Raw genomic sequence first — 67,117 nt, 5'->3', positions numbered from 1 at the left:
ATAGCTTGCAGTGAGCTGAGATCCGGCCACTGCACTCCAGTCTGGGCGACAGAGCAAGACTCTGCCTCAAAAAAAAAAAAAAAAAAAGAAAAAGAAAATAATCTCTTAAGTCAAAATGAAAAGTAGGTCAGGCGCGGTGGCTCACACCTGTAATCCCAGCACTTTGGGAGGCTGAGGTGGGCGGATCACTTGAGACCAGGAGTTCAAGACCAGCATGGCTAGCATGGTGAAACCTGTCTCTAATAAAAATACAAAAATTAGACAAGCGTGGTGGTGCATGCCTGTAGTCCCAGCTACTTGGGAGGGTGAGGCAGGAGAATTGTCTGAACCTGGGAGGCAGAGGTTGCAGTGAGCCGAGATCACACCACTGCACTCCAGCCTAGACAACAGAGTGAGACTCTGTCTCCAAAAAAACCAAAAAAATGAAAAGTTTAGGGTTATCCACCAAGTTTCTCCACTATAAAGGTTCCTTTTTTATCTTTGTAATTAATACGTAATCTGTGGAGTCTCTCATTCCAATTCATGGAGCTCTTCTTTGCCTTCCTTCACTCCATATTTGTATGTTTCTTCTCTCATAGTGAGTATCCCAGCTCCCAAGAATGTCATTATATTTACTTATTTGCTTAATCCTACAATACACAGAAAATATTTTCAGAATTGCTATACCAGATCACTACCAACTAAGTGAAGTGCACAATTTCTTTGTAGTTTTGTTTGTTTACACACAGGTGTATAGTCAAAGAGCTGTGTTCAAAGTTATCTGAGTTTGACTTTCTGCGGTTAATTTACTATGCAGTTTAGCTCATTTGTTCACTTTTGTTTGTATTCAATTTTAGGTTTCTTTTCCCCCATCTTATGTTGATTTAGTTTTACTTTTTAAATACTAAAACATTAACATGTTTTGAAAAGTCAAAACTGTCCCCAAAAAAGGTATGCTTGGAGATGTGTCATTTCCTCTTAGACTTTCACCCAATTCTCATCCACCCACTGCAAGTAGCCAGTTTATTAGTTTCTAGTTTTTTCTTCCTGGGTTTCTTTTTACCCTTTCTTTTCTTTTTCTTTTCTTCCCCCCAAAAATAAGGAGATACTTGAATGTTTCACACGAAAAATAGCCTAATACAGTACTCTCTGTTTAACTTTTGTTCATTTCCTAATACTGTATACCCTAGAAATCACTCCACATCAGTTCACAGAGATCTTCCTTTTTTTAAATTTTTTAATTTAATTTTATTTTTTTTTGAGACAGAGTCTCGCATTGTCGCCCAGGCTAGAGTACAGTGGTGCAATCTCGGCTCACTGCAAGCTCCACCTCCCGAGTTCACATCATTCTCCTGCCTCAGCCTCCCGAGTAGCTGGGACTACAGGTGCCCGCCACCACGCCCAGCTAATTTTTTTGTATTTTTAGTAGAGATGGGGTTTCACCGTGTTAGCCAGGATGGTCTCAATCTCCTGACCTCGTGATCTGCCTGCCTCGCCTGCCAAAGTGCTGTGATTACAGGCATTAGCCACTGCGCCGGCCCTCACTCTTTTTCATAAGTGCATTGTGTGGATGGACCAGGGTTTATTCAACCAATTGCCTATGTATTGGCACTGAAGTTGTTTCCAAAATTTTGCCATTGCAAACAATGCTGCAATAAATGACCTTGTACATATATACACTTTTATACTGGTGTAGGCGTTTCTCCAGGGTAAATTCCTAGCTGTAGAATTGCTGGGTCAAGGGGCAAATGTATATGTAGTTTTGTTAAACAATGCTAAATATTCCTCTCTAGGAGCTGGACCATCTTGCATTCCCACCAGCAATGTACGACAGCATCTGTTACCCCACAGCCTGTCCTGTTGCTTTACACTTAGTAACTGGATTAGTTAGAATCGTGATGGTTTCTCAGAGTACCCTGTATTTCTCTTTCTGTGGGAGAAACAGAACATCTTTTCATTGAAAGGCCAGTTTTATGTCATTTTTGTGCAGATTGTCAGTTCATGTCTTTTGCCTGTTTGGTCTTTGGCTCCCTCAATGTTTGAGTTATTTACATACTTGGGATCTTAAACCTTTATCTGTGACAGATGTTGCAAATATTTTTCCCAGTTTGCCATCTGTCTTTAATTAATGGTAGGGTTTTTTTTTTTTTTTTTTTTTTTTTTTTGAGACAGGGTCTCACTCCCTCACCCAGGCTGGAGTGAAGAGCCATCATCTCTGCTGACAGCAAGCTCCGCCTCCCTGGCTCAAGAGATCCTCCCACCTCAGCCTCCAGAGTAGCTGAAATGAACTTTTCTTATTTTTTGCAGAGAGGGATTTTCGCTATGTTGGCCAGGCTGGTCTCCAACTCCTGGACTCAAGAGATTCTCCACCTAGGCTGCCCAACGTGCTGGGATTACAGATGTGAGCCACAGGGTCTGGCCCTTTTTTTTTTTTTTTTTTTTTTGAGACAGAGTTTTGCTCTTGTGGTCCAGGCTGGAATGCAGTGGTGCGAACTCGGTTAACTGCAACCTCCACCTCCCGAATTCAAGTGATTCTCCTGCCTCAGCCTCCCGAGTAGCTGGGACTACAGGAACGCCACCACCACGGCCGGTTAATTTTTGTATTTTTAGTAGAAATGAGGTTTCACCATGTTGCCCAGGATGGTCTCGAACTCCTGACCCCAAGTGATCCGCCTGCCTCGGCCTCGCAAAGTGCTGAGATTACAGGCATAAACCACCGCGCACGGCCCCAGCTTCCGTTTTTTAATATTATGTATCTTTATTTTCCTGGCACGTAGGCTGTGTGTCATTAGGAAGCCTTTCCCCACACGCAGGTCTTAGTCACCCGTACTTTCTAGCGGCTGGTAGGCCCTGTGGCTCTGCCCCTAACATGGGTGTGGGGCACGCGGCCAGGAGCCCGTGGTAGGGGGACCCGGCGCGCGAACCTAGGCTCGCAGGCCGCGCCAGCCGCGCGTGCGCACTAACAGCCGGGCCGAGTCAGCCCGGATCCCGCCGCGAAGAACGCGAGCGGCGCGGAGAGGCGGCGCTGCCGTTGGCCGCGAGGTCCCTATGGCTGCCCCACCGGAAGCCCCACCCCCTTCTGGTAGCTGAAAGCAGTTTTCCGGCCGTCTCGGCTGCAGCCCAGCGGCCTGGACTTTGGACTCGGCTGTTCCCCGGCAGGGCCCGGGCGTGGACTGCCAGACCCTCGCCCGGCCCCAGCACGCCTCCGGCGAGCGCCCACCCCCAGCCCTGGGCCGCAGCGCCCCGACTTACTTCTGAGTCCGAGATGCGGCCGCTCCTGCTCCGGGTGGTCGCCCGCGAATCCCTGCCGCGCCGCACTGCGCCCCCTCGCGGCCCGCCTGGTGGTGCAGCCGGGCTCTCAGCGTAGGGCCGCGGGGCCGCCCGGCGTCATCCTGCCCTGGCCGCCGTGCCGCGCGCTCGGGGACGCGGTCCTTTCGCCGCTAACCAGCTTCTGCCTCTCGGCCACCCGTTCTCTCTCGCCCAAGCTGCCTAGGAGGCGCGCCTCTGCCGCCTTCTTGCCGCGCTCGCTCCAGCCTCGCCCACTCCTGCGGCCTTACAGGGCCGAACCTCACCCTGCCCTGCGGAAGACAGGCCTCCACCTTCCCTCCACGCCTTCTTCCCTAACCGGCACCAGACACCGCGTTGCCCTTTCCAGCATCGACCTATTCCCCAGTGCTCTGACACCAGCTGAATTAGCGCGAACCTACTCGTTAAGGGATTAGCCCAGAGAGACTGCCCTCCCTTCACCAACCACAAGCGGGGTGCCCAGAATGTCCACATTTCTGCCCTGCCCACTAGAAACTGAGGGATTGCCACAGCTCCCCTGAGGTTCATCAATTCCCTGGGACGACACAGAACTCAGGGAGACACTTTACTGTTAGAAGATTATTGTAAAGGACACAACTCGGGAACAGCCAAGTGTGCACGGGGGCGAAGGGCGGGAGTGCTGCCCTCACAGCACCTCTGTGTGCCCACCTGCCTGGAAGCTCTCCGCACCCTGTTTAAGGGATTTGAATCCAGGTTTCATTATGTCATTGGCCATTGGTGATTGAATTCAACCTCCAGCCCCTTTGCCTTCCCGCAAGGGGAGTAGGGATATGTTCGGGCTGAAAGCTACAACCCTCTGATCACATGGTGTGTTGCACCAGCCCCACCCTGAATCCATCCTAGAGCCCACAGATAGCTACCTCATCAGCATAAATTGTGATTTGATTAAAGAACTCATGAATAACAACACTCCTATCGCCTAGGAAATCCCAAGAGGTTTAGGAGTGCTGTGTCAGGAACTGGGGACAAAGACCAAATAGATTTTTTATACCAAACTCCCTAAACCAATAACCCAGTCCAATCGTGAGAAAAACATCAGACAAATCCCAGCAGAGGGGACATTGTACAAAATAGGTAGCCAACCTAAACTCGGCCAAGGTTGTGAATGTTGTGAGAATCAAAATGGTGGAGTCATTTGTTTTAAAAGAGAGGGGGGAAAAAATGGCAAATAGAGCTGGGGAAAGCCATGAAGAGGATTCTTCTTCATAAATGCCTGATGTCACAAATGCTCATGAAAGACCAACACCGTCCACAGAGGCCATGTCAGCCTTCCCAAAAGAAGACTCCTGCCAGGACATCTGCCCAGCAATAGCCTGTCCAACCTCAGACTGGTCTCACCCTGGTCAATACTTGTTGCTGAGGCTAATTATCAAAAACAGTATGTAGTCCTCCTCATTTTTTCTTTAAAAACCTTTGTCTTCCTTTACCTCCCTGAATACACACATAGCTTAATATGGCCCACATGGTCCCATTGCAACGCCCTGTTCCCAAGTATCATTTTCTTTTAGAGAACCTCTCTGTTTGTTATGGAGGTTGACAAGGTCACCAAAACCAAAGAGAGTGTGAGGAACTGCCCCAGCCAAAAGGCATCTAAGGAGACGTGATGGTTAAATGTAAGTGGTGTGCTAGATGGGATCCTGGAACAGAAAAAGGACATTGGGAGAAAATGGAGGGAATTTAAATAATATACCAATAATATCAATAATATAATGTACCAATGTTGGTTTATTAATTGTTAACAAATGTGCCACACTAATGAAAGATACAAATATGAGGAAACTGGGTTATGGGAACTCTCTGCACTATCTTGCAAATTATCTGTAACTACTCTAAAAATAACGCTTTAAAAAAATTAGGGCTCAGTGTCGTGGGCACACCTGTAATCCCAGCACTTTGGGAGGCCAAGGTAGGAGGATCACTTGGGCCCAAGAGTTTCAGGACCAGCCTGGGTAACACAGCAAGACTCCATCTCTTAAAAAAAAAAAAAAAAAAGCCAAGCAAGGCAGTGTGCACCTGTAGTCCCAGCTACGCAGGAGGCTGAGTGAGGAGGATCTCTCGAGCCTAGGAGGTCAAGGCTGCAGTGAGTCATGATGACACCACTGCACTCCTGCCTGGGCAACAGAGCAAGACCCTGTCTCAGAAAAGACAAGAATCATAAATAAATAAATAAACAAGTAAACTAGAAATAAGCCAGGTGTGGTGATGCATGCCTATAATCATTTATTCAGGAGGCTGTGGTGGGAGGATAGCTTGAGCCCAGGAGTTCAAGACCAGCCTAAGCAACATGGCAAGACTCCCTCTGAAAATAAAAGGAAAAACAATTACAAAGATTTAAAATCCCTTCAATTTTGAGGATCCACCTTCTTTAAATGGCAGAGGGAGAAAGGGCGTAAATTGAGTGACATTCACTGGAATTAGGAGATCCAGAGTGGAAATTTCCAGAAATCCTGGTGAGAAGAAAGGAATAGCCATAGCAGGCCCTGAGAATACAGAGCTTCCCAGCCAGATCAGATTCGTCCCATCCTTCTCCCACCTCCACTCCCCCTCCCCTGGCACCAATGGGGTCCGCAGAGGGAGCAGAAACCTTCAAACACTCCCCTTCCTGCAGACAGGCAGCCCCAGCCCTGACCACAGCTGGCTGGCCTTGGAATGAAGCTTGAAGGACTGATAAATATCTAGGACTGGACACACTAGTTTCTGAATTGAGAAGAAGTTTGTGATTTAAAGTGATCTAGGCCGGGCGCAAATGGCTCACACCTGTAATCCCTGCCCTTTGAGAGGCTTAGGCAGGCAGATCACCTAAGATGGGGAGATTGAGACCAGCCTGGCCAACACAGCAAACCCCCATCTCTACTAAAAATACAAAAATTAGTCAGGCATGGTGGCTTGCGCCTGTAATCCCAGCTACTCAGGAGGCTGAGACAGGAGAATCACTTGATTCCGGGAGGCGGAGGTTGCAGTGAGTCAAGATTTCACCACTGCACTCCAGCCTGGGCAATGGAGCAAGACTCCATCTCAGAACAAACAAATAAATAAAGTGACTTTAAGATAGTCCCCAAACTAACATGAGCAGAAAAGTTTTGGGTCTGTGTTATGAGTTCAATTGTACCCTCCTGAAAAAGCTATGTTAAAGTCCTAAAGGCTCGCATACTTGAGAATATGACCTCCTTGGGAAACAAGATCGTTGCATATATAATTAGTTAAGATGAGGTCACACTCACCTAATATGTGTCTGGACGGAGAGAGAGGGAAACAAAGAACAAAGGTGACTAAGATGGCGTACTTCTGGGTTCTTCATCACCAACTTTTCCCGCGCGGGAAAATGTAGCAGGCGCCCAGGAAGGTGCAGATCAACCGGGCATGCGCCAGGTGACGTCAATTCGAAGAGACCGAAATTTACCTGGCCGCACCTAAGGAACGCCCCCCTATACGCCCGTGTCTCGCCTATTGCCCTCCCACTCCCAGAAAAGCCGCTCCCTGCAGGCGCGCAGCGCGATTCGTCGGCCCCTCCTCATACGCGTACCCAGAAACCTCGCCTGAGAACCCCAGAGCAACTTCCTCAGACTCCCCCGCCGGAGACTGGTGAACCTGGCCTCCTCTTTCTTTACATTGGCTACGTAATAAAGTCTCCTTTTTATCTTGCCTACTTGGCTTTTCTCTGGCGCCGGCTCTGGTGGTCGCATAAAACAAATCAATATGCCTGGCGTCTTTATAATAAAATGGATATATGGCGACAGAGACACTGGGAGAATGCCACGTGACGACAAAGGCAGAGGATGGCCCCATGCCGCAAACCACTGAAGCGAGGAAGAAGCGAGGAAGACGTGAGAAAGGATCCCCCACAGGTTTCAGAGGAAGCACAGCCCTGCTGCCACCTTGATTTTGAACTTCTAGGCTGGAGAATTGCAAGACAAAATTCTGTTATTTTAAGCCACCCTATTTGTAGTACTTCATTGCAGAGGCCCTGGGAGTCTAATTCAGCCCTATTAGCGTTTTCATGGAGGTAAGTGAAGATACTCTCTACTGGATACATTTTAGAGATGGTAGAAGATAAAGCTGTGTTTGTCAGGCCCTGTGAGTTACAGGTACAGTGTACCAATTACTCAACTGTCCTGTGGTCTAAATCTCTTTAAGGGACCAAGGAAGCTTACCAGGCCCTTGGTAAGGAAACCTAGGCCCATAGGTGGTACCAAAGCAAAAGGGATCCAGCACAATGGTGAAAACCTCCAGCACACCTTCTGGGAACTTGCCCTGCAGATACGGTCATCTGTGTGCAAAATGGTGTGTGTATGTGTGTACAAGGTTATTCACTGAGGTGTTGTTTGCAATAACAGAAGGTTGGAAACCACTACACATTCAATAGGTATGGAAGGCAAATAAGTATTTGTACTCCATGCACTGGAAGACTGCAGCTTGGCCGGGCATGATGGCTCACGCCTGTAATCCAAGCACTTTGGGAGGCCAAGGCGGGTGGATCACAAGGTCAGGAGTTCGAGACCAGCCTGACCAACATGGTGAAACCCCCATCTCTACTAAAAATACAAAAAATTAGCCAGGCTGGTGGTGCGCGTCTGTAATCCAGACTGAGGCAGGAGAATCGCTTGAACCTGGGAGGCGGAGGTTGCAGTGAGCCGAGGTCGCGCCACTGCACTCCAGCCTGGGCGACAGAGCGAGACTGCGTCTCAAAAAAAAAAAAAAACAGACCGTGCAGCTCTTAAAAACCGAAAGGAAGCGACACCCAGTAAGGCTGCGGCGGCGCAGCGCGTGCGTTGTTGAGGATCCCTGACGGTGGCCCGGGGGCGTCTTGGTCTTCCTCACCGCTGCGAAAATCGCGTCACCTACAGCTACTGGCGGGTCCAGGGAGGTGCAGAAGCACGCCAAGCACTTCCGGCGGAGGAGGGAGTGAGGGGGAAATTGCTGCTACAGGTTGGCGGTCAGAGCCGGGACTCGAGCCTTTGTGAAATGCACCAAAGCCCGAAACCTGAAGAAGAGGATCACGAGGACCCTCTCGATTAATCGAATTACAGCTGCTACCCAGTCACACGGCCTGACGTATCCAGCGTTCACTGGCAATTTAATTAAGTGCCAGGTGGAGCGCCACAGGAAAGTCCTAGCTGATCTGTCCATTTACGAACCAAAGACTTTTAAATCTTCGGCTGCCTTGGCCAATAGGAGGCAACAGGAAGAATTTGCTGCTGCCTTAGGGGATGGGAAGGAGCCCGAGGGCATTTTTTCCCAGAATGGTGCAGTACCAGGACCGTTTCTGTATTGGTTACGAAAAGACACAGAGTAATTTGCAATGTATTTGATTTGTACTTGTGTTTATCCACAATTCCAGTAACAGGAATGAGGGAAGGCTCCTTCTCTCTGGAACAAAGCCTCACAGATGACTTCCGTGTTTCATGTGAATGAAACTCAAACATTGTTCAAAAAAAAAAAAAAAAAATTGGGAGGAAGCAAGAAAGAAAAAGAGTAAGGGAGCTCTTTGTATTCTAATAGAGAAAGAGAAATATCTGGAATACAGTAACCTGCCTTTTGTGTAAAAGGCAGGGAAGCTGATAAGAAAATAATATAACTGTATTTCAGCCGGATGGGGTGGCTCACACCTGTAATCCTAGCACTTTGGGAAGCCAAGGCGGGCAGATCATCTGAGGTCAGGAGTTCGAGACCAGATTGGCCAACGTGGTGAAACTCGTCTCTACTCAAAATACAAAAATTAGACAAGTGTGGTGGTGCACGCCTGTAATCCCAGCTACTCAGGAGGCTGAGACAGGAGGATTGCTTGAACCTGGGAGGCAGAGGTTGCAGTGAGCTTAAATCGTGCCACTACATTCCAGCCTGGGCAAAAAACTTTGTCTCCAGGAAAAAAAAAAAAAAAAAGAAGGAAGTAATTGTATTTAGCCAGGTGTGGTAGCATCTTCCCATATAGTCTCAGCTGCTTGGGAGGCCAAGGCAGGAGGATCACCTGAGCCCAAGAGTTCTAGTCCAGCCTGGGCAACGGTCTAGTCCCCCATCACTACAAAAAGAAAAAGAAAATCTAACTGTATTTGCTTATGTCTGCATAAAGGACCCTACAGCATGCACAAGAAGCTTTTAAGAGTGAGGAGACATGGGGGAATGGAATGGTGGCAGCAGGGAAGGGGACTTTTCACATATCACTTTTTATGCTGTTCTATTTTTGAACCATGTTAACACATGATCTACTAATAAAATGAAATTAAAAGTAAGGAGAATGTCCAGAGAGCAGATTTCCTATAATGACGGGCACTTCGGATTTACTGATTAACAAACGACTATGGAAATCCTGGAATGCTAAGCTAAGAGGTTAAGAGTTGATTGGGGAATCATTGGATGTTTTGAGCCAGGAAGTAGCATCAGGAAGAATCATCTGAAGGGAGTGTATAGTCTAGATCAGAAGGAGAAGAGACCCAAATGGGAAGACTGTGGCCCTATTCAGGTGTAAAATGATGAGGCAAGGAACAACGATGGTAGTGAGCTGGAAATAGAGGTTTTCAAGAAAAATCTACACACCAAAAAAGACCAGCTGGGCAGGCGCCGTGGCTCACATCTGTAATCCCAACACTTGGGAGGTCAAGGTGAGTGGATTACTTGAGGTCAAGGGTTTAAGCCAGCCTGGCCAACATAGTGAAACCCGGTCTCTACTAAAAATACAAAAATTAGCCAGGTGTGGTGGCACACGCCTGTAATCCCAGCTACTCAGGAAGCAGAGGCAGGAGAATCACTTGAACCAGGAAGGTGGAAGTTGCAGTGAGCCGAGATCGCACCACTGCACTCCAGTCTGGGCGACAGAGCAAGACTCCATCTCAAAACAAAAACAAAAACAAACAGCTGAACTTCTTACATATCAAGTGCATGCGACTTGAAATAAATGGGTCCAGAAGAAATTTTTGTCACATAGGTGTGTCTACTTGCTTTTGGCATATAAAATATTGTGAAGGCTGCTTACATTTTAGACCTTTATATTGACCTGGATTTGGAATTTACAAGGACATCATAATATATATTTCAGCTTCCCAGACAATAGGCTGGCTAGTTTGATTTTCTCTTCTATGTCTTTATGCTTAGGCACACCATTTTAGAGTTGTTAGCTAAACTTACGAATTCTTTTTTTTTTTTTTTGGAGATGGAGTTTCACTCTTGTTGCCCAGGTTGGAGTGCAATGGCGCAATCTCGGTTCAAGGCGACCTCTGCTTCCCGAGTTCAAGCGATTCTCCTATCTCAGCCTCATGAATAGTTGGGATTACAGGTGTGCACCACCACACGCAGCTAATTTTGTATTTTTAGTAGAGATGGGTTTCTCCATGTTGGTCAGGCTGGTCTCAAACCCCTGACCTCAGGTGATCCGCCCACTTCAGCCTCCCAAAGTACTGGGATTCCAGGAGTGAGTCACCCCACCCCCCACCCGATAGCTTACCAAATCTAATGCTACTTTCTGTTCAGTTTGGTGAAAACCTTTGGCTCTGTCTATGGTAAATATTTCAACTTATAGTCATAAAAACATCCATCCATGCCCCCGGTCTATTTTTGTTTTTTGTTTTGTTTTGTTTTGTTTTGTTTTTGAGACAGAGTCTCGCTCTGTCGCCCAGGCTGGAGTGCAGTGACACGATCTCCGCTCACTGCAAGCTCCGCCTCCCGGGTTCACGCCATTCTCCTGCCTCAGCCTCCCCAGTAGCTGGGACTACAGGCGCCCGCCACAGTGAGCCAAGATGGCACCACTGTACTCCAGCCTGGGCAACAGAGTGAGACTTTCTAAAACAAACAAACAAACACCTAAATATAGAATTTTCAGCTGGGTGCAGTGTACTCCAGAATAACCACTATACTTCCCAGCCTCCCTTGCTATTCTGTGTGGCCTTGTGACCAAGTTCATAATAGATGTGAGCAAAAATGAGGTGTTGGATGTTTAGCTCTTATCCTGAAAAGGAGGGTGCCATGTACTCACTGTGGTTTGAATGTCTCCCTCAAATTTGGAAACTTAATTCTCTTCTTTTTTTTTTTTTTTTTGAAACAGAGTTTCACTCTTGTTGCCCAGGCTGGAGTGCAGTGATATGATCTCGGCTCACTGCAGCCTCTGCCTCCTGGGTTCAAGCGATTCTCCTGCCTCAACCTCCCGAGTAGCTGGGATTACAGGCACCCGCCACCACGCCCAGCTAATTTTTTGTAGTTTTGTAGAGACTGGATTTTACCATGTTGGGCAGGCTGGTCTCAAACTCCTAACCTCAGGTGATCCACCCACCTCAGCCTCCCAAAGTACTGGGATTACAGGCATGAGCCACCGTGCCAGGCCTTAATTCTTGTATTCATATGTTGATGGTATTTGGAGATGGGGTCTTTGAGGGGTAATTAGGATTAAATAAATTCATTAAGCTAGGCACAGTGGCTCACACCTATAATCCTAGCACTTTGGGAGGCTGAGGCAGGAGGATCACTTGAGCCTAGGAATTTGAAACCAGCCTGGACAATATAACGATATCCAGTGTCTACAGAAAAATTTAAAAACTGGCTGGGCATGGTGGCATGCACTTGTAGTCCCCAGCTACTTGGGAGGCTGAGGTGGGAGAATCACTTGAACCCCAGAGGTCCAGGTTGCAGTAAGCCATGATCACACCACTATACTGCTCTGGATGACAGAGCGAGACCCTGTCTAAAAAAAAATAAGTGGCCAGGCACAGTGGCTCACGCTTGTTATTCCAGTACTTTGGGAGGCCGAGGTGGGTGGATCACCTGAGTTCAGGAGTTGGAGTCCAGCCTGGCCAACATGGTGAAACCCCTCTCCACTAAAAATACAAAAAATTAGCCAGGCGTGGTGGTGCATGCCTATAGTCCCAGCTACTCGGGAGGCTGAGGCAGGAGAATCTCTTGAACCTTGGGGGGCAGAGGTGGCAGTGAGCCAAGATCACGACACTTCACTCTAGCCTGGGTGACAGAGCAAGACTCTGTCTCAAAAAAAGAAAGAAAGAAAGAAAAAAGCTCGTTAGGGTGCAGCCCCTATGACGGAACTGGTGGCTTTATAAGAAAAGGAAGAGTCTGGGTACAGTGGCTCACATCTGTAATCCCAGCACTTTTCAAGACTGAGGCAGGAGAATTGCTTGAACCCAGACGGTCAAGACCAGCCTACCAGCCTGGACAATATAGTGAGACCCCACCTCTACAAATAACTTCTTTAAATTAGCCAGATGCTGTGGTGTGTGCCTGTAGTCCCAGCTACTTGGGAGGCTGAGGAGGAAGGATTCCTTGAGCCCAGCAGGTTGAGCTTGTAGTGAGTCACAATCATGCTACTGCACTCCAGCCTGGGCAACAGAGTGAGGCCCTATCTCCAAAAAAGTAAAGAAAGAAAAGAAGAGACCTGAACGGCCATGCTCTTGCTTTCTGACCATGTGATGCTCTCTGCCATGTTATGATGTAGTAAGAAGGCCCCCACCAGAGGCTCTTGGACCTCCCAGCCTCTAAATCTGCAAGAAATCATTTTCTAGGGCCAGGCACGGGGGCTCACACCTGTAATCCCAGCATTTTGGGAGTCTGAGGTGCATGGATCACTTGAAGTCAAGAGTTCAAGACCAGCCTGGCCAACATGGTGAAACCCCATCTCTACTACAAAAAAAAAAAAAAAAAAAAATTAGCCAGGCATGGTGGTGGGAACCTATAATCCCAGCTGCTCAGGAGACTGAGGCACAAGAATTGCTTGAACCCAAGAGGCAGAGGTTGCAGTGAGCTGAGATCATACTGCTACACTGCAGCCTGGGAGACAGAGCAAGACTGTCTCAAAGAAAAAAAGAAATATTTTTTAAAAAATAAATGACCCAACATTAGACATTCTGTTAAAGCCACAGTAAACAGACTAAGACAAGATCAAATGCGTGTTCCCCTGAAATTCATTTGTTGAAGCCTAATCTCAATATGATGGTATTAGGATGTGGGGCTTTCGGGAGGTGATTAGGTCATGAGGGTAGAGCCCTCATAAATGGAATTAGTGCCCTTTTGAAAGAGGCCCCAGGGCCTGCCCTTCCACCCCATGAGGACACAGTGATAAGGCACCATCTGTGAACCGGAAAGCAGGCTATGGAATCTGCTGGGACCTTGATCTCAGACTTTCCAGCCTCCCAGGTATAGCCAAACTTACAGCCACAGTAATACGCAGAGATTGTTCTGGGTTCTAGGAATACAATGTAAAAAATAGGTTTCCACTCTACTTGGGAAGTTAGATGAATACTTTTTAAAACTACAATATATTTTTTTTTATTTTTATTTTTTATTTTTTTTCTAATAATAAATTTGGGAGGCCAAGGCGGGCAGATCTCTTGAGTTTAGGAGTTTGAGACCAGCCTGGGCAATAAGATAAAACCCCATCCCTACTAAGATTACAAAAATTAGCTAATGTGGTGATGCACACCTGTAATCCCAGCTACTCAGGAGGTTAAGGCATGAGAATCACTTGAACCCAGGAGGCAGAGGTTGCAGTAAGCAGAAATCATGCCACTGCACTCCATTCTGGGTAACAGAGCAAGACTCTGTCTTGAAAAATAAAATAAAATAAATAAAAAAGATAAAACAAAATAAAGAATATAAAATGTACTCATTGCCTGTTATGTACTCAAAATTGTTCTATCAGTACACAGCCAAGGGTGAAATAGGCCACGGCTAGAAATGAACAGTTATTTACTCACAGAAAATGGGCAGTGGGGTAGGCATATTTACTCATGTTTATTTCAAATGTTAGAAAATAATTCCTGGCCGGGCGTGGTGGCTCAAGCCTGTAATCCCAGCACTTTGGGAGGCCGAGACGGGCGGATCACGAGGTCAGGAGATCGAGACCATCCTGGCTAAGCCGGTGAAACCCCGTTTCTACTAAAAAATACAAAAAACTAGCTGGGCGAGGTGGCAGGTGCCTGTAGTCCCAGCTACTCGGGAGGCTGCGGCAGGAGAATGGTGTGAACCTGGGAGGAAGAGCTTGCAGTGAGCTGAGATCCGGCCACTGCACTCCAGCCTGGGCGGCAGAGCAAGACTCCGTCTCAAAAGAAAAAAAAAAGAAAAGAAAAGAATTCCTGTACTTTTCTAGGAGTCATAGATGCCCAGGATACCACCGCTTTTTCTTCCTCACATTCTTCATGTTTCTCTAGCCACGAGCAAAATATAGATAGGAAAACACTATCTATAGTGTTCAACACAATAAGAACCCAGAGAGGCAGAGGAAACTGGATGGGTCTGAATTCCAACTCATCAGAACAGAAGCTGAGTTTCAGTGTGACCCACAGCCTGAATAGTTTTCATTCAGGATTGGTCAAAAGGAGTTCCAGGCCGGGAGCATGGTGGCTCATACCTGTAATCCCAGTACTTTGGGAAGCTGAGGCAGGAGGATCAATTGAGTTTGGGAGTTTGAGACCAGCTCAGGCAATATAGTGAGACCCTATCTCTACAGAAAATTTAAAAAGTAGGCATGATGGTACATACCTGTAGTCTCAGCTACTTGGGAGGCGGAGGTGGGAGGATCACTTGAGCCAAGGAGGTCGAGGCTGCAGTAAGCCGTGATCACGCCGCTGCACTCTAGCCTGGGTAACAGAGTGAGACCCTGTCTCAAAAAAAAAAAGAAAAGAAAAAAATGAGTTCCGCATCTTTCTCACAGCCCATTCTCTATGAATTGAGAGATGACATAGGATGACTGTTTTGGTTTTGTTTGTTTTGAGACTGAGTCTTGCTCTGTTGCCCAGGTTAGAGTAGTGCAGTGGCACGATCTTGGCTCACTGCAACCTCCGCCTCCCGGGTTCAAGCGATTCTCCTGCCTCAGCCTCCTGAGTAGCTGGGATTACAGGCATGCACCACCACACCTGGCTAATTTTTGTATTTTTGGTAGAGACAGAGTTTCACCCTGTTGGCCAGGATCGTCTCAATCTCCTGACCTCATGATCCACCCGCCGTGGCCTTCCAAAGTGCTGGGATTGCAGGCGTCAGCCACCACACCCAGCCAGGATGGTTTTTTTTTTTTTTTTTTTGAGACGGAGTCTCGCTCTGTCGCCCAGGCTGGAGTGCGGTGGCCGGATCTCAGCTCACTGCAAGTTGTGCCTCCTAGGCTTCACGCCATTCTCCTGCCTCAGCCTCCCGAGTAGCTGGGACTACAGGTGCCCGCCACCTCGCCCGGCTAGCTTTTTGTATTTTTTAGTAGAGACGGGGTTTCACCTTGTTAGCCAGGATGGTCTCGATCTCCTGACCTCATGATCTACCCATCTCGGCCTCCCAAAGTGCTGGGATTACAGCCTTGAGCCACCACGCCCGGCTGAGGATAATTTTTTTAACCATGTGTTTGCCACCTTCTCCGTGGCCTCTGCTGCTCAGCCTATGAATAGTTAGGTTGGTCGGCCATCTACAATTTATCTTTCGTATCTTTCCCCCAGAAAGCCAATGTACCTGTGATGTGAGATCAATCCTGACAGCTCACAGAACGAGTCTGGTCTTCTGTAGAGCACGCTTGCTAAGTCCCAGACTCTGCAGTAAGCCTGGCTGGCTTCGCATCACACCGCTGATCTTCGGGGTGACTTTGAAGTAATGACTGAGCTTCTCTATGACTCGTTTCCTCACCTCAAAAGTACGGATAACCTACTGTCTCTCTTACATGCTTATTGTCAGGACTGAGTAAATTCATATGCATAAACCAGTCCCTAGCACACAGTACATGCTCTATAAATGTTAAAGTTATAGTTACTCTATTAGCTATTATTAGTGCAGTAGACATGTCCCTGCCTGAGCTTCCATTATCTTGTCTGCAAAATGAAGAGATGAACCAGGAATGAGATTGAAGTTGTCTTCTAGCTCTGAAATCTGCAGGCCTGGCTTCCCTGATTTGCTTCGTCCATTTTTTTTTTCCCACATGGCACTGTATGTGCCCAGGCAATATGTAATGAATAGGAGTTTCTTCTGTTTTCTTATAGACACAACTAGAAGAGTGAATCTCATTACACTGACAAACTCAGGGACCAGGCCGGGCACAGTGGCTCACACCTGTAATCCCTGCATTTTGGGAGGCCGAGGTGGGTGGATCACTTGAGGCCAGGAATTTGAGACCAGCCTGGGCAACATGGTGAAACCCTGTCTCTACTGAAAAGGCAAAAATAGCCAGGTGTGGTGGCGCACACCTGCAGTCCCAGCTACTCAGGAGGCTGAGGCAGGAGAATAGCTTGAACCGGGAGACAGAGGTTGCAGTGAGCTGAGACCACAGCACTGCACACCAGTCTGGGCTACAGAGTGAAACTCCAGCTCAAAAAAAAAAAAAAAAATGACCACACACTGGGCGGCTTACAACAACAGCAGTGTCTTGTCTCCCAGCTCTGGGGCTGAAGTCTGAAACCCAGGTGCCTGCAGCATTGTTTCCTTGCAGAGGATCTCGGGGAGAATCAGTCCCTTGCCCCTGTCCCTCTCCTTGCATCTGGTGTTGCCAGCAGGCCTTGTGTGCCTTGGCTTCTAGAGGCTTCACTCCAGTCTCTGCCTCTGTCTTCTCACGGCTTTCTTCTCCGTGTGTCTCTGTGTTTCGAATCTCCTTCCGCCTTTCTCTTACAAGGACACCTGTCGTTGGATTTAGGTCCCACCCTGTGTTGGTCTGTTTTGTGCTGCTATAATACAATGCCAGAGACTAGGTAATTGATAAAAAATGGAAATGGATTTCATACAGTTCTGGAGACTGGGAAGCCCAAGGTCAAGGCACTGGCAGTTTTGGTGTCCGGTGAGGGCTTGGTCTCTGCTTCCAAGATGGTGCCTTGAATACTGTATCCTCCAGAGTGGAGGAACACTGTTCCTTACAAGGCGGAAAGGTAGAAGAGTGAGAACCCACTCCTGACAGCCATTTTTTAAGGGCATTAAACCCATGCATGAGGGCAGAACTCTCATGGCCTAATCACCTATTAAAGGCCACACCTCCCAATACCATTACATTGAAAATTAAATTTCTTTTTTTTTTTTTTTTTTTGAGACGGTGTCTCGCTCTGTCGCCCAGGCTGGAGTGCAGTGGCCGGATCTCAGCTCACTGCAAGCTCCGCCTCCCGGGTTTACGCCATTCTCCTGCCTCAGCCTCCCTAGTAGCTGGGACTACAGACGCTCGCCACCTCGCCCGGCTAGGTTTTCGTAGAAAATTAAATTTCAACAACAGTTTGGGAGGGGAGAAATATCCAATCCATAGTACACCCTAAATCCAGAATGATCTCCTCTCAAGATCCCTGCTACCACCTCCTTCTCCTCCTCCTCCTCCTTCTCCTCCTCCTCCTCCTTCTCCTCCTTCTCCTCTTCTTTCTCCTTCCGCTTCTTATTGTTGTTATTTTAGAGACAGGATCTTGCTTTATCTCCCAACCTGGAGTACAGTGGTGCGATCATAGCTCACTGCAGCCTCCAACCCCTGGGCTCAAGTGATCCTTCCACCTCAGCCTCCCAAGTAACTGGTACTACAGTTGTGTACCAACATTCCTGGCCAGGGGATCTCTAATTTAATTGCATCTGCAAAGCCCCTTTTCCCAAGTAAGGTAACATTCCCAGGTTCTGGGGGGCAGAGCTTAGACATATCTTTTTGGGGGCCACTGCTTAACGCACTGTAGGAGGGCCACATCCTGTGTGCTACAGGGACAGCCTGAGGTGAGATTCTGCTACTTACCATGTGCCACCTGTGGATAAAACTTTCTGCTTTCCGTGTTTTCTTATGTTGGGTGTTAGCTTAAAGTACATAATTAAATTGGACAACTCCAAAGTACTTCTTCATTTTCTTCTGAAGCTAGTTGAGCAGTGCCGAAACAGAGGAAACCCCTGCCTTCATGGAACTGACACACTCCTAGGAAAGGCAGACAACAAGTAAAATAAATAGGTAAGAGATACTAGGACAGGCACAGTGGCTCATGCCTGTGCTCCCAGCACTTTGAGAGGCTCAGGTGGGCGAACTGCTAAAGCTTAGGAATTCCAGGCTAGCCTGGGCAATGTGGCAAAACCCCCTCTCTACAAACAAATTCAAAACTTAGCCAGGTGTGGTGGTGTGCACCTGTAGTCCCAGCTGCTCGGGAGGCTGAGGCAGGAGGATCACTTGAGCCCAGGAGGTTGAGGCTGCAGTGAGCCCTGATTGCACTACTGCATTCCAACCCGGGCAACAGAGTGAGACCCTGTCTTAAAAAAACAAAAAGAAAAAAAGAAAAGAAAGAAAGAAAAAAAGAAAAGAAGTAGTAGGTTAACTGTGTTATGGTGATAGGTACAGATACGAAAAATATAGTTATGTTAAACGTAATGGAGAAAACTGAAGCAGGGAAGGAGGCTAGGGAATGCCAAGGTGCACGTGTCTCTGTGAGTATGAAGGAGAGAAAGGCTTTAAAAGGGTGTCCAGGGAAGGTGTCATGCCCAGAGGAGATCGGAGTCAGACCTGAAGGAGGTGAGGGGACAGGCCATGCAGACATCTGGAAGGACAGTGTTGCAGGCAGGGACCCTGAGACGTGAATGTGCCTGGGAGGCTCCCAGGCCAGAAACAGGCCAGAGGGAAGGGAGTCTGCGGGGCATGGGGTAGGGGAGGTAAAGCCAGGGCTGTAGATGGTTCCAGCTTCCAGACATCAGTCATGGCATGGTTAAATGCAGAAAAGCTGCTGCTTCTTTTTTTTTTTTTTTTTGAGACAGAGTTTCACTCTGGTATTCTTGTCGCCCAGGCTGGAGTGCAATGGCAAGATCTCAGCTCATTGCAACCTCCGCCTCCCATGTTCAAGTAATTCTTCTGTTGCAGCCTCCCAAGTAGCTGGGATTACAGGCACCCGCCACCACGCCCAGCCAATTTTTGTATTTTTAGTAGAGATGGGGTTTCACCATGTTGGCCAGGTTGGTCTTGAACTCCTGACCTCAAGTGATCCACCAGCCTTGGCCTTCTACAGTGCTGGGATTACAGGTGTGAGCCACCCCACTGCTCTGGGCCGGAAAAGCTTCTTTACAAAACGTTTCCAATTTTTCTTCACACCTTGGATACAAATTTCATGTTTAACTTTTTTTTTTTTTTTTGGAGATGGAGTCTCACTCTGCTGCCAGGCTGGAGTGCAGTGGCGTGATCTCCGTTCACTACAACCTCTGCCTCCCGGGTTCAAGAGATTCTCCTGCCTCAGTCTCCCAAGTAGCTGGGATTACAGACCCACGCTAACAAGCCCAGATAATTAACTTTTTTCTTGTTTTTGAGAAGGAGTCTCACTCTTGTTGCTCAGGCTAGAGTGCAATGGCGCAATCTTGGCTCACCACAACCTCCACCTCCAGGTTCAAGCGATTCTCCTGCCTTAGCCTCCCGAGTAGCTGAGATTACAGGCATGCGCCACCGGGCCCAGCTAATTTTGTATTTTTAGTAGAGACAGGTTTCTCTATGTTGGTCAGGCTGGTCTCGAATTCCCAACCTTAGGTGATCCTCCTGCCTCAGCCTCCCAAAGCGCTGGAATTACAGGCGTGAGCCACCGAGTCTGGTCTTTTTTTTTTTTTTTTTTCAAAAGCAAACTTGGGCCTTAACATAAGGATTCAAAAACAGATATATTTCACCTCACAATTCCATTTCTGAGAATATATCCAAGAGAACTGACAGCAGATGCTTGAAGGAATGGTGTTCATAGCGTATTATTCACAACAGCCGGAAGGTGGAAGCCACTCAAGTGTCCATCTACTGACGATGACTGGATAAACAAAATGTGGTCTCTGCACACAAGGGAATATTATTCAGCCTGAAAAAGAAAAGAAATTCTGAGCTATACTACAATATGGATGAACCTTATGGGTACTATGCTGAGTGAAATAAATCATCCAAGAAAGGCAAGTACTCACAGATTCCACTTATATGAGGTACCTATAATAGTCAAACTCATGAGGACAGAAAGAATGGTGGCTGCCAGGGCCTGGCAAAGGGAGAAGTGGAAAGTTACTGTTGAAGAGTTTCAGCTTTGCAAGATGAAGAGTTCTCTGGATAGATGGTGGTGATGGGAGCACAGCAGCATCATTGTACCTAATGCCACTAAACTGTGCGCCTCAAGTGGTAAAGATGCTAAATTCTATATTACGTGTATTTTACCGTAATTGCAAAAAATAAAAATAAGTAACCTTTTGGCTGGGCATGGTGGCTCACACCTGTAATCTCAGCATTTTGGGAGGCCGAGTCGGGCGGATCACTTGAGGTCAGGAGTTCGAGACCAGCCTAGCCAACATAATGAAACCGCATCTCTACTAAAAATACAAAAATTAACTTGGTGTGGTGGCACACCCCTGTAATCCCAGCTACTCAGGAGGCTGAGGCACAAGAATTGCTTGAACCCGGGAGGCAGAGGTTGCGGTGAGCCGAGATCGCGCCACTGCACTACCGCCTGAGTGACAGAATGAGACTCCATGTCAAACAAAACAAAACAAAACAAAACAAACAAACAAAAAACTTAAAAAAAAAAAATCCCAAAACAAATATATCTCTTATTCCCACGGAACAAATATACAAATACCCTTTTTTGGTCTTAAATATTTTAGAAAATAACAACATTAAAAGCAATAACAATAGCTTCTAAAAGAGCTTTGAGAGGTGCAGAACACTTAGGAGCAGATAACAGGAAATACGGTCTGACTGAACAGAAGAAAAGGAAATTACCATTTCCCTGCTTGTCTTCAGCACTGTTTATGTAAAAATATTCTGACCTCTTAGATGTTCTGAGTTTCAGGATCCTCCTCCTAGGCAGACCGGAAAACTTCAGGGCTGACATCTTTACTTTTTGTTTCCAGGCAACAATGTAGAGTCAGCATATGAAAAAGAATTTTTAATTAAAGATAGCAGGGAAAGAAATAGAATCTCCATTTTATTTAACTCCCGGGAAGGGAAGGTTTCACACACTGACCTTCAGCAGTTTTTCCCAGTTTATAAAGCCAGGGGCCTAATTAACTTTCTTTAGATTTCTGCCCCTTCCCCAAATTACTTCCTCTATCACAAAGGTCTTCCAGGGACCCAAATAAAGTTTAAGAAATAGTTGAAAATACCTGGTAACACAAAAGGTCTTTGAATTCCCAACTACTTCAACGGCCATTTTATTTCATTCACCGTATTTTAATTCCTCCACCTGCAGAAAGAAAAACCAAAAAACAAACAAACAAACAAAATACCCTCATTTTACATTACCAGTAAATTTATTTTTCATTAAACACATTTTCAACAAAAACATGCATAGTTATGGATTTTAATTATGATTTCTGTAGCTACATTCTACCTCCCCGAGGACAGATTATCCACATAAATTATTTGGAATTCTTCTACTAAGGAAATTTGTCTATTCTCCCCATATCTTCATTTATTCAATATTTACTGATATCAATATAAGCTCAAGAATATTTATTTTATACCTCGAGTTATAAACAGATACGATTTTATTCTGTTGCTCAAATTGTCCCAGCTTTGGCCATAGTGGTCTTAGAGCGTACTTGGCCAAAGGAAAAAAAAAATAAAGTGTCTACTGCCTGCAGGTGCTGAGTTTGGTCTTTTTGCTCTTTAAATTTAAATTTATTTTATTTTATATTTATTTTTCTGAGACAGAGTCTCACTCTGTCATTTGGGCTGGTGTATAGTGGCACAATCTTGGCTCACTGCAACTTCCACCTCCCGGGTTCAAGCGATTCTCCTGCCTCGGCCTCCAGGGTAGCTAGGATTACAAGTGCCCACCACCACGCCTGGCTAATTTTTTTTTTTTTTTCTTTAGTAGTGATGGGGTTTCACCATGTTGGCCTGGGCTGGTCTCAAACTCCTGACCTAATGTGATCCACCTGCCTCGGCCTCCCAAAGTGCTGGGATTACTGGCGTGACACACGCCTAGCCCCTCAAATTTATTTTTAGTCGTGCTCACTTTCTTTTCTTTTCTTTTCTTTTTTTTTGAGATGGAGTCTCACTCTGTCGCCCAGGCTGGAGGGCAAAGGTGCAGTCTCGGCTCACTGCAACCTCCGCCTCCCAGGTTCAAGTGATCCTCCTGCCTCAGCCCTCTGAGTAGCTGAGACTACAGGTGTGTGCCACCACATCCAGGTAATTTTTTTATTTTTAGTAGAGAGGGGGTTTCACTGTGTTGGCCAGGCTGGTCTTGAACTCCTGACCTCACGATCCACCTGCCTTGGACTTCCAAAGTGCTGGGATTACAGGGGTGAGTCATGGCACCAGGCCGTGGCATTAACTTTCCACAGCCCAGGTACCCGACAGGAACTCAAGTCCTGCTTCTTTGTACCAGTTACTCAACCTCTGTGAACTCCAGTTTCTTAGTAAACTGAGGATAATGCCTGATTTGCAGGGTTTGAGGGAGGATTATAAATTAATGTATGCTCCAGAAAAGACCAAATGATTCTACTTCTGTGAGGTGCCTGGAATGGTCAAATGCATAGATACAGAAAGCAAGATGGTGGTTACCAATGGCAGGGGGTGGGGAATGAGGAGTTACTGTTTCACGGGTACGGAGTTTTGGTTTGGGATGACGAAAAACTTCCGGAGATGGGGGGATTGGAGATGCACAACGATGTGAGTGGACTTACTGCCACTGAATTGTACATTCAAAAATGGTTAAAATGGTAAATTTTATGTTATGTACCTTTTACCATAATAAAAAGTAATATATTCATTGTTGAACATTTAGAAAACAAGTTTTAAAGCCCCTCCAAATCTTTAGTAATGTCAGCACTCAGCAGTCACTTCTGTTTTATTTGTAGCCTTTGAATATAGTTCACATCCTAGGCATACAGTTTTGTTCTTTTCACATTGTGTCACGTTTTTCCCCATGCTTTTCAAAACTCTGTAAACATTTTTATTAGCTGCATACTATTCTACCATCATTTATTTAATCATTGCCATATTTTTGGACATAGTTTTTCAACAGTGTAAGCAGCGCTCTCTGATTAAATACATCTTCATTCCCATTTTTTTTTTCTATAGTATAGACACAAGTAGAATTACTGGGACAAAAGATGAACTTTCATTTTCGTTGTGCTTTTTTTGAGATAGGATCTTAGGGTCTTGCTCTGTTGCCCAGGCTGGAGTGCAGTGGCATGATCATGGCTCACTACAGCCTGCAACTCCTGGGCTCAAACAGTCCTCCCACCTCAGCCTCCTGGGTAGCTGGGACCACAGGCATGTATCACCACACCCGGCCTGGGTGAATATTTTTATGGCACATGATGCACCTTATCAAGCTTTTTCATTGCATTGCCACCAGCTACCTAGAAGACACTTGTTTAAAACCATTCACACTAAGCCAGGCGTGGTGGTGCACACCTGTAGTCCTAGCTACTTGGGAGGCTGAGGTGGGAGGATCATTTGAATCTGGAAGGTCAAGGTTGCAGTGAGCAGTGATCATGCCACTGTACTGCAGCCTGGGCAACAGAGCAAGACTCTGTCTCAAAAAACAAACACAATGAAAACACCCCTTCTGCACCCGGTTGCCCAATGTTCTTTCATTTTCTTTTCTTTTTAAAAAAATTATATATATATATTTGAGAAAAATAACAGCGTCTCACTCTCTGGCCCAGGCTAGGCTGCAGTGGCATGATCATGTCTTACTGCAGCCTTGACTTCCCCGAGCTCAGGTAATCCTCCCACCTCAGCCTCCTGAGTAGCTGGGACCACAAGCACACTCCACCATGCCTGGCTAATTTTTGTATTTTTGTAGAGACGGGGTTTCACCACATTGGCCAGGCTGGTCTGGAAATTTTGACCTCAAGTGATCTGCCGGCCTCTGCTTCCCAAAGTGCATGGATTACAGGAGTGAGCCACTGCCCCTGCCCAGTGTTCTTGTAAAACCCTGTTCTGCATTTAGATTAAATATGGTACCTTATTGTTGCAACCTGGTCCACTAATGTTCTTTACCTCCTTCTAACCTCTTCCCATTAATTCCCCCCTCTTAAATGTTTGCCTTTATTTAGATTTAATTATTGTTGCTCAGAATCTTAATGAAAAAAATGTGAAAACATTTTAATCTCTGAAGTTCTTCGATTTTTTTTTTTTTTTTTTTTTTTGAGACTGAGTCTGGTTCTTGTTGCCCAGGCTACAGTGCACTGGCGTGATCTCGGCTCACTGCAACCTCTGCCCCCTGGGTTCAAGCGATTCTCCTGCCTCAGCCTCCCAAGTAGCTGGGATTACAGGCGCCCACCACTACGCCCAGCTTTTTTTTTTTTTGTATTTTTCTTAGTAGATACGGGGTTTCATCATGTTGGCCAGGCTGGTCTCGAACTCCCGACTTCAGGTGATCCACCCGCCTCGGCATCCCAAAGTGCTGAGATTACAGGCATAAGCCACTGTGCCTTGCCGAAGTTCTTTGATTTTTTTTTTTGTAAGGGAATCTCGCTGTCTCCCAGGCTGGAGTGCAGTGGTACACTTCCGACTCACTGCAACCTCCGCCTCCCAGGTTCAAGCGATTCTCCTGCCTCAGCCTCCTAAGTAGCTGGGATTACAGCCGCCTGCCACCACGCCCAGCTAATTTTTGTATTTTTAGTAGAGACTGGATTTCACCATATTGGCCAGACTGATTTCGAACTCCTGACTTCAAGTGATCAGTCTGCCTCCGTCTCCCAAAGTACTGAGATTACAGGTGTGAGCCACCGCGCCCGGCCTAGTTCTTCGATTTTTTAACATCCACCACAGTCACCTAAAGTATATGAAGTAATTACCCCTGAGGAGCCCGGGGGTCCAGGCCCGCGGCCCTCCAGCGCCTTTGGCGTTCCGTCGCAGTGCACTACCCGTGAAACCGCTTTCCTCCCACCCTGGCCGTGAGCTGGTGATGGGGGCAGCGGAGCTCCAGCGACCCCCGCGGCCCAGGCTCGCCCGGGGAAGTGTCCCCAGAGTCGGGCAAGGTCGCTCCCGCCGGTCGGGAGGCGCTTTCTAGGCCTGACTGGGGTTAACCGAAGGAGAAGCCTGCCGCTCCCGGCTTCATTAAAAATTCGCATACTTTCAAGGCCGCCAACGGTGGGAACAGTGTGCTCGTAGCACCCCTCTTGCTCGGTTCCATCCCTGGCCTTCTGTCTCCCTGAAGGGTCGCCGCGGCCCACCCCACCCGCTTCGCCACGGGTTCGAGTCCTGGCGACGGGGCGTCCGGGGGCCCGCTGTCCAGCACCGAAGGCAAGGCCGGTCCAAGCGTACCTGAGGATTCAGTGGATGTCCCCCAAGAACGGCTGCCGCTCTAAGGCGGTGTAAGCGAGATTCTCCGGAAACCCAGGGAACCTGATGCTTGCACAAGGACCAAAGCCGGAGGCCGCGGGGACCACAGAGGGACGGAGAAGCCGGGACTCCTCACATCCCACATCCAGCAGGGGAAGCCCAGCGAGTGAGCGCGGGTCCCCCGAGTCCCCGAGGGAGTCCGCCCGACGGAAACGCCCCTCGCCCGCGGGCCTCGCTTTCCTCTCCCGCGTTCTTGGGTCACTTCCCGCTGTCTCCAGCCCGAGCCCGTGGCCCCAATCCCTGGTACTTCCCTCCTCTGGTCACCCCTTCCCTGGTGCACCCTCCCCGGCTTTTCTTTGTCCCGTCCCCACCCTTGCCCGGGCCTGCCGGACTCGCCTCTTTGACACCCGGTGCCACCTCCTTGAGCTTTTCTCGTCCCTTCCCCATCGCCGGCTCCCTGGTCCCCTCCCGGAACTTCTCTGGACCTCTCCGCTCCTCCGCTCCGGGCTTTCCCTCCGCACTCTACGGCCCCCTCAGCACCCTTCCTGGAGCTCCTCGGGTCCTGCCCCCTCCCCGCGGTTGCCCGCGCCGCCCCGCCCCCGTTTTTAAACCTGGCGCGCGGGTAGGTGAGCGCACTAGCCCGAGTGGATCTAGGCGCGCGCGGAGTCCGGCGCCGCAGCAGGGGGCGCGGGCTCAGCCGGCACCATGGAGTCTGAAGCGGCGGCCGGAGCCCGGAAGGCGCGGGGGCGCGGCTGTCACTGCCCGGGGGACGCTCCCTGGAGGCCTCCGCCACCGCGCGGGCCGGAGAGGTGAGGGTGGTGCCGCGCCCCAGTAGACGCACGGAGAGGCGCGCGCGGTGGCGGTGCAGGGAGCGCAGCGAGCGGGAGGCTGGGGCGCCGCTGAACCCCTATCCACAGCAGAGCTCCCGAGCTCGACGGCGACGCCAAGCAAGCTCCTGAGCCGGCAGCCGGGTTCCCGGCAGGGGCTCTCAGTTCTCGCGGTCCCAACGCACAGCTCTGAAGTGCGGAGGCCGAGGATGTAGCTGGCCAGGAAAGGGGCCGACGCTTCCGCGTAGAGGAGATCTCAATTCGCCGGCCGGGGACACTGAAGTCTCGGGCTCCTAAGCCAGCCTTGCAAAGGCAGTCTCTCACTCTGCCACTTTCTCGGTAGCCGTTTCTGTTGTCCCTGGGTTGGAGGCTCAGCGTTCGCTGCCCTGGGCACCAGCCCTTTTAAAGACAGCAAGGTTGTAGGAAATCAGATTAGCCAGGGAGGTAGGGAAGGGACCGGGTAGGCCGGGTGGGCCAGGCAGGAGAAAGAGTCCCATTTTTTTTTTTTTTTTTTTGAGACAGGGTCTCACTGTGTCACCGAGGCTGGAGTGCAGTGGCGTGATCTTGCTCACGGGAACCTCCGCCTCCCGGGTTCAAGGGATTCTCCTGCCTCAGCCTCCTGTGTAGCTGGGATTACAGGCGCCCACCACCACGCCCCGCTAATTTTTGTATTTTTAGCAGAGACAGGGTTTCTGCTAAAAACCCGCCATGTTGGCCAAACTCCTGACCTCGAGTGATTCACTAACCTCGGCCTCCCAAAGTGCTGGAATTAGAGGCGTGAGCCACCGCGCCCAGCCCTCTTTTTTTGTTTGTTTTTCATCCTACAACTCTGTAAAATCATCTCTGTAGAATCAAGCTCCTTCAGTGACCAAGGTGGCGTGATTGAAATTAACCGGGGACAAAGTCGCCAGCTATAGTTGGGGAACCCCGAATTGAGTAATTCAGCCAGGATTTGCAGGGAGAGAGATCTCTCAACTAATGGGTTCCCGGATAATTGGGTGAGATTCAGGACTTCCATTCTCAAAGCTTAACTGGAGGCAGAGAACTGGGGACGTAGCAGGAGAGAAAAAAACACAAATGACAGTAATTTATCCACAGCCCTGAGAACTTGAGGGAAAGTTCCTGGGGGGTCTGGTGCCTCTTTTTCAGGCAGGCACTGGAAATAAGATTAACTCTCATGGCATAGTGTGAAGGCAGCAGTGCCCAGGGTTCACTCTCTCCCGGCGCTTGCCGTTCCAGCCCCGCGCCCTGGCGACCTTGGATCCAGACACCTGGAGATGCTGAGCTGACCAGAACGGGAAGGCCGGTAAGGTTCAGTACGGGCGTTGTAGGTAACCCCTCCAGCCAGAAAGTGGCACTATCTTTTAAAATAAAGGGACCGTGTCCCTCCTGCGCAGGGCCCTCCCTTGGCCGTCTAACCCAGGAGCGCCTCGGGGTCTGGGAGTTGGAACCTGAATGTGTAAGGTGTTAATCAGACCTGAGTCGCATTATAGATTGGGCTCCTGGTAGCTTCTCCTTCCTAAAAAAGCAAACCCACTATAAAAGCATAGTCATAGGCGGGGCGCAGTGGCTCGGGCCTGTAATCTCAGCATTTTGGGAGGCCAAGGCGGGTGGATAACCTGAGGTCAGGAGTTCGTGGCGAAACCCTGTCTCTACTAAAAATACAAAAATTAGCCGGGCGTGGTGGTGCACACCTGTAATCCCAGCTACTCTGGAGGCTGAGGCGGGAGAATCGTTAGAATCCGGGAGACGGAGGTTACAGGGAGCCGAGATCGCGCCACTGCACTCCAGTGTGGGCGACAGAGCAAGGCTCATCTCAAAAAAAAAAAAAAACAAAAGCATAGTCGTTTCATGGGAATTATAAGGGATGTCCTCCGTGTTGGGGTTTCTTCTGCAAAGCAACAGGTCGGGAGGGGAGGGGAGAAAGCTGCCACTATCCCTTGCCTTAGAGAAAAGCTGACTGCACCATTAGCGTTGGGCCGGTGCCACAGAGCAAATAGGACTGAGCCCCGTCTGAGGTGCCCAGAGTTGCTGTTAAAAGCCCCCCACCCAGCGTCTGGCCCTTTCTGAAGCACTTTCAGCCCCGTCAAGCACTCCTGGGGTATCTCATGTTGTCTGAGCAAATACACTCAAGCAGAGGGCTTTGTGGGCAAGATTAATTACCTCGACCATTCTTTTGTTACTCTGCATCGGTAACTCAGTTGCTTTATACTTACTGATGCAATGACTTGCTTTCATAGAATTTACCTTTCCTTTGTTATATTTTAAAATATAAATTGATGACTTTTATTTAAATTTTTTTGATGACTCTTGAAACACTGAAGAATTAGGCTGGGGAAGACGATGTATTTAATTTACATAACACGTGTTATGTGGCCTAACGTGCAGTTATTTGTAATGTGGTAAAAAAACTTGAGTGTGGGAAAACAGACCACCGTATTTTGATATTTGCACCACTTTATTAAATTAATCTGAATATTGGGAATTTTAATTTACTTCAAAGAAGGAAGCAGATAAATCAATTAACAAGAGATATGATTTTTAGTCCCCAATTTTTTATACATATAATATCTAAATAACGTAAAATAATTCCTTCTTTTGCATTCAAACTTAGTTCTTAAACATAAAATTTAAAGGTGCTTGTGTGAAAATACAGATGTTTACAATTATCCAGTTTTCTTTTAAATGAAATGGATGTGGAACCTATTAGTTGTTTGCAAGAATAAAAATACGATAGCACGCTTCCTAAGTAAGACGGATGGTTTTGGGTTTTGTTTTCTGTTATGATAAGGACGTCTGTGAGACAAATTTACTTGCAGAGAAATGTTGAACTTTAGTAACTCTTTCACTGATCGGCAGGTAGTCTGTCACGCTGAAGTAGTTCTGTCCACGGATGTGGGGGCTGTAGAGCCCGCCACGCCCCTCTCCCAACCCGGGGTACTCTATTTGCAGGGCCCAGCTGGTTGCTCAGAGCGGCCAGCGCCAGTCTGTGCTCTGGTACTGTGCACCGCGCTGGGTTGCCTGCAGCCCAGCTACTAGAGCTGCCTAGCGCGGGGAAGGAACGCTTCTTGCTCAACAGCGCCCTCGCCCGACAAAGCAGGATAATTCCCCAGCTCCCAAGCCCTCTTCTGTATTTCTCAAAAATGCCATTGGCTGGAGTGGCGGTGAGGAGTGCTAACGCCTGGTGACCTGTACCAGGGCTCCTGGCAAGCAAAGCAAAACTAGAATAAAACCTCAAGTAGGCCAGGCGCGTGGCTCACCCCTGTAATCTCGGCACTTTGGGAGGCCCAGGCGTTCGGATCATCTGAGGTCAGGAGTTTAACCTGACGAACATGGTGAAACCGTGTCTCCACTAAAAATACAAAAGTTAGCCAGGTGGTGGTGGCCTGCGCCTATAATCCCAGCTACTCAGGAGGCTGAGACAGGAGGATCGCTTGAACCTGGGAAGCAGAGGTTGCAGTGAGCTGAAATGGAGACACTGCAGTCCAGTGTGGGCGACAGAATGAGACCCTGTCTCAAAAACAAAAACGACAACAACAAAAAACCCCCAAAAATTCCTCAAGTAGAAGGAAGGCCTCAAGGCCCTGTGCTCTGAGCAGCAGGGTCACCCTCACCCACTTCATGCCCCTGCAACCCCTAGGGCCCTATCTCCCTCCCCTACCTGCACCTTTTTTGATCTCTGTTGCGTTTCCCTCCTGGCCACTTGCGGGCACTGCCAGGGAGGCAGTTTCCTGGAAAACATCAGGGACTGTTTGTTCTCCTGGGCCTGTCCTATCTGCCAGGCTCCCACACCTCAGCCCTAGGCCAGTCAGAGACCCAAACGGGGAGGAAAGGGCTGACCCCACTGAAAGCCTCTCTGCACCTGTCGGTCCTCGGGCTCATAGGAAAACACGGTGGCACATACCCTAAACACAGTGCTTGCCTTGTGCACATTTCTGTTCTCGCGTTTCATTATAAGATGTGAATATTTAGACATTTCCCTCACTGAACAAAGGATCCTTTTGGAAAACAATCAGGATATTTGTGGTACACTTCTTTTTTTTTTTTTTTTTTTTTTTTTTTTTGAGGCAGAGTCTTGCTCTGTCTCCCAGGCTGGAGTGCAGTGGTGCAATCTCAGCTCACTGCAACCTCTGCCTCCGGTTCAAGCGATTCTCCTGCCTCAGCCTCCAAGTAGCTGGGATTACAAGAGTGCGCCACCGTGCCCAGCTAATGTTTGTATTTTTAGTAGGGACGGGGTTTCACTATGTTGGCCAGGCTAGTCTGGAACTCCTGACCTCAGATAGTGATCTGCCCGCCTCCGCCTCCCAAAGTGCTGGTAATTACAGGCATGAGCTGCTGCACCCTGCCTGGCATAAAACTTTTAAAGCTGCATATGTTTGTGGGGTAAAGTTTTTAAAGTGGATAAAGGTGTGCCGAATGTTTTAACAGGGTCCAGTTAGAACTGGACGATTTACAGAAGCTATTCTTTTTCTGACACCTGCACTGCCAAGTTAGGCCCTGTCTGATCGCAGGGCGCCAAATAGCCGTTAGCAGGGCAGGATTGCTCGTGGCCATAAAGTAAGCCTGAGGAATTAGGAGTGTTTTATTATTACGAACAGAGCTTAACAAAGAAGCAGCTTCCTGTATCCCCCAAAGAGTGAACAACTTTATGGAAAAGATTTTGTTCCAAAGAGCCTCATCACTTTCTTAGCTCATCACAGTGAATTATGAAAATATGGCTGGGGCTGGGCGCAGTGGCTCACACCTGTAATCCCAGCAATTTGGGAGGCCGAGGTGGGAGGATCACTGTCAGGAGATCGAAACATGGTGAAACCCCGTCTCTACTAAAAATACAAAAAATTAGCTGGGCATGGTGGCAGGTGCCTGTAGTCCCAGCTATTAGGGAGGCTGAGGCAGGGGAATCGCTTGAATCTGGGAGGTGGCGGTTGCAGTGAGCCAAGATCACGCCACTGCACTCCAGCCTGGGTGAGCAGAGTGAGACTCCATCTCAAAAAAAAAAAAGAAAGAAAATATGGCTGGTAAAATGTAATGTCTGCAGAGGCTCCTTACAGGCTAATTTGCTCATGAATGTCATGTGCACATTGCCCCCGCCCCCCGCCCCAGCGTCCCTGCAGGATGGAATGGCGTGGAGATTCACGGTGTCAAAGTCTTTCCTTGTCAGGCCATAGTAAGTTTTGTCCTGTTCCTCATCTGGTTCCAATTGAACTCTGGAATCTGAAGATTTGGGTTTTCTGATGCACCGCTCCAGGCCATTTCAGCACTTTATAAATTTATTTATTTATTTTTGAAACGGACTCTTGCTCTGTTGCCAGGCTGGAGTGCAGTGGTGTGATCTCAGCTCACTGCAACCTCTGCTTCCCAGGTTCAAGTGATTCTCCTGCCTCAGCCTCCTGAGTAGCTTGGGACTACAGGTACACGCTACCATGCCCAGCTAATTTTTTTGCTATTTTTAGTAGAGATGGGGCTTCACCATGTTGGCCAAGATGGTCTTGATCTCTCTTTTTTTATATTTTTTGAGATGGAGTTTCACTCTTGTTGCCCAGGCTGGAGTGCAATGGCACAATCTTGGCTCACTACAACTTCCGCCTCCTGGGTTCAAGTGATTCTCCTGCCTTAGCCTCCTGAGTAGCTGGGATTACAGTCATGTGCCACCACATCTGGCTAATTTTGTATTTTTTAGTAGAGACGGGGCTTCACCGTGTTGGCCAGGCTAGTCTTGAACTCTTGACCTCAAGTGATCTGCCCACCTGGGCTTCCCAAAGTGCTGCAATTACAGGAGTGAGCCACAGCACCCAGCCTGAGTTCCCATCCTGCCCTCATCCAGAAGCTCTTTACCATCAATTGCCAAGACTGGTTGCTTCAAGCCCTTTCTACATCAGCCTCATCTGTGTATAGCTCCCTGCGACCACTGCTCTCCTTGAAATACGGATCTGATGGTTGGACTCCCTGACTCAAAAATCCACCTCCAGTTCCTGTATCCAGAGTCAAACCTAAACTCAACAATGGGTATTCAAGGCAAATGTCACCGTTTGAGCCCTCTGCCCATCACAGTGTCTCACTTGTACCACGCCAAGCTCCTCACCGCTCCCCACCTGCGCCCTCTGTTTTCCTGCCACTCTGAATTTTTTTTTTTTTGAGACAGAGTCTCGCTCTGTCGTCCAGGCTGGAGTGCAGTGGCAGGATCTTGGTTCACTGTAACCTCCGCCTCCCAGGTTCAAGTGATGCTTGTACCTCAGCCTCCTGAGTAGCTGGGATTACAGGCATGCACCACCATGTCCACGCCCAGCTAAATTTTGTATTTTTAGTAGAGACAGGGTTTCACCATGTTGGTCAGGCTGGTCTTGAACTCCCAACCTCAGGTAATCTACCTGCCTCAGCCTCCCAAAGTGCTGGTATTACAGGCATGAGCTACCGTGCCCAGTACTGCCACTCTGAATTTGATGCTCTCCTCTGCCAAAATAGTCTTAGAATCGCAAACCCACATGCCACAGATGTCTCTGCAAGGCCCTCCATGAGCCCGTTCCTGATCCTCCTTCATGCTTAGAATCATGGGTGTCTCACCATGTGATGCTTTGTAGCATGGTTATTTGCACACATGTGAGTTTCTGTCCATTAGATGGTAAAATGCTAGAACGAGGCACTGTGTCTGACTCCTTTCATCAGAATTCTTCACAGTGCCTGGGACATTTTGGGCCACAATAACAGGAACACAGGCTTTTCAAATGCTGATAAGGTGTCTAAATGCTCTAAAATTGATATTGATATGTACAATTGCAGGCAACTTACGTTCTGTGGTTTAAAACCTCAGGATGTCACCTTCCAATGCTCCTGCACTGTCTCTGTGTTTGTATGTGTCTGTCGTTACAGCTTGAACCTAGGGCTGACCAACACACTTTTGGATCAAAGGGAGCCTTTGGGTTTCAGCATCCTGTAAGGTAATATATGACTTCACAATAAGTAATCTGTAATTTCCTTTTAATATAGGCGTTAATACACTTTAGTGTGTTCAACCACACAGATTTTCAACAAAGTGGAAAATAATTCAATATATTCTTTGGTATTGTTTAGTTTCCTTATACCAAGGATATTTTGTTGGATTTCTGGAATCCATTCATGTATTCATCCATTCAGTGTTTTCTGCAAAGAGCAGTTGGCCTCTCTCTTTTCTCTATACCTTTTATTTCTGCTTCTCATTACATATTATGCCTTGTATTGTATTTATATAATTGCATATGAATTGTATATGCATATATAAAAACTTAGATATTGAGGTATATTTCTATTGTCCGACCAGGATATAAGCTAGTGTACTGTCTAGTGTAAAGTCGACCTTCAAAATCTGTATGTTCAGGGTGGGCATGGTGGCTCATGCCTGTAATCCCAGCACATTGGGAGGCTGAGGTGGGCGGATCACCTGAGGTCAGGAGTTCGAGACCAGACTGACCAACATGGTGAAACCCCATCTCTACTAAAAATACAAAAAAATTAGCTGGGCATGGTGGCGGGTGCCTGTAATCCCAGCTACCTGGGAGGCTGAGGCAGGAGAATCACTTGAACCTGGGAGGTGGAGGTTGCAGTGAGCTGAGATCGCACCATTGTACTCCAGCCTTGGTGACGAGCAAAACTCTGTCTCCAAAAAAAAAAAACAATCTATGTGTTGAGTAAATGGTTGGCTCCGGCACAGGGGGTGCCAAGCACCTCTGAGAGCACCTTTTCCTCCTGCCTCTGAAGTGTGTGTCGTGGTCCTGGTGGTGACCAGAATTCTCACTGCTGTATCCATCTACACTCCGTCCATTTTAGACAAGTGGCTCATGTTTAGGATTTCTGCCTGTCTCTCTGTCTCTGTCTCTCTCTTATTCTCTGCCTGTCTTTCTCGATCTCCTTTACTAAAATTAACCTTGCCTGGGCCGCCTCTACTACTCCAGGTGCCTTTGCCTTGTTACTCTATAAGACTGGAAAGCTGAATATAACCCGAAGACACTCATGTGTAGGCATGAAGCTCAGACCCCTCAGACTGGTTAGAAGGAAGCTTTCCTTGTATGCCTTACACCAATAGTTTTCTTTTCTCTTCTGACATCTCACTCTGTCATGCAGGTTGGAGTGCAGTGGTACAGTCTCAGCTCACTGCAACCCCTGCCTCCTGGGCTTAAACGATCCTCCCACTTCACTCTCCTAAGTGGCTGGGACCACAGGTATGTGCCACCATGCTCTGCTAATTTTGTAATTTTTTGTAGAGACAAGGTCTCACTATATTGCCCAGACTGGTCTTGAACTCCTGGGCTCAAGCTATCCTCTTCCCTAGGCTTCCCAAAGTGTTGGGATTACAAGCATGAGCCACAGATACTGGCCACACCAATGGTTTTCAATCCTCATAGAATTACTAGTGGAGCTTTTAAAAACACAGATGCCTGGGTGGTTCTCCCAGGCGCTTTGATTCACTTGTTCTAGGGAAAGACCCAGGCATCGAGTTTGTTTGTTTGTTTGTTTTGAGATGAAGTCTCACTCTGTTGCTCAGGCTGGAGTGCAGTGGTGCGATCTCGGCTCAACTGCAACTCCACCTCCCAGATTCAAGTGATTCTCCTGCCTCAGCCTCCCAAGTAGCTAGAATTACAGGTGTGTGCCGCCCTGCCTGGCTAATTTTTTTTTTTTGTATATTTAGTAGAGATGGGGTCTCACCATGTTGGCCAGGCTGGTCTCAAACTCCTGACGTCAGGTGATCCGCCCACCTTGGCTTCCTAACGTGCTGAGATTACAGGCGTGAGCCACTGCGCCTGGCTTGTATTTTTACAGACTCCCCAGGGGGGGTCTTAATGTGCAGCCAGGACTGAGAGTCACACCCTGCTTCATGCCCTGCAGGCATCCATTCGCACCACCTACCCACAGCTGGCCTCACAGACACACTGCTGCTCCTGTTTTTGTTTTGTTGTTGTTTTTTGTGTTTGACACAGAGTCTAGCTCTGTCACCCAGGCTGGAGTGTAATGGTACGATCTTGGTCACTGCAACCTCTGTCTTCCAGGTTCAAGTGATTTTTCTGCCTCAGCCTCTGGAGTAGTTGGGACTACTGGTGCTACCATGCCCGACTAATGTATGTATTTTTAATAGAGATTGGGTTTCACCATGTTGGCCAGGCTGGTCTTGAACTCTTGATGTCAGGTAATCCACCCGCCTTCGACTTCCAAAGTGCTGCGATTACAGGCGTGAGCCACTGTGCCCGGCCACCTTGTTTTTGATTGGTTGACAATGCTGTGACTGACAAAGCATGAGCTGCAGCCATGCATTGCACACTGGATATACAATTTCACTTTATATTTTTACTACAGAAAATTTCAGACATACACAAAAGTAGAGCGAATAGTACAGTGAACCCCATGTACCCATCACCGGCCTCAATAATTATCAACGGTCTGAGCTGATCATATTCATCACCCGCAACTATGTTGTTGTTAGCATATTTTATTTTATTTATTTTATTTTGAGATAGGGTCTTGCTCTGTTGCCCAGGCTGGAGTGCAGTGGTGTCATCGCAGCTCACTGCAGCCTCCACCTCCCCAGGCTCCCATCTCAGCCTCTGGAGTGGCTGGGACTACAAGTGCACACCACCACACCCAGTTAATTTTTTTTTTTTTTTTTTGGTATTTTTCGGATACAGGGTTTTGCCATGTTGCCCAGGCTGGTCTCAAACTCCTGGGCTCAACTGATCCTCCTGCTTTGGCCTTCCAAACTGCTGAGATTACAGATATGAGCCAATGAGCCACTGTGTCCCACCCCAGCATATTTCAAAGCAAATCTCAGACATGCTAGGAATTCACCTGTGAATACTTCAGTATAAATACCTAATTGTAAACATGGCTAAAAATGGAACTATGCTCATATTTCTGTCTTAGATGAATATATACATTTTGTCTGCTGCGGAATTTCTCAACCTTAGCACTGTTGGCACTTTGGGCTTGATAATTCTTCATGGTGGGAGCTAGCCTGGGCCTCGTAGGGTGTTTACCAGTCAGTATTCCTGACCTCTACTCACTAAATGTCAGTAGCTTCCCCTCAGTTCTGACAATCAAAAATGTCTCCAGACATTGCCAGATGTCCCCTGGAGGTCGAGAACCACCGGTCTATTGGATATCTTATGAAGTAAAAAACTATCATCCATTATTTACAGAAGGGTGTTTTTTCTCTCCTTTTTCTCTTCTATCTGAAAAAAAAGGATATTGAAATCAGCTTTGCAAATAAGCAGTGATCAGTTGACAAACTTACTTCCTCAGAGGACTACAGAGAAAAATGCAAATAAATTAATGAATGAAAAGCAGGTCAAGGCATGGTGGTTCACACCTGTAATCTCATACTTTGGGAGGCTGAGGCAGGAGGATCACTTGAGCTCAGGAGTGACAGACCAGCCTGGGTAATATGGCTAAACCCTGTCTCTATGAAAAATATAGGCTGGGCGTGGTGGCTCACGCCTGTAATCACAGCACTTTGGGAGGCCGAGACGGGTGGATCACGAGGTCAGGAGATCGAGACCATCCTGGCTAACACGGTGAAACCCCGTCTCTACTAAAAAAATACAAAAATTAGCTGGGCGCGGTGGCGGGCGCCTGTAGTCCCAGCTACTCAGGAGGCTGAGGCAGGAGAATGGTGTGAACCTGGGAGGCGGAGCTTGCAGTGAGTGGAGATCGCGCCACTGCACTCCAGACTGGGCAACAGAGTGAGACTCCGTCTCAAAAAAAGAGAAAAATATAAAGAATCAGCTGGACGTGGTGGTATGCACCAGTAGTCTCAGCTACTAAGGAGGCTCAGGTGGGAGATGCTTGAGCTCAGGAGTTCAAGGCTGCAGTGAGCTATGATTGCTCCCACTGCACTCCAGCCTGGGTGGCAGAATGAGACCCTTTCTCAAAAACAAGAAAGGAAATAAGTAAAGGATAAGAGATTATGGCCGGGAGTGGTGACTCACGCCTGTAATCGCAGCACTTTGGGAGGCCGAGTTGGGCGAATCATTTGAGATCAGGAGTTCGAGACCAGCCTGACCAACATGGTAAAACCCCGTCTCTACTAAATACAAAAACTAGCCAGGCATGGTGGCGGGTGCCTGTAATCTCAGCTACTCAGGAGGCTGAGACAGGAGAATCGCTGAACTCAGGAGGCGGAAGTTGCAGTGAGCCGAGATTGCGCCACTACACTCCAGCCTGGGTGTGAGAGCGAGACTCCCTCTCAAAAAAAAAAAAAAAAAAGATTATGGGGAGGGTATATCTTAATACTTGCCATGTATGAGCAAATCCAAAATTCTATAAAAACATGAAATTTAGGGGTTCCAAATTTTACATACTTAAGCACTTTTGTTTTTTCTTTCTCTTTCTTTTATTTCCTTTTTTCCTCAGCACATCTTTTTTATTCTGGCAGAGCAAGGGACTTGTGCCTCCAATTTCTCTATGGCAACATCTGGAAAACTTAGCTGCTTCTCTAGACCAGGGTTTCAGAGATGTCAGAGTAAATTTCCTCCAGAACCCAAGGGGTTACAGCATTTCCCATGCTGCAGGGGACAGAGGGTGGGGTGGGAGAGTGGGGCTTCACCTAAGTGGGACATCAATTATCCAAGAAGAGTCAAGTCCCCTGTTTGATCAGAGTGAGCCTCCTAATCTTAGAATTCAACGTTTTCAGTTGCCCTTTACCTTCCTTGAAGCACACCCTTTTCCTTGCGACTGTCTAAATTGACTGGCTGGGTCAGATAATAACTCACTTGTGAACTGGGATAGGTGTATCACCAGGTCCCTCCAATAGGTGCCTACAGTTCTCTGTTCTGCTGGCTTAAATTCTGTGTGTTGTGAAGGCAAAGACGAGAGAGGAAGTCTGGGGAGTTCTCTGCTTCTGGGAAAAAGCATCCTCTAGAAGGGGTTGAGGACAAGGTTCAGGTTGATTAATGGTGTATTTGTTTCTTAAATATTAGAGTCTGTTTACCTATGTCAAAGCGTCAAGAATACCTGCAGAGCTCCGGGGAGCAAGTGCTGGCCAGTTTCCCAGTGCAAGCCACGATTGACTTCTACGACGATGAGTCCACTGAGTCTGCTTCGGAAGCTGAAGAGCCAGAGGAAGGACCTCCACCCCAGGAGGCGGGAGGTCTGCAGGAAAAAGGCAGAGACCAGGGCATCAACTGAGGGCAGCGATCCTCAGGAGGGGGTGACCCCTGGGGGGCTCCCTCACGGTGACTCCTCAAGGGGCGGCGAGTGCTCCTCATCCAAATGAGTCTGTCTCTGTCTCCTGGGCCCTGCTCCAGGACCTGCCCCAACATTCTCTTGGGGACACCTGAGCCAGGACACCGCGCATCCCTGCTGAGTGTACAGAGGCTGGAGACTTCTCGGGCAGCCCCTGGCCCGCACACTACTCAGGGCAGAGAGTCAGCTTTTACTTTTCTTTCTCCTGGCAATTCGTTTTTGGTGCACTCATGCATACCTTTGAGAGAGGATTCCAGGACAAAGAGAAGGTCTCTGTCAACAGAGTTGTTATCTAGTAGAGCCCATTTTCACAGCTCCTTCGAGCATTGTCACTCACTCATCAGGTAACGGATTCTTCCTAGTCACCCACTCCACCTCCTACTTAAACTGAGACTCATTACTTAGCTCTTTCTGCTTTTGTAAAAACAATTTAGATATTAAGCCCCATTTTAATCTATCATCCAAGGGCAGATGCAGTTGCTTAGTAGCATTTTGGAAAAAAAAAAAAAAAAAAAGGTTTGGTTTGCTTTGGTTTTGTGACAGAGTTTCGCTCTTGTTGCCCAGGCTGGAGTACTGTGGCACAATCTCGGCTCACTGCAACCTCCACCTCTTGGGTTCAAGAGATTCTCCTGTCTCAGCCTCCCAAGTAGCTGGGATTACAGGTGTGTGCTAATTTTTTGTATTGTTAGTAGCGACTCGGTTTCACCATGTTGGTCAGGCTGGTTTTGAATTCCTGACCTCAGGTGATCCATCTGCCTCAGCCTCCCAAAGTGCTGGGATTACAGGCATGAGCCACTGAGCCTGGCAAAAAAAAAAAAAAAAAAAAAAGTATTTATTAAAAAATATTTTTTTAACCCACCAAATAATTCCCTTAAGAGTAACAGAAAGGACCAGGCATGGTGGCTCACACCTGTAATCCCAGCACTTTGGGAGGCCGAAGCAGGCAGATCACCTGAGGTTGGGAGTTTGAGACCAGCCTGACCAACGTGGAGAAACTCCGTCTCTACTAAAAATACAAAATTAGCTGGGCGTGGTGGCGCATGCCTGTAATCCCAGCTACTTGGGAGGCTGAGGCAGGAGAATGGCTTGAACCCGGGAGGCGGAGGTTGCGGTGAGCTGAGATCGCACCATTGCACTCCAGCCTGGGCAACAAGAATGAAACTCTGTCTCAAAAAAACAAAAAGAATAACAAAAAGATAGGGATTTTTAGGAGACAATTAGATAAAAATGTATGTGATGACTGTATAAGGGCTGTGTGTATGAATTTATAGGGAGTAGAACCTTCACTCTTAGTTGGTGACTGTTTGGGGCTTGTTATTTTAATAGATGAACACTCGTTTTTAAATTTTTTATTTTTTTAACCCTACCCTTAACCCATGAACACTATTTTTAATTAAAGTATCTAATGTAAAATTATTTTGAGTTTTTAATATTTTGATGATAAATGTGTATTCCTGAACATTTTTGACTTACTTATCTTACATGTGGTGTCTCCCTGTATGTAATACATTATATCGATTTCTACTTGAAATAAATATTTTGAAAGAATGTTTGGTAATCACCTTTTTTGCTTAAGACATTTTTGGAATTAAATAGTCCCTGCTTTAAGGTTTTTTGGTTTTGCATGCTTTGTAAAAATAATTCTTTTAAAATTATAAACTATTAATATTTTATTTCAGCATTCTATTTTATTTTTTAAAATTTTAGACACAAGGTCTTGCTCTGTCCCTGGCTGGAGTGCAGTGGCTCAATAATAGCTCACTGCAGCCTTGAACTCCTGGGCTCAAGGAATCCTCCCACCTCAGCTTTCGTGGTAGGTAGGACGACAGGTATGGGCCACCATGCCCAGCAATGTTTTTTTGAGACGGAGTTTCACTCTTATCGCCCAGGCTGGAGTGCAATGGCACAGTCAGCTCACTGCAACCTCTGCCTCGCAGGTTCAATCAATTCTCCTGCTTTTGCCTCCTGAGTAGCTGGGATTACTGGCATGTGCCACCATGCCTGGCTAATTTTGTATTTTTAGTAGAGATGGGGTTTCACCATGTTGGCCAGGCTGGTCTCGAACTCCTGACCTCAGGTGATCCACCCACCTTGACCTCCCAAGGTGCTGGGATTACAGGCATGAACCACTGTGTCCAGCCACCCAGTTAATTAAAAATATGTTTTTTGTAGATACAGGTTCTCAATATGTTGCTAAGGCTGCTCTTGAACTCCTGGCCTCAAGCTGTCCTCTTACCTAGGCCTCCTAAAGCACTGGAACTACAGGAATGAGCCACCATACTAGGCCTAATATATTAAAAAGTAGGAGTAATGAACAGAAATACTTTTAGTGATCCAAGCACTATAGAAAGTACACATTGCAAAGTAAAATCACATTCTGCTGTTCTCCCTTTCCTTTGTCTAAAGGTAACAAACATCAATTGTTTTTTATTGCTTCAGTCTTTTGAAAAATTCCTCTTTTTGTGTTTTTCTTTTCTGGGCCTTTTTTTTTTTTTTTTTTTGCTTTTAAAATGTTTACTTTTTTGGTTTTTGAACAAGTTTGGCTTTTTCTTTTAAAAATTAAAAATTGTATTTTATTTCTTTTATTTGTTTAAAGTACATCTTTTCAGACTTAAAAACAATTAAACCTGTGTGAATTTCAGAAAGGATTTAATATGACCCCTAATTTTGCTGGCTTTTTCACATAAAAATACTGGATCACAGAAAAATACTAGAAGTCTTATCCTTACTCCTTCATGTGATGCTTGAGATAAAAACTAAATAATCACATCTGGCTTTGTTGAGTTTTCTTGGTAAATCAGTTTTATTGACAAATAAAAGCCTGGTCCAATAATGAGTTTATCCTAAATAAACCAAACATAGTCCAAATTCTGATGGCATCAACCTCCAGAGTTTAAAATATGCTGCATGTGCCAGGCAAGGTGGTTCACCCCTGTAATCCCAACACTTTGGGAGGCCAAAGCAGGTGGATCACTTGAGGGGAGGTCAAGACCTGCCTGGACGTGGTGAAACCCCGTCTCTACTAAAAATACAAAATATGCGCTAGGTGTGGTGACACGTGCCTGTAGTCTCAGCCACTTGAGAGGCTGAGGTGGGAGGATCATCTGAGCCAGCGGAAGTTGAGGCTGCAGTGAGCTGAAATCACAGCACTGCACTCCAGCTTGTTAGACAGAAAGAGACCCTGCTCAAAAAAATCAATACATGCTGTATGAAAAAAAGAAAAACATATATATATATATATGCGGTATGATAGTTTCACATTACATTAATTCTAAATTACTTAGAATCTGGCCAGCTTAGTGCAAATACAAAACAAGGCACTTTAGCTGTGGCTAGCAATGGAATCACATATACTGTGGGTCAGACATTTTTGATAGCAAGGATATGGTGAGCTTGGGGCCTCCTTAGCTCTCTGATTTTTGCAGTTACATGAATGAACTAAAAGTCTGAAACCTAAGAGCTCCAGGGTTTTGATCATGTATCCCTCTCAAAAAATGTAGCTGAGCATGGTAGCTCACACCTGTAATCACAGCACTTTGGGAGGCTGAGGCAGGAGGATCACTTGAGCCCAGGAGTTTGAGACCAGCCTGGGCAACAGAGGGAGACCTCCTTCTCAACAAAAAATTTAAAAGCTAGCCAGGTGCAGTGGTGTGTGCCTATAGTCCCAGCAACTCAGGAGCCTTGAGCCTAGGAGTTCAAGGTTGCAGTGAGCTATGATTGTACCACTGCACTCCAGCCTGGGCAACAGAGTAAGACTCTGTCTCAAAAAACTACAAAATTAAAAATATGTGCCCGCCCCCTAACATATATTAACTTATGAATTATATGTTATGTTGGGCCATTTGAAATTGCTGATGTTTTACCATTTTTAACCTACAAAAAAGGCAATTTCATATGGTTCACCCAACATGTACTACTGGGATAATATATTGCACATTACAAAGTATACACAAAACACATATTTTAAAGGATCGTCCAGGTTGGGCATGGTGGCTTACACCTGTAATTCCAGCACTTTTGGGAGGCCGAGGCAGGAGGATCGCTTGTGATCAGCCTGGGCAACATAGCAAGACCACATCTCTACAAAAAAAAAAAAGCAAATAAGCAATTTATTTACTTTTTAAAACTTGTAGCCAGGCGCAGTGGCTCACGCCTATAATTCCAGCACTTTGGGAGGCTAAGGTGGGTGGATCACGAGGTCAGGAGATGGAGACCACAGTGAAACCCCGTCTCTACTGAAAATACAAAAAATTAGCCAGGCGTGGTGGCGGGCACCTGTAGTCCCAGATACTCAGGAGGCTGAGGCAGGAGAATGGTGTGAACCCGGGAGGTGGAGCTTGCAGTGAGCCGAAATAGTGCCACTGCACTCCAGCCTGGGCGACAGAGCGAGACTCTGTCTCAAAAAAAACAAAAGAAAAAAAAAAAAGAAGAAAAAAATTGTATTTAAGTTCAGAGGTACATGTGCAGGTTTGTTACATAGCTACATAGGTAAAGGCATGTCATGGGGTCTTTTTATACAGATTATTTCATCACCCAGGTGTTAAGCCTAGTATCCATTTGTTATTTTTCTCTCCTTCCTCCCACCCACCCATGGGCCCCAGTGTGTGTTGTTCCTCTGTATGTGTCCATGTGTTCTCATCATTTAGATCCCACTTGTAAGTGAGAATATGCAGTATTTGGTTTTCTGTTCCTGCATTAGTTTGCTGAGGATAATAGTCTCCAGCTCCTGAGTAGCCTCCGCCTCCTGAGTAGCTGTGATTACAGATATTCACCACCATGCCCAGCTAATTTTTAAATTTTTGCAGAGATGGGGGTCTCTCTATGCTACCACCAGGCTAGTCTTGAACCCCTGGCATCAAGTGATCCTCCCTCTGTGGCCTCTCAAAGTGTTTTAAAATGAACCCCATTGTATAACCTTCCTGAAGAAGTCAGAAGATTACCACTAGCCTATCATTCTACAGCAAAACACGCATGGGGAGAGAGAGAGAAGACTGTTCTTCGAAAGACCAATTTTGTGTTCCTGTCACATGGGTTTTGAAAATCAGGTGATTTCTCTTTAAAAATCTGGATTTCTGGCAGTGTTTGCCTGTGATCCTGCAAGGAGTCACTCAGCTGGAGCTGAGGAATGGCTGTTGGTGTTGAACAGTCCAGCCTCTCCCGCTCTTCACAGTCTCCATCTTCCTCCATCTCCTTCCATTTCTTTCCTGCAACAGCTTGCCTAATAATGGTGCAGTAAATGGATTTCACATGTGGTGCCATCTCTATACGTTTTCTCTGGAATCATTTTAGCATTCTAATCAAAATGGCCGCTCCAAAAATGGTTATACTTAGCTAGGTTTTCTATAAAATATCCATGTTTTAAAAAGTAATTTATGGTTGAGGCTGACTCCTCTGACACATCTTTCTTTCAGTGGCTCACAAAAAGTAGCTCCTAATGAGTTTCATTATTGAAACAGAATCTTGCAAATACCACAAGCTGGAACATGCTAGAAATGTCTGCACTTTCACCCGACTGTACTCAAACCTCCCATGCTGTGTGATTTGATGTAATAATGGTTTCTTCAAATCTCCAGCTACATTTTCTTTGAGTCTTCCAATAGATTTTCTTACAAAAGAATGCATTTCAATTTCTTGCCATAGTGTTTCCTATTTGCTATTTTAACCAGTTTTGCTGTGGTAGGAAGAAAGTGCTTTCTAATTTTTTTTTAAACTTCTGTATTACACACGGAATTGTGAAACATGCAGTTTAACACGCTGTTAAACATTTGTCATTAAGCTGAGTGAAATTTTGTATGATCTTGTATTGAGGATCACATGATTTTTAAACACTATTGATAGTATCTAAGGAATAATGTATGGTTTGCTTGAGGTCCAACGATAAAAGATGTTAATAATTCAATTATTTTTCTTGATAATGTTAATTATTTTTGCTAATTTTTTGCCAGATCTCTTTTAACTTGTTATGTGGCTGATGATGAGCTTGTAATAAAGACAGAAATGTTAGCCTTGACATTTGTTTGGGGTTTGCTTGAGCTTGCATTATCTATATTATTTTCAATCCAGTTTCTTGGGCAGAATGTTGTTTGTTTTGTTTTAGAGAGACAGGGTCTTAATGTGTTGTCCAGGCTGGAGTCCAGTGGTGTGATCATGGGTCACTGCAGACTTGAACTCCTGGTCTCAAGCAATCCTCCCACCTCAACTTTCTTTTTTTTTTTTTGAGACGGAGTCTTGCTCTGTCGCCCAGGCTGGAGTGCAGTGGCCGGATCTCAGCTCACTGCAAGCTCTGCCTCCTGGATTTACGCCATTCTCCTGCCTCAGCCTCCCGAGTAGCTGGGACTACAGGCGCCGCCACGTCGCCCGGCTAGTTTTTTTGTAGTTTTTAGTAGAGACGGGGTTTCACTGTGTTAGCCAGAATGGTCTCGATCTCCTGACCTCATGATCCGCCCGTCTCGGCCTCCCAAAGTGCTGGGATTACAGGCTTGAGCCACCGCGCCCGGCCCCACCTCAACTTTCTGAGTAGCTGGGACCACAGGTATGTGCCACCATGCCTTCTACGTACGTGTGTGTGTGTGTGTGTGTGTGTGTGTGTGTGTGGAGATGGGGCCTATGTTGTGCAAGCTGGTCTCAAACTCCTGGCCTCAAGTGATCCTCTTGCCCTAGCCTCCCAAAGTGTTGGGATTACAGGCGTGAGCCACCACATTCACCCAGAAAAACATTAAATTTTAAATTGTGATGTAATTTACATACCATAAAAATTCACCTTTTTTTTTTTTTTGAGACGGAGTTTCACTCTTGTTGCCCAGGCTGGAGTGCAATGGCGTGACTTTGGCTCATAGCAACCTCTGCCTCCCAGGTTCAAGAGATTCTCCTGCCTCAGCCTCCCAAGTAGCTGGGATCACAGGCATGCGCCATCATGTCTGGCTAATTTTGTATTTTTAGTAGAGATCGGGTTTCTCCATGTTGGTCAGGCTGGTCTCAAACTCCCCACCTCAGGTGATCCACCCGTCTTGGCCTCCTAAAGTGCTGGGATTACAGGCGTGAGCCACCGCCCCTGGCCAAAATTCACCCCTTTAAAGTGTACAGTTCAGGCTGGGCACAGTGGTTCATGCCTGTACTCCCAGCACTTTGGGAGCCAGAGGTAGGAGGATCTCTTGAAACCTGGAGCTTGAGACCAGCCTGGGTAACATGGTGAAACCCCGTCTCTACAAGAAATACAAAACTTAGCTGGGTGTGGTGGTGCGAGCCTGTAGTCCCTGCTACTCGGGTGGCTGAGATGGAAGGACTGCTTGAGCCTGGGAGGTTGAGGTTGCAGTGAGCTATGATCACACCACTGCACTCCATCCTGGGCGACAGAGTAAGACTGTCTCCAAACAAACAAACAACAACAACAACAAAACCACAAACACCCAAAAACTGTATAGTTCAGCAGCTTTTTGTGTATTCACAGAAGTGTATAAGCATCACCACTAATCTCAGATCATTTTCATCATCCCAGAAAGAAATCTCATATCCATTAGCAGACACTCCCATACCCCCCAGGCCCTGGCAGTCACTCACCTACTTTCTGTCTCTCTGGATCTCCCTCTCCTAGACATTTCATAAAAGTGGAATCATACAATATGTGTGTGTGAGTTTTTTTATTCGGCTTCTAAATTATTTTTTAAAACGTAAAAAAAAATTAGATTAAAAAAAGCCCAGAAGTCTCAATACTGCACCCCTGTCCCCATCAAACCATGGTCCCTTTCCACACTCACCTGGGCTGTGAACAGGCGACTGTGGTTAGAGCACAGCATCGATGCCGTCAGCAACACAGCCTCAATTTCGATACAATCCAATTACCTCGGCTCAGAGAACAATTTGTTCTGAATAAGGAAGTAAGTAAATCCTTGTTTTGCAAATTTCTGCTATTGGTCTAGAGAGTGACAGTGCTCCCAAAGATGGGCCAGCAGGGGCTCATTATGCTCTGCGGGAACGCTCCACTGCATGGGGCACATGCGTTTTCAGTAGTATTGTCTTCATGCAGGGAGAATAGAATATTTGTTATCAAGGAAGGCTGCAAAAAAGTAAAATATGTACCACCAACAAGCCAATACACCCAAGAAATGTTCATTTTAGGACTAAGGAGTAAATTCTGGTGGGCATCACACAAAGGAGTTTTAGACTATTTCAGGTCGATGTTAAAGTAAGGCATACAACTGCTCCCTGAAATTATACATAAGATTATTCTTTCCCTTTCTATTCCAGAGGTCTATTTGAAGAGTATGTTGAAGAGCACATTTTTTAGAGGGAAATTCATAGCAATTTTGTTACAAATATTAACATCAAGGACATAAAACCATCCTTTCTTCAATGTAAACTTTTAATTTTTTTAATACTTTGTATTTATTTTATTTTATTTATTTTTCGAGACAGCATCTCAGCATTAGTCCGTTCTCCTGCTGCTATAAAGACATACCCGAGACTAGGTAATTTGTAAAGGATAGAGGTTTAAGTGACTCACAGTTCAGCATAGCTGGGGACGCCTCAGGAAACGTACAATCATGGTTGAAGGGGAAGCAAACACATCCTTCTTCACGTGGCAGCAGCAAGGAGAATTGCCGAGCAAATGGGGAAAAACCCATTATAAAACCATCAGATGGCCGGGCATGGTGGCTCACACCTGTAATCCCAGCACTTTGGGAGGCTGAGGTGGGCAGATCACCTGAGGTCAGGAGTTCGAGACCAGCCTGACCAACATGGAGAAATCCTGTCTCTACTAAAAATAGAAAATTAGCCGGGCATGGTGGTACATGCCTGTTATCCCAGCTACTCAGGAGGCTGAGACAAGAGAATCGCTTGAACTTGGGAGGCGGAGGTTGTGGTGAGCCAAGATCGTGCCATTGCAGTCCAGCCTGGGCAACAAGAGCAAAACTCTGTCTCAAAACAAAACAAAACAAAAACCATCAGATCTCGTGAGAACTCACTATCATGAGAACAGCATGAGGGTACCCACCCTCATGATTCAATTCCCTCCCACCGGTCCCTCCCATGACATGTGGAGATTATGGGAACTATAATTCAAGATGAGATTTGGGTGGGGACACAGCCAAACCATATCAGACAGGGTCACACTCTGTCACCTCAGCTAGAGTGCAGTGGTGCAATCACAGCTCCCTGTGGCCTTGACCTCCCTGGCTCAAGCTATTATCTTCCTCAGCCTCCCAAAGTGCTGGGATTACAGGCATAAGCCACTGGGACTGGCCCAGTATAAGCTTTCTATTAAAGAAGAATACACCTATAGAAACTACATAAATCATAAACTTAATATAATCTGCAAAGTTAATATGCTCATGTAAGCAGTATCCAGATCAAAAACAGAGCAGAACCTGTCCCCTAGGATAACCCCTGGCACTCTCTTCCAGTCTCCACCCCTCTAAAACCGTAGATACGATTTGTCTAGTTTTGAACTTGATATCAAAGAGACCAAATAGTATGTGCTCTTTTGTGTCTGGCTTCCATCCTTAACATTATGCTTGGGAGAATCAGCCCAACTGTGATGTGAAGCAAGCTGTAGGCAGCTCGTTCTCATTGCGAGGAGAACTCTGTTATGTCAATGTATTCACTGTCCTATTGACAACTGGTTACTTTCCGGTCTGTGTTTATCAGAAATAATACTGCCTTGACCATGCCTGTCGATGGCTATTGGTGGACATATGGACCCATACTGAACGCGTTTCTTCTATTTTCTTTTTTTTTCTGAGACAGGGTCTCACTGTGTCACCTAGGCTGGAGTGCAGCGGTACAATCACAACTCACTGTAGCCTCCACCTCCCAGGCTCAAGTGATCCTCCTGCCTCAGGCTCCCAAGTAGCCGGGACTAAAGTTATATGCCACCATGTCTGGCTAATTTTTGCATTTTTTGTAGAGATGGGTTTTGGCCATGCTGCCCAGGCTGGTCTTGAACTCCTGAGCTCAAGTGATCCACCTGCCTCAGCCTCCCAAAGTGCTGGGATTACAGGCATGAGCCACTGCACCTGGTCATTGGGTATATTTCTAAGAGAAGTAGCAAGAAGATAGTTTTTATGTCTGCCTCTCATGTGTGTGGTGTCCTCCACCTGAAAATAATTAAAAAACTGAAGCATGGAGGGCATGGACCACGAAGTTTTAGAGGAAAAGAACAAAGTTCCCAAAAAGGTTGTTCTCTTCTGTGCGATCTTTACTAATGAACCAGAGTTTAGGGGTGCTGTTGTGTCCAGAAAGTGACCACAGTCAGTGGGCTCTTCCTTCTTCCTAAACTGGGATTTTGTAACAAGATTCAGGAGCTTACTTCATTTGGGAATGGGATGTGACTTGGAAACGTGAAAGGGGACCTGGGAATTCAATCCCCCCTCCTTTTTTTAAGACGGAATATTGTGCTGTCACCCAGGCTGGAGTACAGTGGCATGATCTGGGCTCACTGCAACCTCTATCTCCTGGGTTCAAGCAATTCTCCTGCCTCAGCCTTCCGAATAGCTAGGATTACAGGCACGCACCATCACGCCTGGCTAATTTTTGTATTTTTATTATTTTTTAATATTTTTTGAGACACAGTCTCACTCTGTTGCCCAGGCCAAAGTGCGGTGGCACAATCTCTGCTCAGTGCAACCTCCACCCTCCCTGGGCTAAAGCGATTCTCCTGCCCCAGCTTCCCAAGTAGCTAAGACTACAGGCATGCACCATCATGCCTGGCTGATTTTTGTATCTTTAGTAGAGACAGGGTTTCACCATGTTAGCCAAGCTAGTCTCAAACTCCTGACCTCAGGTGATCTACCTACCTTGGCCTCCCAAAGTGTTAGCATTAAAGGCGTGAGCCACCATGCCTGGCTTAGGAATTCAATCTCTTAAGAAGATCCTGGAGAAGTCTAATAATTCTCTTCTGAAGGATCCATGAACTTACCTAAGCTTCAACTCATCTCATCTCTTTACATCAAGAGAAAATCTAATTACAGAAAGCATCAAAATGGAGAACAGAACCCACAGCCTACAAATGCTTCTTCTCAGCAGGGAGCATGGTCCCTCCCTGACCTCCCTTCCTCTGGGGTAGCATCCTTCACCAGGAATTACTTACACTGAGCACGGGCCACCTGTTGCTACTCTTATCTGCTTCTATTGTACATCCCTACCACGCCAATTACAGATTTTACTAAGATTTTTTTCTATTATTTTATTTTGGATCCTGAACAATCAACTGAACTGAAGGAGGCTTTATGTGTGTTTGCTTGAGCAGTTTATTTATTCAGTTTTTAGAGACAGGGTCTTGCTCCATCGCCCAGGCTGGAGTTCAGTGGAGCAATCACAGCTCACTGCAGTCTCGAACTCCTAGACTCAAGTGATTCTCCTGTCTCAGCCTCCTGAGTATCTGGGACTACAGGTGCAACCATCATGCCCTGCTCATTGTTTTATTTTTTGTAGGGACAGCGTCTTGCTATGTTACTTAAGCTGGTCTCAAAACTCCTCGGCTCAAGTGATCCTCTTGCCTCGATCTCCCACAGACCTGGGATTACAGGCATGAGCCACCGTGCCTGGCATGAGCAGTTTATTTTTGTCACCTGTCTATTCTGTGATAGGAGGGTAATATATCAAAGAAGAGAAAAACTGTCCTATACAGAAACCACCAGAGGAAGAATTTGCTACTTTCCTGCAGGGCATGAATCATGTCTGCATGACTCATTTTTGCAGAACTACTGGTGAAAGGCCAATGCATAAATAAGTACTTTGTGATGATGATCATGAAAATGATGGATAATAAAAAGATACAAACAGTTCTGACTGCCTTAGATGGCAGTTGCTGGGCAAATAAAAAATACAGTACTATTTTAATATTCTATTGCATCATTACTTAGTAATCCTTACAAACAGATTTTATTTTATAGTTTCAAATATTTCAAAAAGATGTTCAATGTCATTACAGAAATGCAAATTAAAACACAGTGAGATACTGCTACATCCCTGTTAGAATGGATACAATTTTATTTATTTATTAAAATACTATTATTGTAAATTGACGAACTATAGTTGTATATATTTATGGGATACAAAGTGATGTTATGATTTACGAGTACAACTTGGGATAATTAAATCAAGTGAATTTACTTCATCACCTCAAATTTTTTTTGTGGAGAGAACATTTGAAATTTTACTCTCTTAGCAATTTTGAAATGTACCATACACTATTATTAACTAAACTTACTATGCTGTGTAATAGATTGCAAAAAACCCCTTATTTCTCCTGCCTAACAGAGGCTTTGTAGTAGCCTCTGACCATCATTTACCCATTCCCTTCAGCCCCCAGCCTCTGGTAATCACCGTCCTACTCTATGCTTCTATGAGGCCTATTGTTTTAGTTTCCACATTGTATTAGTCAAGGTTCTCTAGAGGGACAGAACTAATAGGATATATATACTATATATATGGGAATTTTTTATGCCATATATATTTATATATAAATATGTGTATAACACACAAAAAAATTAGCTATATATAATATATATGGCATATATATGGGATATATATATGCATATATATATAATTATGGCATATACATTATATATATGGGATATATATAATATATATGTGGGATATATATATATAAAATATATATGGGATATGTATATATATGGGGGAATTTATTAAGTATTAACTCACATGATCATAAGGTCCCACAACAGGCCTTCTGCAAGCTGAGGAGTAAGAAGAGCCAGTAGGAGTTCCAAAACTGAAGAACTTGGAGTCCAAAGTTCGAGGGCAGGAAGCATCCAGCACGAGAGAAAGATGTAGGCTGGGAGGCTGGGCCAGTCTAGTCTGTTCGTCTGTTCACATTTTTCTGCCTGCTTTATATTCTAGACACAATGGCAGCCAATTAGATCGTGCCCACCCAGATTCAGGGTGAGTCTGCCTTTCCCAGCCCACTGACTCAGATGTGAATCTCCTTTGGCAACACCCTCACAGACATACCCAGGATCAGTACTTTGCATCCTTCAATCCAATCAAGTTGACACTCAGTATCAACCATCACACACATATAAGTGAGATCATGTGGTATTTGTCTTTCTGTGTGTGGCTGATTATACCTAACATCACATCTTCTGATCTCTTTTTTTTTTTTTTCTTTTTGAGACTTGTTCCCCAGGCTAGAGTCCAATGGCATGATCTCGGCTCACTGTAACCACTGCATCCCAGGTCCAAGCGATTATCCTACCTCAGCCTACTAAGTAGCTGGGATTACAGGCACCCACCACCACAGCTAATTTTTTTGTATTTTTAGTAGCGACAGAGTTTCACCATGTTGGTCAGGCTGGTCTCGAACTCCTGACCTCAGGTGATCCACCTGCCTCTGCCTCCCAAAGTGCTGGGGATTACAGGCGTGAGCCACTGCGTCCTGCCCATGTCTTCCGATTTCATCCATGTTGTTGTTAATGAAAGAATTTCTTTCCTTTTTTAAGGCTAAAATTCCATTTTGGATATATTACATTTTCTTTATTCATTCATCTATTGACGGACACTTAGATTGATTCCATAATTTGGCTAGTGTAAATAGTGCTGCAGTGAAAATGGGAGCGCAGCATCTCTTTGACATACTGATTTCAAATCTGTTGGGTAAATACCCAGAAGTGAGAATGCTGGATCACTATTTTTTTAATTTTATTTATTTTATTTTATTTTACTTTATTTTTTTGAGACCGAGTCTTGCTCTGTCACCCAGGCTGGAGTGCAGTGGCGTGATCTCGGCCCATTGCAACCTCCACCTCCTGGGTTCAAGCAATTCTCCTGCCTCAGCCTCCTGAGTAGCTGGGACTGCAGGAAGGCGCCACCACACCCAGCTAATTCATTTTTTTTTTTTTTTCGTATTTTTTTAGCAGAGATGGGGTTTCGCCATGTTAGGCAGGCTGGTCTCAAACTTCTGACCTCAAGTGATCCGCCTGCTTCGGCCTCCAAAAGTGCTAGGATTAGAGGTATAAGCCATCATGCCCAATCTGGATCACGATTTTAAATAAGAAGTGTTGGCAGGGACGTGGAGAAACTAGAATCCTCATATTATATTATTGGTGGAAATGTATAAACAGTATAACCATTTTGGAGAACAACCTGGCAGTTTCAGTAAAAAGTTATAACTGCCTGGGCACAGTGGCTCGCGCCTGTAATCCTAGCACTTTGGGAGGCTGAAGCAGGAGGTTTGCTTGAGCCCAGGAGTTCAGACCAACCTGGGAAACATATGGAGACCCCATCTCTACAAATTTTTTTTTTTTTGAGATGAAGTCTTGCTCTGTCACTAGGCTGGAGTGCCGTGGCGTGATCTTGGCTCTCTGCAACCCCCACCTCCTGGGTTCAAGCGATTCCCCTGCCTCAGGCTCCTGAGTAGCTGGGATTACAGGTGTGTGCCACCATGCCCAACTAATTTTTGTAGAGACAGGATTTCACCATGTTGGCCAGGATGGTCTCTATCTCTTGACCTCGTGATCCACCCACCTGGGCCTCCCATAGTGCTGGGATTACAGGCATGTGCCACTGTGCCTGGCCAAAAAAAATTTTTTTTAATTAGCCAGGCATGGTGGTGAGTCCTGTAGTCCCAGGTAGGATGTTCACTTGAGTCTGGGAGGTCAAGACTGGAGTAAGCCATGATAGCAACCCTGCACTCCAGCCTGAGTGAGAAACTATGGCCCTGTCTGAAAGAAAAAAAAAAAAGTTAACATAAATCAACCATAGTGTCTTGTAGGAATATATCAACTGTTTATTTACTCATTCTATTATTGATGTACATTTGTATTGCTTCCAGGAGTTTTGGCTGTTATGAATAATGCTGCTATGAACACATTAGGGTTTGTTTTTTTTTTGTGCCATAGAACCTAGCAATTCCACTCCTAGGAATCTACCCAAGACAAACAAAAACATTAGTCCACACAAAGACATGTATGTTTGTTCGTAGTAGCTCTATTCATAATCACCTAACACTGGAAATAATCCAAATATACATTAACTGGTGAATGGATAAATAAAATGTGGTATATCCGTACAATGGGATGTCATTCAGTAATTAGAAGAGATGAAGTATTGATACATGTGGAAACACGAGTGGACCTTGGAAGCAGTGTACTAAGTGGGAGAAACCAGACATAACAGACTGCATTGCATGAGTCTATCTATTTTTTTAAATTTTTATTTATTTATTTTTTTGAGACGGAAGCTCACTGTCATCCAGGGTGGAGTGCAGTGGCATGATCTCAGCTAACTGCAACTTCCACCTCCTGGGTTCCAGCGATTTTCGTGCCTCAGCCTCCCAAGTAGCTGGGATTACAGGAACCCGCCACCATGCCTGGCTAATTTTTGTATTTTTAGTAGAGATGTGGTTTCACCATGTTGGCCAGGCTGGTCTTGAACTCCTGACCTCGTGATTCACCCACCTCGGCCTCTCAAAGTGCTGGGATTACAGGCGTGAGCCACTGCGCCTGTCTGTATGAGTCCATTTATATAAAATGTCCACAGAAAGGCAAACTTCTAGTGACAGAAAACAAAACAGTTGTTGTTTAGTGCTGGAAGTGGGAGCAAGGATTAACTGTAAATCAGCACAAGAAAACTTTTTGGGGTGATGGAAATATTCTAAAACTGGATTATGGTGTTAGTTACATAATTCTAGAAATGCACTAAAATCTTTGAAATGTACAATGCCAATGGGTGAATATATACTATATAAATAACATCCCAATAAGTTTTTTTTTTTAAAGCATAGACTCTTATATTTAGACAATATTTGTTTTTTTTTTTTTTTTTTTTTTTTTTTTTTTTTTTTTTGAGACGGAGTCTTGCTCTGTCGCCCAGGCTGGAGTGCAGTGGCTGGATCTCAGCTCACTGCAACCTCCGCCTCCCGGGTTCACGCCATTCTCCTGCCTCAGCCTCCCGAGTAGCTGGGACCACAGGCGCCGGCCACCTCGCCCGGCTAATTTTTTTGTATTTTTAGTAGAGACGGGGTTTCACGGTGTTAGTCAGGATGGTCTCGATCTCCTGACCTCGTGATCCGCCCGTCTCGGCCTCCCAAAGTGCTGGGATTACAGGCTTGAGCCACCGCGCCCGGCCTAGACAATATTTGTATCTTTCATTTAGCTACTCAGTCACTACAGGAATAATACATTTTTGGGGGGTGGAGAGCATGACAAAGTTTAAATTTTTAAGAAGTAACCCAAAGGAAAACATTCTAAAAAAAATCTTTCAGTTTCTTCCCTGAGACCTCTTAGTTTTTTACTCTCCTTGGTTTATTCATTAAAGCCCTGTCTACTGAAGATGTGCAGTGACCTCTGAGTCATCAATCACTTAGAGGTAAAGAGGTCCCAGGTGTACTTTTAGAATAATGGGTTCAATTCCAAAGTAACACACGGAGGGAGGACCTATTGTCTAGATCCAGGTCATCAGTAGGCTAGACCTTCCTGTCCTGCAAAGTGAGTATCTGGAATTACTTGAGACTCCAAGATGAGGTTGGTAAACAACATGGTAAGACCAATAGCCAAATTTAAGTTAGGTGTAAGACTGAGGGCTTCAGACATTAACAATACCAAACCATAATAGTCACCACTGTCATAAAGTGGGCTCTCTCCAGATGTATCAACAGTACACCTGGAAAGTCCATCATTTTCCATAATTTTTTACAATAATATACTGGTCCCTAGCAACAGTTACACCATATAGATGATTAAAAGACACTAAATTTTTTATTTTAAAATGCAGTTTTTATCAACATACAACAGATACAGAAAAGCAAGCATATCATAAGTGCTCAATGAATTTTCAAAGGTAACATCCCTTCTATAACACCAACAAGCTTGAGAAATAGATCACCATCACCCTGGAAGCCCCTCCAAGCCCCTCCCAGCTACCACACTTAGTCTTCCTCAAGGATAACCACTATTCTGACTCTTCACACCATACATTTGTTGCCCAGTTCTGAACTTTATATAAATGGAATCAACCACACTCTATGCACTAATTTTTGTCTGGTTTATTTTACACTGTACATAAATCAACCATAGTCTCTTGTAGGAATATATCAACTGTTTATTTATTCATTCTATTAATGATGTACATTTGTATTGCTTCCAGGGTTTTTGGCTGCTATGAATAATGCTGCTATGAACACTTTAAGGTTTGTTTTTTTTGTGCATATCTGTGGACGTTTCTGTTGAGAATATATCTGGGAGTGGATGTTGGCTGCTAGAGTGTATGTATGATTAGCTTTAGTATACATCATTTTATTTTTGCCAAAATCTAGAAAGCTACTTGAAGTGACGTAAGTGTAAACATACCTAAATGGAGAAATTTCCTAAATGTAAACACATATTCATTCTTCATCAGAACTGACCCAAGCAAACACTGTCACGGGCAGGACAACTGAGTATCAGTCACAAAGTTAGTGGAGTGTGATGTCTCACATTCCATCACCTCTGTGGGGTTCGGGCCTTGGGAAGTGAGCCCCACACGAACTTCCTGGCACTCCTGCCAGCTCCCTTTAGTGGAGTGTGGATGACAAGGCTCACAGCCCTGCCTTCGCTTTGATACAATGAAAAACCTTAGGTGTGTTCAATTTCCCCCTAAGGTCTGGAAATCAATTTGTCTTTTTTCCTTCTTTTTCTTTTCTTTTTTCTTCTTTTCTTTTCTTTTTTTTTAAGACAAGATCTGTCACCCAGGCTGGAGTGCAGTGGTGCATTCTTGGCTCAATGCAGCCTCAACCTCCTGAGTTCAAGTGATCCTCCCACATCAGCCTCCCGAGTAGCTGGGACAAGAGGCACGTGCCACCACGACTGGCTGATTTTTGTATTATTATTATTATTATTATTATTATTTTTTTTTTTTTTTTTTTTTTTTTTTTTTTTAATAGAGTCAGGGTTTCACTATGTTGTCCAGGCTGGTCTCAAACTCCTGGGCTCAAGGGATCCACCTGCCTTGGCCTCCCAAAGTGCTGGAATTTTACAACTTATTTTTCTCTAAAAAACAAAAAAGCCCGGTGTAATTATTAGCCCACAGTACCAGGCTGAGTCTCTCAGTTCCTGGAGGACACTTGTCTGCTGCTTTTGGGAACTTGGTGGTCCTTTCCTTCTGGGCAGGGCTAAAAGCTCTTGCCTGTGACTGGTTCTTCCTGGTGGCTGTGGGCTCATAATCTACCTCATGTCAGAATCCACCTCTGATAGGATTTGAAGCCAGGGCACCTGGATTCAGCTCACAATGCTTCTAGTAGAATTTTTTTTCACGGTCCAGGCTAGTCTGAATAATCCAGTGTTTGTTCCCAGTGGAACTTTCCAGGGAGTTTCTCCATCTGTTTCACTTCCTGGTCTCTGATCTGGGTGTCCACTTGGGTTTCAGGAAGACTTTCTGTGAACATGAGGATCCCTTTGGCTTGCCGCCTATCTGTGGAAGTTGAAGCGTTAGTCAGAATTCCAACCTCAGAGGCTTTTACACCCTAATGGGACAGACTGCAGAGAGGGCTCTATCTTGTTTTCTTTTACATTCTCTTTAAATTTTGATTCCTTCTGTAGCTGCTTGTTCTCTTCCATGTCTCTGGGGCATTTGTTATTATACAGAAGAAACAGCTTCTTGAATAATGTCCATTATAGCTTTGTATTTAAATAACAAACAAAGACTTCCTCCCTCTGCCTTCCCCTCCCCTCTCCTCCCCTCCCCTTCCCTCCCCTTCCCTTCCCTTCCGGTCTCACAGGGCTTGCTCTGTTGCCCAGGCTGTAGTACACTGGTGTGATCATAGCTCATTGCAGCCTAGAGCTCCTAGGCTCACACAATCCTCCTGCCTCAGCCTCCCAAGTAGCTGGAACTACAGGCACGTACCACCACGCCCAGCTAACTTCTAAATTTTATTTTTTATAGACAGGATGTCTTGCTATGTTGCCCAGGCTGGTATTGAACTCCTGGCCTCAAACAATCTTCCTGCCTCTGCCTCCTAAAGTTCTGGGATTACAAACATGAACCACTGCACCCGGCCTATTTTATTTATTTTCTACCATACTTCAAGGCTGCACTAGAGCAGCTGCAATGCTGGCTTTTAGCATTGGAGAACTTACCATATGCTCCTTGCTTTCTGGTTTTGCTTGCTTTAAAAGTTGCTACAACTTTTGACATTCTTATTTGCTGGTGGTAGAGAAGAACTTATATTCTCCAAGCTCAGATGTGCTTCCTGAATTTGGCCCTACTTTTTATGTTTTTATAAATCATTGATGTGTACTAAAACTACTCGGAGCATGACTCGTGAAAAATTTGTCATTTGTCACATGGCAAATATTCACTACAAACAGATATAGAACAACCAATCACCTACTTGCTTAGGTTTAAAATGGAAAGAGCCGGGCGCGGTGGCTCAAGCCTGTAATCCCAGCACTTTGGGAGGCCGAGACGGGCGGATCATGAGGTCAGGAGATCGAGACCATCCTGGCTAACACGGTGAAACCCCGTCTCTACTAAAAATACAAAAAAAAAAATAGCCGGGCGAGGTGGCGGGCGCCTGTAGTCCCAGCTACTCCGGAGGCTGAGGCAGGAGAATGGCGAGAACCCGGGAGGCGGAGCTTGCAGTGAGCTGAGATCCGGCCACTGCACTCCAGCCCAGGAGACACAGCAAGACTCCGTCTCAAAAAAAAAAAAAAAAAAAAAAAAAAAAAAAAAAAAAAATAAATAAATAAATAAAATGGAAAGAAATTATTTTGGATTCTATATTTTGGGATAACTTAACATTTTAAAAGTATTACTTATTGCAGGCTGGGTGCAGTGTCTCATGCCTGTAATCCTACCACTTTGGGAGGCCAAGGCAGGCAAATCACTTGAGTTCGGGAGTTCAAGACTAGCCTGGGCAATATAGCAAAACCTGATCTTTACAAAAAATACAAAAATTAGCCAGGTGTGGTGGTGTGTGCCTGTAGTCCCAGCAACTTGGGAGGCTGAGGGAGGATCGTTTGAGCCTGGGAGACGAAGGCTGTGGTGAGCTGAGATCGTGCCACTGCACTCCAGCCTGGGCGACAGAATGAGACCCTGTCTCAAAAAAAAGAGTATTGTTTATTGATTGCATAAGATGCAATACAATGAATACAAATCACTTAGCATTAGGAGGCTAATTAGGCAATATGAGGGGGAATGGCTTTATCAAGAGACCAACCAGGTCAATTTTCTCAGATTTTAGGTCAGTTTCGGGATATGTTTGGGATGACCCTTATATGGGTGACTTAGGTAGCTTTTTGATTGTTGTTACCAGTTTTCATTCATTCATTTTTTTTTAAATAGCTGTATTGAGATTGAATTCACATACTTTATAATTCACCCATTTAAAGTATACAATTCAATGGTTTTTAGTATTTTCACTGATACATGCAATCATCACCACAGTCAATTTTAAAACATTTTATCACTTCAAAAGAGAAACCTTTTGATGGGTACAGCACACCAACATGGCACATGTATACATATGTAACAAACCTACACGTTGTGCACATGTACCCTAGAACTTGAAGTATAATTTTTAAAAAAAAGGAAGAAAAGCATCCTGGCCCAACATTATGCACTTCCCTCTTTTACTTGTTGAATCCTAAAGAAACAAATGTCTCCTGTTCCTTTGTTTAAATGAAATGCCAAAACCTTACCCTTTCTTCTTTTTCACACTCTTCTGCCAGTTCTTAAAAAAGTGACCATGAAAATGAGCACAATTATTTTTCCACACACAGGAGAAGACCACAAAGCTCATCCTAATAGTTGTTTCATTTGTCAGTTATTTAAGTCCCCAAAGTACTTTCAGTATGACCTGAACTTCACCAAACATGTCATCTCAGACAAGCCATCACAATGGTCCTTTTAGTTTTTGTCTCATATAGTCAACAACAAAACATTTAAAATGTGACAAGAAGATAACATTAGGTAGAGTAAAAATAACATATAAAGCTTCAATTTCCTTTTGGCTGGGTGAGGTGGCTCACGCCTGTAATTCCAGCACTTTAGGAGGCTGAGGCAGGTGGACCACCTGAGGTCAGGAGTTCGAGACCAGCCTCACCAACATGATGAGACCCCCATCTCTACTAAACATATAAAAAATTAGCTGGGCATGATGGTGGGTGCCTATAATCCCAGCTACTTGGGAGGCTGAGGCAGGAGAACTGCTTGAACCAGGGAGGTAGAGGTTGCAGTGAGCTGAGATTGTGCCACTGCACTCCAGCCTGGGCAAGAAGAGCAAAACTCCGTCTCAAACAAACAAAACCCCCCAAAACTTCAAGATTGCTTCTAGATAGCCAAGGCTGACCTAGTTGTTACTGGAGAACAAGCTCTTCAAAATTCTGATCCAAATAAAAGAAAACATTATTTTGTATTAGCCAAAGAAGTACCTTGATTTAACCACATTGGCAGTGACATCCAAGCTCACAATAGGTTTTTGCTTTTGCAACTTCTCCAGGAAGGACAGATATTCAGCTCTCATTTGGAATCAGCCTGCGAAGAATTCCTATCAAGGCTCTCACTTGTCCTATTGCAGACACCTTTGGGGCCTATGCCCCAATTATTTCTCTCTTTTTCAAGGACCGTTCCCCAGTGCAAGCGGGAAGCCAACCAGGGAACACAGCTGAGCCTATAATACGAACATCGAGGAACTAGGATAGACAGACACATTTGGCCACAAGGACTGGGGAGCAGAGAAAGTTGATCTGTAGCAGGACATGAAGTGAAACAGCTGTGGTTGGAGGAACAGAGATGAGCAGCTGAGAGACCTGTTAGCTAGCTATTAGGTTGGTGTAAAAGTCATAGACGATTTTGCCACTAAAAGTAATGGCAAAATCTGCAATGACTTTTGCACCAACCTAACAGTTATTTGTTCCTTTGTATTTCTGATCCTAGCTGCCTTCCTGACATGGGTTGCATGAGAGATGCTTGCGTCTTTGAAACAACAACAAGAATAATACTTATATAATCACGTAACACTTGTTGAATCCTTCCTACGCACCATGTGCTGGTCTAAGTATTTTGCTCGTTTCATCCTCACAACAGCCCTGTGACATAACTACCATTTTCATCACCATTTGACAGCTGAGGATACTGAGGTGCATGTGATTGATAACTTGCTCAACTCTCATAGGGGCCCCATGGGGACCAGTATCCGAGTCCCCAGGGCTCTGTGGGTGGCATCCAGGAGAGATGGCCTTGCCAGAGGATGCTGAGGGAGAAGCAGAGACCACAGAGCTGTGTATTAGCCTGAGGGAGGTCCCCAGAGGTGGAACAAGAGCATGCCTCCAGGTAAATGAGCATTCCTCAAGTAAGCGTTAGTGTCAGTGTTCTGTCCTCACTGCCACCCACTGTCCTCCCCATCAGTGGGCTGGAAAGGACAGGTCTGGAGCCAGAGAGGGGGTTTGTGGTTACAGCCTCTCCCCTCAGCAGGCCCGGGTGAGGGCCTCCTGGCCTGGGGCCTCAGGGTAGCGATGCTGTCCCTCCTGCCACAGCCTTTGCAAAGTTGTCCCCTCTCACCTGACAACTCTGGAGGCAGGCCTGAGCAGGTGGAGCGGCAGCCGAGGTGGGCGGGTGTAGTTGCTGCAGGCGGCTCTGGGGAACAGTGTTGGGCATTCCTTCTTCCACAGAGCTGAGTGTGGTTGATTCCACCTAGGATGGCCAGGCAGCCTCATCATACCGGAAGGGGTGGTTAGAAATTTAGTGTCGAGCTGCCCAGGGCCATGAAGGTGGCGGTGGCCACACATTCAAAAGCTGAGGTGCCCTGGGGAAGAACAGACAGACAACTCACTAATCCACTTAAAACCCTGAGCTAGGCCAGGTGCAGTGGCTCACGCCTGGAATCCCAGCACTTTGGGAGGCCGAGGTAGGTGGATCAGTTGAGGTCAGGAGTTTGAGACCAGCCTGGCCAACATGGAGAAACCCTGTCTCTACTGAAAACACAAAAATTAGCTAGGCATGGTGGGGCACGCCTGTAATACCAGCTACTCGGGAGGCTAAGGCAGGAGAATCACTTGAACTTGGGAGGTGAAAGTTGCTGTAAGCCGAGATTGCACCACTGCACTCCAGCCTGGGCAACAGAGTGAGACTCTGTCTCAAAAAAAACCAAACCAAAACAAAACCCTGAGCTGAAACCAACGCAGACTTACATTTCAAATAGTATGGAAACTGGCATGGGACCAGCTTTGCCAGGCCACCTGCATAGTCTGTTTGCATGGACCGGCTTGGCCCTGAGGTCTTCAGGTGGGTGACTATCTTGAGAATGGGCTGAGGACATCCTGAGACTTGCCTGGAAGAACCTGGCTGGGGACACGGACCGCCCGGAGAGTCAGCCCCAGGGTCCTCCTCCCCCAGGGATGACCCGGCCCATTTGCTTTTCTGAGTCAGTTTCCCTGTGACCGTTCCTTTTCCCTCTGCTCTGGGGGTGCAGTAGCCTGCCTACTCTCTTCACAGCTGCCATCAGCCTCTGGTCTCTTGGGGACCACTCCGCTCCACACCCAGAGCTGCCTGAGGAAGAGATTTGAGGCCCTTGCCCCTACTACCTTCTGTCCTGGACCAGATGCATCAGGCAGAACCATGTGCAATGCTGATATGTGACCACTTTGACCTATGAAAATGACTTTCCCATAGGTCAATTTGGATACAGTCTTTTCTCTTTTCTCTCTTTCTTATTTATTTATTTATTTATTTATTTATTTATTTATTTATTTATTTATTTATTATGAGACAGTGTCTCGCTCTGCCGCTCAGGCTGGATTCAGGCTGGCTCATTGCAATTTCTGCCTCCCAGGTTCAAGCAGTTCTCCTGCCTCAGCCCCCGAAGTAGCTGAGACTACAGGCGCACACCACCACACCTAACTAATTTTTCTATTTTCGGTAGAGACAGGGTTTTGCCATGTTGCCCAGGCTGGTCTCGATTTCCTGAGCCAAAGTGCTGGGATTACAGGCGCGAGCCACTGTGCCTGGCCTGGACATAGCCTTTTTTATTTGAAATATCTTCCTACTGATTGTGATAGGAAAATAAACAGAAAGAAACAAAAAACAAAAATAGTGGGCACATAGACTCTCTAAGAGATGGTAAAGCATATTATTTTTCTGTCTGGGCCTGCGTTTCCTGGGGCCTTTTATTAACAGTGAACTTTGGCTGGGCACGGTGGCTCATGCCTGTAATCCCAGCACTTGGGAGGCGGAGGCGTGCAGACCACCTGAAGTCAGGAGTTCAAGACCAGCCTGGCCAACATCGTGAAACCCCATCTCTACTAAAAATACAAAAATTAGCTGGGTGTGCTGGCACACACCTGTAATCTCACTTACTTGGGAGGCTGAGGCAGAAGACTCGCTTCAACTCGGGAGGCAGAGGTCTCAGTGAGCCGAGATCGTGCCACTGTACTCCAGCCTGGGCGACACAGCAACACTCCACCTCAAAAAAAAGATAGGGAATTCTGAGGATGTCTCCCAAAGCTACCACGCCTTCCAACTTGGCTGGACCAGATGGCTTCCCTCAGACAGCAGGCGGGCCAGGCCCAGGCTCACAGAATCCCCATCCTGGGCTCAGTCTCCGGTTCTCCTCTTCCGGTCTCTCCTGGCTGTGCTTTCATTCTGCAGCTCTCTCTTGGCCCTGCCATGACTCTCCCCGCCTTCCCCACAAATGCCCCCAAGGAGTCCCACGGCTCAGGCTTCCTGTCTGACCTTGCGGTCACCTCCTCCCTGTGTCCTGGAGGCTCCTGGGTCCAGCCCCCACCCCTGGCCCACTGCTGTCTGTCCTGAGTGTTTTGCCCACAACATTTTTCCTGGCCAGGCTGAAAAGTCCAGAAAAGTTCAGTTTCCTTATCTGTGCTGAGGCTTTCTCTTGAAGTCAAGTGTCATACACAGCAGGGGCCAACCTTGGAGGCCTGGCAGGCTTGACTTGCTGCCTCCTGTCTTTCTCCTATTCCCGAGCCCCTGCAGAGGCCGTGTCTATTTCAGGCACGAGTCCCTGCTGGCCTTGCTCTGATACCTGGTCCAGGCTGCACGCTGCATAGGGACCTGCACTGGCAGAGGACGGAGGCCAGCCAGCCACCCCCTCGAAACCTGCCTCCTCGGGGTCTCTCTCCGTCTCCCCTCAGGTGGCCTGTCCCCTACCCAGGAACCCCCATCAATGGGCCCCATCGGAATTCCCATCCAGGACCCTCACAGGGAATCTGGTTAGAGATCAGAGGGGCTGCCAGGCAGAAAAGGGGCACAGCCCATGCTGAGCAGTCCCGAGATAAAGGGTGGATTCTGCCTGGGCAGCGGCCACTGCCCTGGGCCTCTCCTGACTGCCATAAGCCTGGACAGCAGGAGTCGTCCTTGTGCCCCTGTGGGTCCACGGAATGCTTGCAGACTTCACAGCCTGTACCCTGCCAGTGGGCCAACAGTGACCAACCCAGCCAATCATCCCGTGGACCCCTCTTTCCATATGCCTTCCTTTGTCACTGGCTGCTTGTTCACTGAACCACTTGAGTTATTCACTAAGAATACATTGAATACCTACTATGTGCCAGGTACCATTCTAGGCCTTAGGGACATAGTGGTGAATAGGACAGGTGACCCTCCCCCTCCCCCCAGAGCTCAAAGTCTAGTGGGAACACAAGTAATGAAACCAATGATTCTCTAAGTGGGATCTGCGTGCTGGGGCCCCGCAACGGCCTGTGTTACCAGCCTCGGATGAGGTGGCCAGGAGTTGAGAGAAATGTTTCATTGTTGCCGAAGGTCTTTACATATTACAGAAAGTTGCTGCAAATCATTTACAAAAGATGATTTAGGCAGGTTTAAATTAGGCGACTCGAGCAGGGATCATTATGGCGGATCGGAGACAGGACTAGATTGTAGCTCCAACTCGGACGGACAGAGCAGCGTGCGGAGGCTTGCATACTGAATTTTAGCTCCAGATTGACTGCAAGAACAAACTGGCAATCTCGGGAGAACCCACAGACTCTCTGAAGGAAGCAGACTGCTCCTGCAGGACATGGGAGACACCCCAAATACTGTGAGCACCCCAACTGCAGAAGTGGGAAAGGGAGATCCTTTTCTCCTTAACACACACCCCGACTGGAGAAACTGAAGGTCTGTTTGCAGGAGAAGTTTCTGACCTTACCTGGAGCTGAGTCAAGTTAGAGAGCCAAGTGAAATACAGGGGTAGAGGAAGCAGCGGGAAAGGCCTTGGGAGCTTGCTGGGTCCCCAAGCAGGCCATTCCTGCCTGGCACTACAGGGACCCATTGGGAGGGCAGCTAGAGGAGTCAGTGGAAATGCCACAGGGAGAAGGAAATCTCCAGGTGAACTGGGGCGAGAAGCCTCCTAGCCAGAACTCAGGGGATGGCATGAATCCAGTGAGCAGACTCCACAGGCAGGGGAAGAACCATGCCCTTTTCTTTTGCAGCTGGGAGGCAGAGAGCCTGGGGCAAGTTCTCAAGCCTGGGTCGCCCACTGCCTGGAAACAGACTTGGGGCTGTTAGAGGGGCATGGTGGGAGTGAGACTGGCCCTTTGTATTGCATGGGAGCTGGGTGAGGCCTGTAACTGCCAGCTTTGCCTTACTTCCCTGACAACCTGCATGACTCAGCAGAGCAGCCACAATCCTCCTAGGTACACAACTCCACTGACCTGGGAACCTCACCCCCATCCCCCAAAGCAGTCGCAGCAAGACCCACCCAAGGAGAGTCTGAGCTCAGACACACCTAGCCCTGCCCCCACCTGGTGGCCCTTCCCTACCCACCCTGGTAGTGAAGACAAAGGGCATATACTCTTGGGAATTCTAGGGCCCCACCCACTGCTGGTTCCTCTCCACACTACCACAGCTGATGCTCCCTGGAAAGCGCCACCTCCCCGCAGGAGGCCAACCAGCACAAAAGTAGAGCATTAAACTCTCGCGGAGTCCACTGCACAGCCCCCCAACTCCACTGGAACAGGTGCTGGTACCCACGGCTGAGAGACCCATAGACGGTTCACATCCAGGACTCTGTGCAGACAACTCCCAGTGCCAGCCTGGAGCTAGGCACACTTGCTGGGTGGCTAGACCCAAAAGACAGACAGTAGTCACTGCAGTTCAGCTCACAGGAAGTCACATCTGTAGGAAAAGGGGGAGAGTACTACAACAAAAGAACACCTTGTGGAACAAAAGAATCTGAACCACAGCCTTCAGCCCTAGACCTTCCCTCTGACAGAGCCTACCCAAATGAGAAGGAACCAGAAAACCAACTCTGGTAATATGACAAAACAAGGCTCTTTAACGCCCCCCGCCCCAAAAGAAAAAAATCACACTAGTTACCAGCAATGGATCCAAACTAAGAAGAAATCCCTGATTTACCTGAAAAAGAATTCAGGAGGTTAGTTATTAAGCTAATCAGGGAGGCACCAGAGAAAAGCAAATCCCGGTGCAAGGAAATCCAAAAAACAATACAAGAAGTGAAGGGAGAAATATTCAAGGAAATAGACAGCTTAATGAAAAAACAATCAAAACTTCAGGAAACATTGGACACACTTATAGAAATGCAAAAAGCTCTAGGAAGTCTCAGCAATAGAATTGAACAAGTAGAAGAAAGAAATTCAGAGCTTGAAGACAAGGTTTTCGAATTAACCCAATCCAACAAAGACAAAGGAAAAAGAATATGAAAATATGAACAAAGCCTTCATGAAGTCTGGGATTATGTTAAACAACTAAACCTAAGAATAATCGGTGTTCCTGAGGAAGAAGAGAATTCTAAAAGTTTGGAAAACATATTTGGGGGAATAATCGAAGAAAACTTCCCCAGCCTTGCTAGAGACCTAGACATCCGAATACAAGAAGCGGAAAGAACACCTGGAAAGTTCATTGTAAAAAGATCATTCCTTAGGCACACTGTCATCAGGTTATCCAAAGTTAAGACGAAGGGAAGAATCTTAAGAGCTATGAGACAGAAGCACTAGGTAACCTATGAAGGAAAACCTATCAGATTAACAGCAGATTTCTCAGCAGAAACCCTACAAGCTAGAAGGGATTGGGGGGCCCTATCTTCAGCCTCCTCAAAAAAAATAATTATCAGCCAAGAATTCTGTATCCAGAGAAACTAAGCATTATATATGAAGGAAAGATACAGTCTTTTTCAGACAAACAATACTGGGAGAATTTGCCATTACCAAGCCACCACTATAAGAGCTGCTAAAAGGAGTTCTAAATCTTGAAAGAAATCCTAGAAACACATCAAAACAGAACCTGTTTAAAGCATAAATCACACAGGACCTATACAACAAAAATACAAGTTAAAAAGCAGAAACAAAAAACAAAAAAACCAAAGCACACAGGCAACAAATAGCATGATGAATGCAATGGTACCTCATATCTCAATACTAACATTGAATGTAAACGGCCTAAATGCTCCACTTTAAAGATACAGGACTGCAGAATGGATAAAAACTCACCAACCAACCATCTGCTGCCTTCAGGAGACTCCCCTAACACATAAGGACTCACATAAACTTAAAGGGGTGGAAAAAGACATTGCATGCAAATGGACCCCAAAAGCGAGAAGGGGTAGCTATTTTTATTTCAGAATAAACAAACTTTAAAGCAACAGCAGTTAAGAGACAAAGAGGGACATTATATAATGGCAAAAGGCCTTGTCCAACAGGAAAATATCACAAACTTAAACATATATACACCTAACACT

At 46.3% G+C, this 67,117-nt stretch overlaps 2 protein-coding genes and 2 long non-coding RNA genes across 5 annotated transcripts in view; 1 reads left to right on the top strand and 3 right to left on the bottom strand.

The window, feature by feature from the left end:
- HLCS (holocarboxylase synthetase) overlaps window positions 1-3,444 on the bottom strand; it is a 250,179-nt gene extending 246,735 nt beyond the window's left edge. Inside the window, exon 1 of the mRNA XM_023191343.2 lies at window positions 3,232-3,444. The gene's annotated coding sequence lies outside the window, so the exon portion shown is untranslated. The remainder of the gene's footprint in view (window positions 1-3,231) is intronic.
- Window positions 3,445-26,020: 22,576 nt separating this feature from the next.
- Window positions 26,021-38,467, top strand: RIPPLY3 (ripply transcriptional repressor 3). Its single transcript, XM_023191389.3, has 4 exons — window positions 26,021-26,259; window positions 27,517-27,583; window positions 33,145-33,212; window positions 38,217-38,467. Exons 1-4 carry the CDS (start codon window positions 26,156-26,158, stop codon window positions 38,422-38,424), a joined length of 447 nt encoding a protein of 148 aa, XP_023047157.1. The 5' UTR covers window positions 26,021-26,155; the 3' UTR covers window positions 38,425-38,467.
- Window positions 35,928-47,201, bottom strand: LOC116418524. Of its 2 annotated transcripts, none has more exons than XR_004228607.1 (3): window positions 46,982-47,201; window positions 38,010-38,388; window positions 35,928-36,470 (listed from the first exon to the last, which is right to left on the bottom strand). It is a non-coding gene; the product is annotated as an uncharacterized LOC116418524 (long non-coding RNA). The 2 variants fall into 2 exon arrangements; XR_004228606.1 differs by lacking the exon at window positions 46,982-47,201 and having other exon boundaries at window positions 38,010-38,154; window positions 38,251-38,467.
- Window positions 47,202-56,370: 9,169 nt separating this feature from the next.
- LOC116418528 lies at window positions 56,371-64,929 on the bottom strand. The gene is made up of 3 exons (XR_004228614.1): window positions 62,770-64,929; window positions 60,976-61,219; window positions 56,371-56,886 (listed from the first exon to the last, which is right to left on the bottom strand). It is a non-coding gene; the product is annotated as an uncharacterized LOC116418528 (long non-coding RNA).
- Window positions 64,930-67,117: the final 2,188 nt, after the last annotated feature.

Source organism: Piliocolobus tephrosceles, chromosome 19, assembly GCF_002776525.5.
Source record: "Piliocolobus tephrosceles isolate RC106 chromosome 19, ASM277652v3, whole genome shotgun sequence".
NCBI classification, from domain to species: Eukaryota; Metazoa; Chordata; class Mammalia; order Primates; family Cercopithecidae; genus Piliocolobus; species Piliocolobus tephrosceles.
This window is presented reverse-complemented; position numbering and strand designations above follow the sequence as displayed.

Bases quoted from the DNA above. Each gene is read 5' to 3' on its own strand.
- RIPPLY3 (XM_023191389.3), top strand. From the start codon at position 26,156: ATGGAGTCTGAAGCGGCGGCCGGAGCCCGGAAGGCGCGGGGGCGCGGC. The intron at 26,260-27,516 runs GTGAGGGTGGTG...TTGCCGTTCCAG, and splicing joins CCACCGCGCGGGCCGGAGAG to CCCCGCGCCCTGGCGACCTT. The intron at 33,213-38,216 runs GTAATATATGAC...CTTAAATATTAG, and splicing joins GGGTTTCAGCATCCTGTAAG to AGTCTGTTTACCTATGTCAA.